Raw genomic sequence first — 72,089 nt, 5'->3', positions numbered from 1 at the left:
TTCTCGTTGCAAACCTTCATCTTCTTGCAATCTAGAGCTTTATGGTCTGTGGACTTGCAGATTCCACATCGCTTTTCGTGAGACTGGGATTTCGCTTCCATACGACATTTCCCAAAATGGTGTCTCTTGCAGTTCTTGCATCTGGGTTTTTCACCCGACTGATCTCCTTTCTTGAACCCCGACCCTTTCTTATGGTCGTTGTTCCCTCGGTGTCGTTTCTCAGATCTTCGTGAGGTGTCATCCTCACGTTTCCTTTTGTTTTCCTCTGAGCTCTTCATAGCTCTCAATCTGACTACATCTTGAGTGAGGGAGAGGGATAGATCAGCTACGGATCTAAATGTCGTAGGCCTTGAAGCCTTGACGCTTGCCTTTATCTCCGGTGCCAGACCCCCAATAAATCGAGCAATCCTTCGTGGCTCCGGGGTCACCAGATAAGGCACTAACCGAGATAAAGTGTTGAACGTAGTAAGATACGCTTGACAATCGAGGTTCTTCATAACTAGGGATACAAAATCCGATTCAATTCTTTCGACCTCATGCTGCGGGCAGAAATTCTCCTTGATCAGGGCCACAAACTGTTCCCAGGTCATGCTATACAGAGCGGCCTTACCGGCAGCTTGCAGAAGTGACTTCCACCATGCTAACGCATCTCCCTTGAACGACTGGGGCACGTACTTCACGACGTACCTATCAGCACACCCGCTGATGTCAACAATTGTATCCATCTCATCAATCCACGTCCTGCAATCAACTGCTCCTTTTTCCCCAGTAAAATCTCTGGGTTTGCATGAAACGAAATACTTGTACGTACAGGACTTGCTGTGCGTATCATGCTTCAGCTTGATTTCTTGCTTAGGAATACTGCTGTGGTTGGAGGAGTGATTATCCTCCTCATCCTTCTTCGGCTCACTCTTTTTAGGAGGCGGCTTACTATGAGCCTCTGAATGAGTCTTGGGCTTTACGTGCGATACTGTTCGGGTCCTACTCCGAGTACCGCTAGATTCCCTGAATTGCCTATCCATAGCTTTGGGAACAGCATTATCTATCAGTGCTTGCAATTCCTCACCAGTGACGTGAATCTTTGTATCATCTGGGTGTTCTCCAGAATGACTGTTGGTCTCCTCCGATTTGGCCATGTAGCTTTAAGCTACATAAAAGGACAAGGTCTATTTAGAAACCTAACAGTATTATCGTTCTAGACGATTTATTAACCATGGTATTAATAACCATAATAGTTAATTTAATTAATTTCATTCAAGGCTTTTATTAGCAACTATATTATGGAATGAAATATATATATTGGCACAATAGGCCTAGTCACTTCGGACAACTTACTAAATTATAAATTTAGATTTTTATAGGATTAGCATTGTATAATTAAACAAATAATCCTTTACTAGGCAGGGAGTCATAAATCACAACTGCCACTATATGACATAGTCATAACCCGTAGGTATCAAGTCATAAACAGACTTGTGTACAGATATAATCTGTAGATAATTTATTAAAAAGGGTGGCTTGTGTGATTCTACAGATCACGCTTAGCCAGGAATGTTAACATGTTTTCAAATGTTAACAGAGATTAGAATCTTTTCAACCAGGTTTTACCATATTGGCTAGGCCTGTAAATAAGGCATTCAAGCTAGGTTCTACCTTACTAAGATTCTTATTAAAATGGCAAATCAAATAAAAATTGATATTTTCCATTTATTTGAATACTATATTCATGCACATAAATAAAATGAGAAATTCAAATTAACCATTTCAAATTTTAAATAAAGTAACTAGTACATCTTTGCCCTAAACGGGACTTTAATTCAAATAACATGAATAACATGCCCGCGCAGGGGCTAAACCAATAACAACAACAAAATAAAACAAAACAAACCCACGCAGGGGTTAACAGAACAACATACCCACGCAGGGGTAGAATAAGAGAAATATACCCACGTAGGGGTAGAATACAGGAATAAATGTCCACGCAGGGACATGAGTAAAAGAGCTAACAACAAAGGATTTAATAATCCTTCTTACTCTTACCCTTAATCAAGTCAACCATCTTCTTGAACATACCGCGGTTGTGTCGGCGATCATTTTGCAATTCCCGTCGCACGTCGTGTATCCCTTGCAGGATTTCTTGGACTTGCGGTGGCGACATCATCGGCGCCGGCGGCGGTGGCTGATACTGCTGTGGCTGTGGAGGATGCGGCTGCTGGTATCCCTGCGGTGGGAATCCAAAAGCTGATGGTCCCGTAGCCCAGGGACCTCCAAAAGTACTCTCCCGATTGAGAGGGTTGTAGCCTGAAGCTAACCAGTAGGGATCTCCCGTATAATCATAACCGGGAGGAAAAGTCGGCTCGAAAGGGTTGAACTGTGCTGCGCTAGCATACGCAGGAATGGGCTCTCCAAAGTTCTGCGGGGGTAGTGGCGCAATAGTCGCGGAAGTAACCTCTGAGACGGGATGCTGAGACTCTCCCATCTCTGACTCCTCGTGGAGCGGCGAGTAGCGGCCGCTACCTGAATGTCGAGGGGTGGCAATGCGAATCCCTCCTCGCGTAGACATACGCGCGTTCCTCCTTGGCCTCTGAGGCGGAGGAGGCAAAACCGGTGGTGGTGGTGGCGACGGAGTAATCACGTCGCGCCAGAAGGCCTCAGATGGGTCCTGCTGCAAAGGCGGCTGCTGAAGCTGCTGCTGCTGAGAGTGGTGCTGAGAGTGCATGGGAGAACCGTGGTAAGACTGGTGCATGGGAGAGTTGTGCTGGCTGGGGGTGTAAAACCAATCATGCTGTTTAAACCTCTCCTCGTAGCTGTCAACACCATTGAAGGGTGATCCCCTGTATGGTGACCCATCCGATATCTCAATGGGATGGTTAGGCGTGCCGGACGGTGGTAGGGAAGGGTCAGTGTCCTCGTCGACCTCCATCTCGTTACCACCAGAGAAGTGGTCTTCAGGTCCTAGTGGGTTATGACCCACTGGTTCATCCAAGAAAGCATCAGGGTTGTATAGGCCCTGATAAGCTGGTGCTGGGTAGTGGTGAGGTGACTGGTGTAATGGAATGAAAGATCCATGGGAGTCGTGGGGCCCATTTTCAGAGTGGGGCCCAAATGAGTGGGGTAGGGATGGCGAGGTGCTCAAAGATACCGAGTGCCTGGCTGGCTCGGCGAATGATCTCCAAAGATCATGGGCTGCAGTGTTGTGCGAAGCTGATGGGGCTCGCCTGTGCGAGGGTCCTGCCTCGTGGTCATGTGATGTGGCGAATCCTCCTCGTCCTCACATACGTGGCGGCATGATGAACCTGTCAAAAATTAAACAAGTTGCACAACAAAGTATATAAGATAAAGCTAATAATAAAAAATAAAGATAGAATAAACGAAATGTTGAACATTTCCTAAGTTCTTTGTCTAGACTCGAAAATCGAGGAATGTGCAATTGTGTAACTGAGATTAAACACAAAGGACTAGTGTTTAATTCACTCAGCGTTGGCTCTGATACCAACCTGTCACACCCCGATTTCCACGTGTCACCGGTGGGCCCGTTGTGGGGTACAGTGACGTAGTTGGCATCGTCATAGACAATCAACACAATATAATAATGCACAGCGGAAGCAGAATAGATACATTTCAACTTTAATTAAAATGACATAATAAACATCATAAGTAGTTGAAACGGATCCACAGGCGGATCAAATAAAAATAAGAATAAATTGTTCAACAGTTATTTGTCGTCCGAGCTTGCGAGACTATAGTGGACGCTCTTAGGAAACATCCAGCCTATTTCGTATAGTACCTGCACTTAACCTTTTGGGAAAAATACGTCAGTTTACACTGGTAAATACAAATCGACTGACTCATTTTGAAAATGATTGAAAATTGATTTAAATGCACAAGGCATAAATATTTTTATTAACTTGGGATATTTATGCAATATAAACTTGTGAACGATTTACATGTACCCGTACTTATGGTGGCCCGGGATCTGCTGTCCGGGCTAAAGGTTAAATGACACACCACATTAAAGAGTTATACACGCCGGGTGTACGCCTACACCCCGTGCTCTGGTCGTGGCCATCTCGTAAGATAATGCCAAGGATATCCGGGACACGGTCAATAACCCCCCAAAGCCTAAAGTAAGACAAGACTGTTTAAACGAGTCGCACAAGCTATTCAAGACTGTACACCCATAAGGTGCAGGACTTGTGCGCCCGATCAAGCGGTATTTTAAATACCGTACCCCAAGCCCGTATAGGGAAAATAAGTCAAAATGTATTTACCTGAGCAAGTATGAGTCACAAATGATAAGTGTAGGTAGCTTTTACTGGGCCTCCTAATCTGGAACAAAGGTTTATAATAACCTATTAGATTCCTAACGGGTCTTTTATTTAAGCCTAAGCTTTGACCGGTTAGTTTTAAGGATGATACGGTACAAGCGCACGATTAAGCGAAAGACCGGATAGAATGTGATTTAGACCCGACAAGTTTGAATACTTGTATAATATGGGTATACTAAATACATTCTGGATTTTGAGATAAAAATGATAATGTTTGACCCTTTTCGGTCAATTTACGCAAACTAGTTACGTAAACCGAACCGAACGCAAAAAGGGCGTTACGGGTAGCCAAAAGAGTCAAATGCAAGTTCCCTGAGATAATACGCTTTAAATATAATATAACATCAGTAAGTTATGTTCTATATTGCCCGGAATAATTTTAAACTCAATTTATGCCTTATAAGGGCATTTTGGTCATTTAAAAGATTATAAAAGAGTCAAATTAGAAATCTGAGTTTCGGGTCTGGTTTATACAGTAAATATACTTCATTTAACATATTATAATAGTAGGGTATGACCCATATACCAAACTTAACATTTAAAAATCAAACTATGCACCGTAGGGGTATTTTAGTAATTTCACAAGGGCTAAAAATGCCAAAACTGGAAATCTGGGTTCATATACTTATACTTACTGTTATTATATGAAAATATACCAATTACATCAGTAGGTATGAGTCTTATATGTTTAAAACGAGTATAACGCTTACTATGCGCTAAAAACGCTAAAAATGCGATTTAGAGCCGTTTCCGGGTTTTTAAAAGAAAGCTGAGATTTTTATATTTCCAGAATGCTCAAAATAATTTATTTAACATATAAAATCAGTGGAAAAAGGTTTCGGGTCAAAAGGATGTATAAAACTTATTTTATGGCTTAAACGGTCAAAACCGGCATTAACCGAATCGACTAAGCGATCTAAGATACGATCAGCCAAAAATTAGATAAAAATCATCAAAAATCCCAAAATAATATATAACATCAGTGGGTAAAAAGTTTTGTATCAAAACGTGGCCTGAAATAGGTTATACGCGAAATGCGCCGTTTATGTAATAATAAGATATAGTTTTACGATATCGGCCATAACTCAAATTCTGGACCACCAACTGATCTCAAATTTTCGGTGCAAGTTTATATATTAGAAATAAAGATTTCTACTCTTTCACTTTTCCAAAAATCACGTTTTATATCAAAAAGGGCAAAATAGTCAACTTTAAGCATAAATCGGAAACATGCAAATGAATCGGCTAAACATAGACTCAAGTATCAAAAATTCCAGAAAGTTATACTAAAATAAAAATGGTCAAAAATACTCTCCAATACAGATCTCAAACATGCATGTACGGATCCGAATCGATAGTCTACGAAAAAGTCGTTTTATAAGACTTTCGGTTCCAATCTGGGTTTATACTAAAGATTGTCGAGTTGATCATGGTAAAACACATTCTTATATTCATTATAAAGCTATTATTGATGATCAAACTGATTGCATGTCATCTACATTACCATTTAAGCTATTTTTCACAAAAACCATTTCTGTTGACTTTTTAGAAACAAGTTTGACTCGACAATTAGCATGCATAAAGTGGGAATCAGAGAATACCCTTTTGAGGGTTTGTTTCCCACATAAATACCAACATATCAGTGGTTTCAATTTGAGAAATGACAGAGCTAAACTCGTTTAATCGAAAAGTCAAACTATATGAACACCGGTTTGACTTTTACTAATAATCAAAGCAAGAACGAATTAGAGACTGATATAGAAGCTTACAAAGGTCCTAATGATGCTTAGTTAACACTTAGAGGTGGCCTTGTCGTTCAGATTTGCTCCAGAAAGTCTTGAGAGTGTTCTTGCAAGTTGAGAGCTCTTGTTCACAAATGCAAATGCCAAGGAATGGAACTTTTGATCTGATTTATGGAGGAAATCAGAGATTGAGGATAGGTTACTGTTGTTCTAGGCATGCATGGATGTTTATTGGAGCATTTGGAGGTGCCATGAGCTGTTCCCAACTAAAAATTCGGACCCAAAATGCAATATTCGCGAATTTCTGTATCTGATAGTCTCACGCGGCCCGCTTGGGTCTGTCCAGGCGGGTCGCCTGACCTGCTGATCAGCCAAACAACTTTCAAACTTGGCAGCTTTGGTCCCTGTCCTTGCACGCGATGTTTCGGCTACTTATTTTGACTCGTAAACCCCCAAACTTGGTTTTTAAGAACCTTGGGACATTTACCAACATGGTAATGTCCTCGGATAACTTTGCGCTCAACCGAAAAGTCATGAAATTCGACGTTGACGCTTTTAGTCCCTCAAGTACGGTTTTGGCCATAACTTTCTCATACATTAACGAAACTTCACGAAATTTTTACCACACACTCTAGTGAGTATATTTTAGCATTATAAAGCTTCGGGTCTGCCAAAAGTTCACTCAGAGGTATAAATTCAACATGTTGACACTTTTGGCCCCTATAGTTTGTAATTCCTCACTTTTGTGCAATTTCCGCGTCGTATGATCCATGAACCATCCGTTTAAGGTTATAAACATTATGTAGGGTTATCATAGAGTCTATTTATCCAATGTTGACACTTTGGACCCTTATGTTCCATAGTTTTCACTGTTTGTCACTTTTAGTCCCTCTAAAGTTTGTTTTCACATACCGGAACCTTATGACACGTGTCAAGACATTATTGGACGAAATTTTTCTAGGTGTTACACGTGTCGTTCGTGTATAGTGATCGCGTAAAGCATATCGAGTGGTATAGTATAATCGTATAGCAAGTCGAGTATAGTATAAGCGTATATTGTAGCATAATGTTGTTTAGATTTGTAGCGACTTATTAGCATTTTGAGATAGAAGATCAATGCGAGTCGTGCGTGTCAATCGAAGTGATAGCAAAAATCAAATAATCCTTCAAAAATCCAAACACATAAACAGGTATATATATACAAGTAAAATATATAAAATCAACGAATGATCAGAGTAAGCAATTGCGGGCTCATAATCGAAACACATAAAATCGAGAAATAGATTATCTGCGGCTATTAGACGTTGACTCCCCAAAGCGATTTGACTATTCACAATAGACTCGTCGTCACATTTCGACTTTCGGGATCGTGTCTCTGCCTCGTTTCTTGGGCATTCAGCACGCATTCCCTAGGTCATACTCGTAAGTTCAGGTCGTTGGAGTCCGTCGAGGCTTTGGTGAGATAAAATAAAAATCGGAAAAAGTTGTCAAGGTTAGGGTTTCACCCCTAGCTTAGCAACTTCTTCCTTGTTTTAGCAAAATTGAGGAGATTATTCATCAAAATATGGATTTCACTCCTGATTTGGTATAATTCTCCTCGTTCGTTATTGAAAATAATGAGGAAATCATTGATAAATTGATAAAATCAGCATTCACCAAGCAATTCAGTCGAGAGTTTGTGGCTTTCACACCTAATCTCGACTAAATCGCTTGACTCTATTTGAAAATTCAAGTGCAGTGATAGCGAAGAATAATAGAATATAGCACCTAAGCTTGGTCTGTTGGTTCCTAACTATAGTCTAGGTCTCTAAGACAGCGACCTGGACTAGGTCGTGTCTAGCCTAATTCCCTATAGTTATGGCTCTAATACCAATCTGTCACACCCCAACCGATGGCAGAATCATCGGGGCATGGCACTGAGTGAAACAGATTGTCCAGAAGTTTCCACAACAACGATCATTACCATTTAGTTTAAATAATACGTCCCATACCGTATCCCAAATAATAAAACAAATTATTATAGAAAACATCCAGTCAAATATTCCATTCCAACAACTCAGATTCAAATATAAAAATTGTTCAAATGCTTCTAGAGACTCGATCTACAAGATCTACAGACAACTATGCTCTAGACGCTTATTCTAAGCTTGCCTTCCTAGTAGATAAGCATCCTAATTGCCTGCCACATACGTTAAAATAAAGTCAATACATAAAATGTAAAGGTGAGCATACAAGTTTGATAATAGCATAATGGAGTTCGAAATAGTTTACGCATAACCAGCACGTACACAGAGGAAAACGAAGCATGTTAATTATCGACATGGATCTATCGATACCAATGACTACGGGTTGACTGCCCGAGGCAGTTCGCAATACATGATTACCACCGTAATCCATGCAAGTAATTGTCCTTAACAACCCTCGTGTGAACGGGTGCTGAGTCCAAACTATAGTATTATCATCGTTAAGGCAGGTAGACCGCATTCCACGTGTAAACATAACAACAAGCATTCATTTAGTCACGTAATACATGCAGAACGGTTAGCGTTTAAATAATTGAGTAGTGTGTTCGATTGTGATTTAGATAAGTAATGTATGTAACACCTAAAAGTGCTAAAGCAAAAAGGGTTCGAGTATACTCACAAGGATTGATGGATTGAAGGGAGCGCTTGAGAGTAGGTTTAGCCTGAGTAGTTCGATAGCATAATGATGAGTAATGCGTAAAACGAATACAAGGGTTGATGGGTCGAACAGCCTGGTCGATCGAACGGTAGGTTCGATCGGACGAGTTGTTCGTTCGGTTTGACAGTCCGTTCGGACAGCCTGTTCGGTCGGCCGGTAGGCTCGATCGGTTGGGCTGTTCGAGTGGATTGTTTCTTCCTTTGTGTAGGATGTGTTTGTGTATAATGGCTTGTACTTTTAAAGTTTTCGTTGTAGTTTTTGAGAACATTGAAGTGTCCTTACCTTTCAGGTCGTTCGATCGGCCGGCTTAACCGATCGGTTAGGTACTTCAGTAATAAGTCCTCAGCAGGATGTCACCTGATCGGACGGCATGTTCGATCGGGTGGCACTCCAATACGTCGAACGAGTTGAAAATCGATTAAGTGTTGAGGCATAGTATCTCATGATCCGAAGAGTAATTCAAATCAAACCGTAGTTCGATCGAACAGCACTTCGTTCAATACTAGACTTCACGAAATTGTTAAAGTGTGGGGCCATGTGCTAGTCGATCGGCTGGCCTGGTCGATCGGCTGACATGTCTGATCGGTTGGGCTGTTCGTTCGAACAGCCTGTCCGATCGGTCAGCATCCTGACATGGTCGGCCTGTTCGTCTAACACTTGGCTGTTCTGATGGTTTGACGTTATATCGAGGTATTTTAACAACGAGCTGAACCATGGAACCTTCGTTCTTAGTAGTTTCCCTTGCTCGGACAGGAATCACCCAACTCCGGCCGGTGAATGGTTCGGAACGGAGTTTACAGTTTAACCCGAAATCGGTGAACCTCGTAGATAGAATCCGAATCTTGAACCATACAACTATTAGAATGATTAGTGAGTTGGCTCAAGCTCCGTTTCTACCGGTTTGAAGGCATTGAGTGTAAAAGAGTTGAAAGAAAGTTGGAAAATCCATCTTTCAATCCTTTACATCGTGTAAATGTTTAGATCTAGGATAGATCTTTGTTTGTTTATGTGGAAATCGGCTAGATCCAAGTGATTCTTGGTGGATTGAAGCCAAAACATGAAGTTCTTCAAGAACACCATGATAACATCATCCTAGAATGCTTGAATCTTGATGATTTCACGGTTAAAAGTTAAGATTTGAAAGATAGTAAGGTGTAGGAGCGTGTATAGATCACGAAAGTACAAGATTTAGGATGAAATCTTACCGGGATCGATAGAAATCTGAGAAAAGAAGGGGAGCACGAGCTGGTCGGTCAGAGAGTTTCCAAAAGTGGAAAGTATGACAATGACAGGGCTATTTATAGGCTTCCCAAAGAGGAAAGGGCTGGCCGATCGGCCAGGCATCCCGATCGGACTGCCTGCTCGATCGGAAAGTCCGTCCAATCGGCTGGGCTGTTCGATCGGCTGGGAGCCTGATCGGTCAACAGCCTGTTTCGAGCGTTCGGTGCGACGATTTTTGATATTTTGATTTCGATTGAAGACGATACGAATACGATAGAGTTTCCTATTCAAATTACTTTTAATCCCAACCACTATATCTACATACAAGCATCTATATTTCACACTATCTTTCCGCCACCATTTATCATGATTCGATTTCGATTGAGTTCGATTAAGTTTTCGAGTTCGATTTGATTGATCACCACACATAACATAAAGTAAACACACACAAGTAACACATAAGGCACACACACACGTATAACAACACCAAAGTTTGCACAATTCGAGTTTCGAGTTCGAAGATGATTCGATTAGCTTGATTATTGATTGATTGACTTTATCGCATTGTTACTTCCTATTATTCACAGTCGCAAATCGTTTCGCGTCGATAAACATTCGATTACTTTGATTAATAACACTTACTCCACATAATACAACTAACAGAAACGCCAACATAAAATAGACTAACTATAGTCAAAGAAGTCAATCTTGACTTTGACTTTGACATTCGGTAACACGGGGTGTTACAGTGATTCTTCCTTATCGTTTGTCCGTGGTTTCTTGGCATTATTTTACTGTCTATATAAAATAAAAGATTTTCACCATTCATATCTCCACGGTCTATATGGAGATATGTTGGCTACCTGGTCGGGGGTTACGGGAACAGTTTGGTAAGAGTCTTGCCATTGTTCAGTGTATAGATCTTGCAAAGGACCTCGGTCAAATTTAGTAAGACCTCCTTCAATACCCACCGGTATTGGATGGCGGGGGTCCAAACTCTTTGACCCCCTCATAAGTTAAACTACGATTAAAACTTTAACCCGGCTACTTAGGACTGTATCCCTACTGACTCAGACTACTTAGCCGAGGGTAACGTCACCTTCAAAAGAGGGGCCTACCACATTATGCATTAATAACTTAATTCATTATCTTTCAATAATCCGACCCTTTAGAATTGTATAAACTTGCTGACTCAAACTACTGGGTTGAGGGTAACGTCACCTTCAAAAGAGGGGCCTACTACAATAACTAAGATAATCTCTTAAAATGTGCAAAAGTGCGGAAATAATCCAAGGTTACACTACACACGAGTCGGATCCAAGTGATTCATCTTGTCTATCTGTTTTTTACTTTTATTTTATTTTTCAGCATTTTAGTTAGTTTTATTTTTCTAGTTTAAAACCTTTTTGTAACTTTTTGATTTGATTAGACGTTGAGGATAAACCGGTACTAAAAGCTCTTGTGTCCTTGGACGACCTCGGTATCTTACCAACACTATACTACATCCACGATGGGTGCATTTGCCCATATGTGTGTTTAGTGTTAGTAAATATCGTGTTTTATAAATTTAAAACTTGACTAAAAAGTGTAAAAAGGGCTCAAAATATACACCTAATATATATCACACCTAACGCACATCAATAGGGATTTAGGTTAAACGTAAAGAAAAGTACTATATAATATTATGATAACGTGGTTTAGGTTAAACATAAAGATATGTGTAACAAAGAGATAGGGGCTATGGTGAAGAAATTGTTATAAGAGCATTCACATTTCATATTATTTTGAGTGGTGGATGGAGAAAATGTTACTATTTGTCAATCAATTACTGTGTACTATCTATAATTTTTTAATATTTTTTAAAATGGTTGTGAGTGATAGAGAGAGAAAATGTAATGTTAAAAATATAGAAAAATATTTTAATTGAAAATGATAGATAAAAGATAGTGACTTTTAATGTTATTATAGAGAATGAGATAAAAAAATCAAATGTGAATGATCTAATGGGCTAGATTGAGTGCAACAACTTCTGTAGCTATAGGAGAAAATAATGTCAATGTGTGAGAGAGTAGAGGAGGCGTGCACACAGTGAGGGGGGGGGGGTTAAGATAATTGAGTGAAGTATGTTGTATGTTGGGATAAGGGTGTGCAAAAACCCGAATTAGTCGAATCATAACCGAATTAAACGATAAAATCGAATCAAAAAAACCGAACCAAATAAAAAACCGGTGGGTCGGTTAGTGGTTTTTTGAAAACCGAAAGTAGCGGGTCGGTTGTGGTTATCATTTTTTCCATACCCACCGTAACCGAACCGACATGTAATAAATCTTTCTAGGATCTAGGACTTTTCACCATATTTTTAATATTTGATGTTTTTACTGAAGATTTTTAGTATTAATGGGTTTTTCATATCGTTTTGTGTTTTTGGTTGAATGTTTATTTGAATTTATGTAATGTATCATATCATTTTATTTAAATATTCGATAATAATTGGTATTAATATTATAGATTATAAGTTTTTTTTAACACTATGTAATATACTAATATATACAAATATGCAATAACAATTTATTCCATGTTAAAATATTTAAGCTATTTTTAGCTAAGCTAAATACACGGTTAACCGTCCATAACCGACCCGCTATAACCATCAAAACCGAATAACCATAACCGATCGATTATGGTTATGGTTTTAGATTAAAACTGACCCAGGGGCGGAACCAGAGGGGGGTCAAGAGGGTCCATTGACCATCCGGTCACCGGAACTTTTTAAATTTTTATTTATAAATTTTGAGTTTTTGAAGAACAAACTTAGAGATAGACCCCCTAACTTGAACCAGTATAGATTATAAGCTTATGATAACCCCTAACTAAATCGTTCTGGTTCCGCTACTGAACCGACCCATACACACCCTATATTGGGATACCATGGAAAAGTAATGATATGATAGTGACGAAACAAGGGAAAAACCTAGTTTGAGTGGGATGGTTTCTCCATATAAGGACTTTAAGGACCTCTTCTCGTTAATTAATAGTGACTGAAAAGAAAAATAAAAGAGTTAAAAGTATTATGTTTTAAGCAATAACTAAGACACAAAATTACAATGGGGAAGATTCATAAAAAAATGGGTTTTGCCTAAGTAGTTTAAGAAAGATTGTAGAGATGACATGTGACACTCCTTATAAGTAGGATTGACGGATATTTTGGTCTTAAAACACAAACTCCCACTCTTTTGTTTTCTTAAAATACAACACAAAAATATAGTAAAAAAATATAGCATAAGGTCCTAAAACACAAACTCCCACTCTTTTGTTTTCTTAAAATACAACACAAAAATATAGTCAAAAAAATATAGCATAAAAAATAAAGTAAAAACATCAAGCACAAAAAAATGTAGCACAAAAATCTAATACAAAAAATGTTAAATAACATATAAATACAACACAACTTTTATTTTTTTTAAGTTATCATATTTTATATAGTAAGATGATACTCAAATTCAAGATAAAAAGATACTCAATTATATGGAGTATTTTTTTAAATAATGTCGTAAAAAGTTATGAACATTTAAAAATCGAGTGAAATATGCATGTGGAATGTGGAGAGAGAAAGTCAACAAATAACCAATTCCAAAAATTTCTCTTTTTTACTACATTTTTAAAAAGCCAATAAGTTAAAAAAATATTTATTATTGACAAAAACACTTTTAATTTTGGCTTTTTGGAAAAAAATGAAAAGTTGTTTTCCAAAATTCACAAAAACAGAACTTTTTAAATGACTTTTGACTTTTTGAACATTAAATTACCGATCTAACCTCATCTTTTAAAATAACAATTAAACATGAAAACTTATCTCATTATTTTTGTCATTTTACTTTTCTCACCACAAAAGTTAATCCAAACACTTTTTTTTTAGAACTTATTTTGAAAAAGTTATAAGTCAATAAGTACTTTTGACAAAAAAAAAAAAAAAAAAAAAAGAAACACTTTTATAGTTAAATAAGCAATCCTAAACACCCTCTAAGATTCCTTCTTATCCTATTTAAACAAAATCAACTTTTTATTTATATCTACCCCAAATTAGAATAACAAAAAAATAAAGCATGTCAAAATGTTAATTTACTATTGAGTAAATTGCCAAAATCGTCCCTGAGGTTTGGGCTTGTTTGACAGTTTCATCCAAAACAATTTTTTTTACCATATTGCCCCACACTTTTGAGATTTTTCGCCATTTTCATCCAAACATCTAATTTGTTTTATTTTTTATATCAGACATTTGAATGAAAATGACAAAAAATCCCGAATCTTAGGGATGATTTTGGCAAAAAAATAAAAATAAAAAAACTTTACATATTTGGATGAAAATGGTAAAAAAAATCTCAAAAGTGAAGAGCAGTATGGTACAAAAAGGTTGTTTCAGATGAAACAGACAAATATACTCAAACCTCACGGACAAGGACGATTTTGGAAATTTACTCTCCCCATATTATACTATAACTTAAAATAGAATGTCGATGGACTTTCCACCAGCTTCCCCTAATGTTTCATCAAAATGCACAATAGCCCCTTACCTTATTACACCCATCATACTATCCCTTAACTTTTAAAAATTATAATTTTAACCCATATACTATTAATCCATTTTACAACCCTCTTAAAAGTCCGCGACATTTACAATAACGGTCCCTCCTTTTTCCACGCACCATACAACTCAACTTTTGAAAATTGTTGTTTTAACCCCTACACCATTACTTTATTTTAGAGTTAAGTGACCGGATAGTCCCTGTGGTTTGGCCTTTTTTTTACCTTTAGTCCCTAACTTTTTAAAATTACCTCTATAGTCCCCAACTTTTCAATTTTCGTTCCCGGATAGTCCCTGGCGCGGATGGGAGTTAGTTTTTGGTGTTAAGTGAGTGTGAACTTACCTAAATACCATTTATATTAAAAACTGATAAATAAAACATTTAAAGATAAATTTAAACTTAAGTGGGCCCCACCTAAATCACCACCCACCTCTTCTTTATCCCAACACCACCTGCAACCACCCACCTTCGCCATTATCTTCAACCTGATTACTGTCTGCTTTTTTTGCTTCCTTCACAAGTGATCGAGACTAAACGGTACTATGGTTTCATTTTTGTTGTGGGTCTGGTTTGAGAATCAATAAAAGAGTTAACTTTCTTCTAGCTTGATATTTTAAATCATTAAAGACTCTCTCATGTGCCATTGAGTGTTTTATGAGTTGCTTCTTTTACAAGCTTTCTGTCGCAACCCTCGTCCGTCTATACAAACCCGGGAACGGGCGGCCGCGGCCAGTTTCGGTGGTATCCTGTTTTTGTCTAATTTGGCAGCGGAATTTACATCAGGACCGTAGTTAGGAAATATTTTATCAGAGTAAAATACCACACTCTCATAATATTAAACACATGGGATAAAACCCAAGTTTTCAGTACACACATTTTTATAGGAATAAATCCTTAACGAAACTGACAAGAAAGAAAGAGAAGTTTGTGTGGGGTAAAGAACAGGAGGAGGCCTTCCAAATGTTAAAGGAGAAACTATCACGTCCCCCGGTCTTGACGTTACGGGATGGGACTGAAGACCTGGTGGTCTATTCAGACGCTTCACACCAGGGATTAGGCTGTGTTTTGATGCAAAGGGGAAGGGTTATCGCTTATGCTTCACGACAATTGAAGCCGCATGAAGTGAACTACCCAGCCCACGATCTGAAATTGGCAGCGGTAGTATTCGCCTTAAAGATTTAGAGGCATTATTTGTATGGCACGAGATGCACAATTTATTCGGATCACAAAAGCCTTAAATACCTCTTTGAACAGAAAGACCTAAATATGAGGCAGCGGAGATGGTTGGAACTTATCAAAGATTATGATTGTGATATCCTTTATCACCCGGGAAAAGCAGATGTGGTAGCCGATGCGTTAAGCCGAAAAGAGTATCCATCTCCCATTCGGGTAAAATCCATGAAGATGATAGTTACACCACGATTACTTGAGACGATACGTGAATCTCAAATAAAGTCGCTCGGAGCGGAAGATTTAAAGAAAGAACGATTAAAAGGTGTGATCGGTAAACTAGAAGAAAATTCGACCGGAATCAAGACGCGATTCGGCCGAATTTGGATACCACGATTCTGCGAAGTCAAGGCCGCTCTACTCGACGAGGCACATAAGTCGCGATATTCGGTCCACCCCGGGGCTACAAAGATGTATCGGGACTTGAAAGCCAATTATTGGTGGCCGGGCATGAAGCGTGATATAGTCAAATACATCGCGAAATGCTTAACATGCTCCCAAGTGAAAGCAGAACATCAAAAGCCGTACGGGAAATTACAACCCTTGGAGATACCGGTATGGAAGTGGGAGGAACTAACGATGGATTTGATAACCAAGCTTCCTAAAACAAAGAAAGGGCATGATACAATATGGGTAATTGTAGACCGACTTACAAAAAGCGCTCACTTCCTGCCCATCAAAGAAGCTTACTCTTCCGAGAGGATGGCAGAAATTTATATGAACGAGATCATATCTCGTCACGGGGTGCCCGTGTCAATTGTCTCGGATCGGGACACTAGATTTACTTCTCGTTACTGGCAAAAGTTTCACGAGAGTGTGGGTACAAAATTACACATAAGTACCGCCTACCACCCTCAAACTGACGGCCAGTCAGAAAGAACCATTCAAACACTTGTTGATATGCTGAGGGCGTGTGCTTTAGACTTTGGGGGAAATTGGGATGACCATCTGCCACTAGTGGAATTCTCTTATAATAATAGTTACCATGGTGGCATTCAAATGGCTCCTTATGAATTACTGTACGGGAGAAAATGTAGAACTCCTGTATGCTGGGGTGAAGTGGGGCAAAGAGAGCTTGCGCCAAGTGATTTAATTGCAGTAACAAATGAAAAGATAAAATTGGTGAGAGATCGACTGAAAGCAGCCCAAGATCGACAAAAAGCTTATTCAGACAAAAGAAGGCGTCCCATTGAATTTCAAGTCGGAGACTTGGTTCTGCTAAAAGTGTCCCCATGGAAGGGTATAATCCGTTTTCGCAAACGGGGTAAATTGGGTCCTCGTTATATCGGACCGTTTAAAATCTTGGCTCGGGTTGGAAAAGTTGCATATCGATTAGAATTACCGCCTACTCTAAACGGAATTCACAATACCTTCCACGTATCGCAATTGAGAAAGTGTCTTGCGGATGAAACAGCATTAGTACCTCTCGATGCTATCGAGTTAGATGAGGGGTTAAATTATGTCGAGAGGCCAATAGCCATTAAAGACGCAAAAGTAAATAACCTTCGTAACAAAGCCGTTAAACAAGTGTTGGTGCAATGGCAGCACCGAAAGGGGTCGGAACTTACGTGGGAATCAGAAGATGAAATGCGAAGATACTACCCTTTCCTCTTTGGTGTATCAATATTTAATTTGTTATGTGTTCAGGTTTCGGGGACGAAACCTCTTTTAAGGGGGGTAGAATTGTAACATCCCAAAATTTATTTTAACACAAGAATAGGTAAAAATCATGGAGGTGTTTAAATCAAACATTAAACAAGATTCAAGGGGGTAATATGAAAAATTATAACTTAATAGGGTTTAATTATGTTTAAACCAAAGTTAAACATTCTGTACGTATGTGGGATCGATCAAGGGCAGGGGAAAACAAGGGTTACCTTGTTCTTGCAAAAATTCACCACTTGACAAGGAGAAATCAAGGTTTAATTGCTGCATGTTCTAAAGTTTCAAACATCTAAGCATATCTAGTGAAGTGGTAAGTCGAATTTCTGAATTTGGTGAATTTTAGGAAGAGGGTATCAACCCAATCATGAAATCGTGATATGAATTGTGTTAATTAGATGTTAGGGTTACTCTCTAGAATAGAAATTATGCTTGATTTCAGTTTTATTGGAAGAAAATTTTATGAAACCCACTTGATGAAATTTGTGTTATGAATAGGAAATTTTTAGGGATTTTGATTATATGTAATCTTGATATGTGTTTCAGCTTGTAATACTTGAATGCTAGATGAATTGGTGTAGACTAAAGAAATTGTAAGAACTAGGTTAATTATTGATGGCATGTATGATGAACTAGTAAAGTCATGCTTTAAATATTGTACATTATGCTTAATAAATGTAACACACACTAGGTGCTCGATGAAATGCTTGAAAGAAAAATGATGTGCAAATTGGAACATGATAGCATGAATTGTGAGGACTAAACGAAAGAATAAATGTGTTGATATAGGCGTGAAGGAAGAAGGTTCAAATTCCAAAAAGACGGAAGGATCACAAGACCGAGGTATGTTCCGTTGCATACAAAAATCTTAATTAAACCTTACTTATAATTTTGTTCATAATACGATAAACATTCCTTGTTTAAATGTTATGGTAGTTAGTAAGTAATTAGCAAATCCCTTTGCGGATTTGGTTATGATGAAAGTTATAATAAATTATGCAAGTCGACTGGTTCTAGTTGAACAAGTCCAGTAAGAATAATGCTACCATCCGTTTCGAATGGGTGGTTTTGAATGCGATGATGAATGCTAGAAGCTTAATCCGTTATACGGATAGAATGAAGAATTTATGTTGAAAGCAAATAACCCAATTAAACGGGTCGAATGTGTATGCTTAACTCTCATTGAGAGTATTTATGCAAAACCCAATTACTTGGGTAGTCGAATGTGTAAGAAAGATGAAAGCTCTTATATGGAAGAAACTAAAACGAAGGAATTATGGTTTAACAACTGAGATGACTAACTTTAAAAACCTTGTTGTTGAATGTAGGTAAATCCTCACTATAGGCGATTTGGAGCGAGCACGTGTTCATGTCATGTTATACCAAATGCTTCCGCTTGCTTAAGTTCATCTTTTTGGTCCATGAATTGTCATTTTGTCCAACTTTGTTAGTAGTCGTACATTGTAAAACTTGTTGTCTTTGCTTTGGGTAGTTTAATGTCAAACGGATCGTAGAGTGTTGTTTAGTTAATTATGTTCAAAACAGGGGGCATGTTCGTTTTACGAACGGGTCATGCCCAATTTTTGTAAAAATTTTACTATGTATCAAAGTTGGTGTTTTTCGATGTCTTAAAATTATTCTTGAAAGTAAATTTTTTATTTATGGAGAAACGGACGTTACAAGTTGGTATCAGAGCCTAGGTTTGAGGGATTCGAGCTTTAACGCGATGCTTGAACTCAAACCGACGGCTCACTCGAAAGTGTGCTCGCTCCAAGATCGCCAATGAGGTAATGTTTAAGTTATAAGCAAATTGCAAGTGTGTTTATTATGAGTATGATAAAAAAATAATAACATAGTTATGTGGGGGAGGTTAAATGAGAAGTTCAGGAGCTGTAGGGCTTAAACGGAATGAAAAGAAACGAACAAGAATGCTTAAAAATAAATCTGCAGCGTTTCTGCTAAACGAAAGCCCGTTGCCGATGGGTTACCTCCCGTCGCCGACGCCATACCCCCGTCCGACGCCCTAGCTTCCTGCCGACGGGAAAACAAGCCCGACGCCCATTTTAAAAGCCCGTCGCCGACGGGCATCTAAGCCGTCGCCGACGGCTTACACAATGTTAATCCGTTGATTTTTTTTGTTTTTCACGTTTTGTGATGTCGGGCTATCCTAAAAACTTGTTTAATGACTACGTAGAGCCCATATAAGGCTTAAGAGGTATATGTAATCACAATAGGTGATTACAACAAGAATGAATTCGTAAAAATCAAAAGTGATGAACCGAATGACATGAGATGGATTAAGTAAATGCTGATTAATGAACAATGATATACTGAAGGTTTGTGATGTGTATTAAACGAAAACATGCTATTGTATAGATGGCTGATGCAAGAAACATTAATAAAGATGATGACCCAACTCGTCAAGAAGCATTTAACAATAGGGTCACGGAGGTGGCGGAAGGGGTTATGCAAGCTAATCTTCCACGATTAGCTCAAGAAGTAGAAAGTCGGGTGTTGGGAGTTGTGGATGCCATGATGACTAGCAAGATTGAAGAACTGAAAGAACTGATAGAGGGATCTAAAAGCAAAAGCAAAGAACGTCGGTGCACGTATAAAGACTTTATGGTGTGCAATCCCGCAACGTATGATGGTAAAATCGACCCGATCGCATGCCAAAGATGGATTTCAAATATAGAAGCAGTATTTATTCGAAGCCGTTGTGATAATGAAGATAAGGTGATGTTCGCTACTGGCCAACTCACTCTTCAGGCGAAGGATTGGTGGGATGCGCACAGTAAGGAAATAGGCGAGGATAGACTTCAAATTATGACTTGGCAAGAGTTCAAGGAGCCCTTCATGAGATATCATTGTCCTCAGTCGGCTATTGACAAGATTCAGGAGGATTTCTTACGCCTCCGGCAGAAAAATGAGTCAGTAAACGAAATATCAAATGCTTTCATGGATAAGATGAAGTTCTGTGGGGATTTTGTAACTACCGAAAGAATGAAGATCAATCGTTTCTATGGCCTGTTAAAGGCAGAAATTAGAGAGTTCATCACTCGCTCAAAATGTGAAACCCTTGATGAGCTTATTAATTTAGCACGGGATAGAGAGATTGAAATTAAAAGGCAAGAAGAGCGAGGTGAAAAGAGACCAAGTGAAAGGGGTGCAAGTTCTAATCCATCTAAAAAGGGGAAGTTTCAAGATCAAGGAAGGAAGGATAAGTCGAAAGGTGGAATTACTCCTTGCAAGACTTGTGGAAAACTCCATACTGGAGAGTGTTTGTTAGGCAAAAAGGGGTGCTACAAATGCGGTAAGGAGGGGCATTCGTCTTATCAATGCCCGAACAACCCGAAGACTTGTTTCAATTGTTTTGAAAGGGGGCATATTAAAACAGAATGCCCAAAACTACAGCAAGAATCGAAAAAGGAAGATAAGAAGCAAGAGGGTTATAGGGCTAAGGGAAGGATGTTTCAAATCACGTCCGAAGAAGCCAAGTCCCATCCGAATGTGGTCTCAGGTATCTTTCTATTAAACTCCATACCGGTTTATGTTTTATTTGATACCGGAGCCACTATGTCATTTATCTCAAATGAATTTGTACAACATTCTTCCTTTAAAGTTGAACGAATGTCGATGCCCTTAGAAGTAGAACTAGCCGATAGCAAAAATTATTTGTTGCACGAAATATGTAAGAGTTGTAAATTAACCATCGAAGGTGAGGAGTTTGACATCGATCTTATACCTATGATGTTGGGGGAATTTAAAGTAATAGTGGGTATGGATTGGATGTCTCAAAACCACGCGGAGATAAATTGTGAAACCAAAACGATGCTTATTCAATCTCCAAGTGGAAGGCGATTATATATACAAGGCGAAAGAGAGGTAGAAGCGAAGTCATGTACCCTCGTTCAAGCCATTAAGTATGTGCTTAATGGGAGTAGGGCATATTTAGCTTATGTGGTAGATACTCGACAAGGTTCCCCAAAGCTTGAAGATGTCGAAATTGTGAACGAATTCCCAGATGTATTTCCGGAAGAATTGCCGGGGCTTCCTCCCGAGCGAGAAGTAGAATTTCGTATCGAATTGATTCCGGGTGCGAAGCCGGTTGCGAAGGCCCCCTATAGGTTGGCTCCCACCGAAATGCGCGAATTAATGACACAACTACAAGATCTTTTAGATACGGGCTTCATACGCCCGACTGTGTCGCCTTGGGGAGCACCTGTCTTATTTGTTAAGAAGAAAGACGGGTCGATGCGCATGTGTATCGACTATAGAGAACTAAATAAGCTTCTAACTGGCTTTCACATTTTGTTACCTGAAACGCGTTTAAAAACATTTTGTCAGTGGGAAATACTGGTGAGTGAATCCCAGTTCAATCAAGTTTTAATAAAAACCATTGTACAGTATTGAGGGCGGTCGCGCAATTACATTTGTTTCCAAGTCAAAAGTCCCGACTAGGCTCCGAGTACTCCCCGAGTACTCGCTACAAGGTAGGTTGCCGAGGCACGAGTACTCTTCTCCCAGGCCAATTACTCCCCGAGTACTCCCGAATACTCCCGAGTACCTCCCGAGTACTCCCGAATCCGACTAGGGAGCGCCTAGCGACTTTTGCAACCATGATCCACGGTACTGTCAACCCGACTTGTGGAAATGTTACCCCTCGCAAGGCAGTAACAAATTTTGTATACAAAACCCCAACATACCGACGATAATTGTATCCTTACAAATACTCAATAACTGTTTAATATATAATTAATCGTGTGAGGTTTTGTAAAAACAGTTTGCAAAAAGGAGATTACTCACATTGCTGTCTTAGATTATCCGTAAGGGTTTCCTGGTGATAATCTATAATTTACACAAATGCACACGTGTTAGTATAATAACCCATTTTAACATTAGTAATACCCTCCCCGAGACGGCATTCCAACGACTACGTCGGACAGACCACGACAGCCGTTACGGAACCCCCGATCAATCAGGCAGAGTATCTAATACGTATCCAGGGGTTATGATACTTACAACGGAGCAGAACCTCGCTATTTAGGGGGTATTAGACCCGAGTATAGCTTCTACTACTTCAGAATTCGATTAGAAAGAAAAGAAATGAGCGAGTAGACTGAAGATCCGATGCCACCTTTATATAGGGCCTGACTTGGGCCTTCTCGCGGCCCGCGTAAGAGTATCCAAGGGGCTACGCGGCCCGCCTAGTAGGTGGACTAGGCCATAGGTGATCCGGGTCATGACTAGGGTCAACACGTTGCGTGACACGTGTCAACACCGGGGTTTGCTGGACCTTTAAGTTGCCGCGGCCCGCGTAAGGGTTCGGGGATGGCTTAGGCGGCCCGCCTGAACCCAAAAATTCCATTTTAATTAATTTTAAATATATAAAAGGTATTTGGGGCCCGTTTTTACGTATGGGGTGTATTTTTGGACATATTGGGATATTTTAAATATTTTTAGGGTGTCGGAAAATATTACGAGGGTGTCGGTTTAGGGTTGTTATATCCTCCCCACCTTGTTTTAGAGCTCGTCCTCGAGGTCTACTGGAACAGGTGTGGATATTTCCTTTGCATTTCTGATTCAAGCTCCCATGTGTATTTTGGTCCTCTTTTGGAGTCCCACTTCACTTTGACCAGAACTAATCTCTTGTGCTTAAGATTCTTGACTTTCCTGTCTTCAATCTGTAGAGGCTTCTCTACAAACTTAAGTTGTTCATTTACCTCTATATCCTTAAGAGGTACCACTAATGATTCATCAGCTAAGCATTTCTTGAGATTAGATACATGAAATACATCATGTATTCCTGCCATTTCCTCTGGCAGTTGTAGCTGATAGGCTACAGATCCTATTTTTCTAATAATCTTAAAAGGTCCAACATACCTGGGACTTAGCTTTCCCCGTTTGATGAATCTTACCACTCCTTTCCAAGGAGAGACTTTTAACAATACTTTATCTCCTATTTGAAATTCCAATGGTTTGCGTCGGTTATCAGCATAACTCTTTTGTCGATCACGTGCTGCTTTTAGTCGATCCTTGACTTGAATGATCTTGTCAATTGTTTCCTGCACTATTTCAGGTCCGGATAGTTGCTTTTCCCCAATTTCTGCCCAACAGACTGGGGTTCGGCACTTTCGTCCATAAAGTGCTTCGAATGGTGCAACATTGATACTTGTGTGATAACTGTTATTATAAGAAAATTCTATTTACGGTAAGTGATCGTCCCAAATACTTCCGAAATCAATTACACAAGCTCTAAGCATGTCTTCCATTGTCTGAATTGTCCTTTCGCTTTGCCCGTCCGTTTGAGGATGGTAAGCTGTGCTTAGATTCAACTTAGTTCCCATTGCTTTTTGGAAACTTGACCAAAAATGAGAGGTAAAATGGCTATCCCTATCAGAAACAATTGATAAAGGAATTCCATGTAATGAAACAATTTCATTCACATACAATTTGGCTAATTGTTCCATGCTGAAAGTTTCCTTCATTGGTAGAAAATGAGGTGACTTGGTTAGCCTATCTACAATCACCCAAATTGTATCATTACCTTTTCTTGTTTTGGGTAATTTGGTCACAAAATCCATGGTTATCAATTCCCATTTCCAAATTGGCATCTCTAGTTGTTGCGGCAATCCTGAGGGTTTCTGGTGTTCAGCTTTGACTTGGGAACAAGTTAAACATTTAGAAACATAAGCTGTTATATCCTTCTTCATTTCTATCCACCAGAAATTTTTCCTTGAATCCTGGTACATCTTATCATTTCCTGGATGCATCGTATATTTAGACTTATGGGCTTCTTCTAATATACGATGACGTAGGTTTCCTAATTTAGGTATCCACATTCTCTTTTTATGGAATCTCCAAATTCCATCAGTTTCTTGTTCTAATTCCTTAATCATTCCTTTTAATTTTTCAGTATCCTCCTTGATTACTGATTCTTGTGTTTTTCTAATCTGATCATTTAAATCTACTTGTAGATTTAATTTAAGAGAGCGTACCCTTTTTGGCTTTTCATGATATTTTCGGCTTAAAGCATCAGCCACTACATTGGCTTTTCCTGCATGATACTGAATATTACAATCATAATCACTAAGAATTTCCATCCAGCGTCTTTGTCTCATATTTAACTCTTTTTGCCCGAAAACATACCTTAGACTCTTATGATCAGTGAATATGGTAAACTGACTACCATAAAGGTAATGTCTCCAAATCTTAAGGGCAAAAATTATAGCTCCTAATTCCAAATCATGGGTTGAATAATTCTCTTCATGATTCTTAAGTTGTCTAGTTGCGTAAGCTATAACCTTTTGACGTTGCATTAATACACATCCATAACCTAACTTAGAAGCGTCACAATAGACTACAAAATCTTCAGTTCCTTCTGGTAACGCTAGTATAGGTGCATGGGTTAATCTTTGCTTAAGAATTCTAAAAGCTTCTTCCTGTTTTGGTCCTCATTCAAACTTAATGGATTTACAGGTTAACTTGGTTAAGGGAATGACTATTCTAGAAAAATCTCGAATAAATCTTCTATAATAACCGGCCAATCCTAAGAAACTTCTAACCTCGGTTGGTGATTCAGGGGTTTTCCATTTGGTAATCGCCTCGATCTTTGTTGGATCCACATGAATTCCTTCATGGTTGACTAAGTGTCCAAGAAACTGTACCTGTTCTAACCAAAACTCGCACTTTGAAAACTTAGCATAAAGCCTTTCCTTATTAGTAGACTTAAAAGTGCGTGCAAATGCTTTGTATGGTCTTCTTTACTCTTAGAGTAAATGAGAATATCATCAATAAAAACAATTATAAATTTATCCAAATATGGCTTACATATTCGGTTCATCATGTCCATAAATGCAGCTGGGGCATTGGTTAAACCAAATGGCATGACAGTAAATTCATAATGGCCATACCTTGTTCTAAATGCGATTTTAGGAATGTCCTCTTCTTGTACCTTTAGTTGATGATATCCCGATCTTAAATCGGTTTTAGAGAAAAATCGAGCTCCTTGAAGTTGATCGAACAGATCATCGATCCTTGGTAATGGGTACCGATTCTTAATGGTGACCTTGTTCAATTCACGGTAGTCAATGCACATACGCATTGATCTGTCCTTCTTTTTGACGAACAAAATAGGTGCTCCCCACGGCGATGAGCTTGGCTGTATGAATCTTTTCTCCAATAATTCGTTTAATTGTTTCTTCAGTTCCTGCATTTCGGCAGGTGCTAAACGATAAGGTGCTTTGGCAATTGGTGTCGTTCCTGGTAGCAGGTGGATTCTGAATTCGACTTCTCTGTTTGGTGGTAGCCCTGGCAATTCTTCTGGAAATATATCTGAAAACTGAGACACTACTGGAATGTCTTTTAGTTCTTTTTCTTTAGTGCTAGTGATTATAGAAATCAAATACACTATAGATCCTTTTCTTATATAACTTGCAGTTTTCATCACAGAGATGAATTTTGTGGATCTAGATGACTTATCTCCTTTAATTGTGATCTTTTCACCTCTTGGTGAATTTACTTGAATTGACTTTTGATCACATAAAATATTAGCTTTATTGGTTGTTAACCAATCCATTCCTAATACAATATCAAATCCTGCCAAATTCATTGGGTAAAGGTTTGCAATAAACTTTTGGTTTAAAATTTCTATTCTTGCCCCCTGCAAGATTTCAGAAATCCTAACGGTTTCTCCATTTGCTGTCTCTACTAGACATTCTTGTGGGAGTTTAGTTAATGATTGATTTAGAACTTTGCAAAACGAAGTATTGATAAAACTTTGGTTTGCACCAGAGTCAAATAATACTTTAGCAAAAATATCATTAACTAAAAACGTACCGGCTATCACGTCCAGAATCATTTTGGCTTCATCTGCAGTCAGAACAAATGCTCTAGCATTTTTAGTGTTCTTGTTGTTCGCAGCTGGAGCCAATTTTGGACAATTTGGCTTGATGTGACCTTTTTTCTCCACAGTTGAAGCACGGTCCATTAGTAGGTTTCCTTCTGCAGTCTTCTTCCTTGTCCCCTGGTACTTTGCAGAAATTGCAATAAGTGGAGCATCTTCCAGAATGCTTCTTTTTGCAGGCCTTGCAGTATGGTGTAGAGGTAGAACCTAAGTTCCTTCGGTTGGAATTCCCAGAACGGAATTCTTGGGTAAGCCTTTGAGTTAGGTTTCTCCTCTGGTCTTCTTCTCTAGTACGGATTAATTCATCTGTCAAAGTATTTGCTAGTTCTACAGCTTCTTCTATAGTTTGGGGTCTAGCTGCCTTGACTACATGTCTAATCTCTCCAATTAATCCCCAGATGTAACGAGAGATTAATACCGGTTCAGGTGATGCAAGGGTTGGTACTATTCTAGCATATTCAAAGAATGTGGTAGTATAACCCTTACTATCTACCCCGATCATCCTAAGGTTCAGAAATTTATTTGCTATCTGTTCCTTTTCATTGGGAGGGCAGAATTTCCTTTCTACCATATTTTTAAACTCCTCCCATTCCATGTTATATATCCTATCACTTCCTCTTGACTGGAGGATAGTGTTCCACCATTCTAAAGCTGAGTTCTTAAACAGATTAGAGGCAAACATTATCTTGCCTTCTTCAGCACATTTGCTTATTTTAAAACAACCTTAGTCTTTTCTATCCAGCGTAGAGCTGCAATGTGTCCTTCATTGCCCGAGAATTCTATTGGTTTGCAGGACCAGAATTCTTTATAAGAACAACCATAGGGCATAGTTCTTCTTCTTTTGGGAATGAGCACTTGAAGTACGGGTCCATTGTTAACGCTGTGTTTAGGTTCAGTTGGTCACTTACTGCTATGCTTACTTTTATTATCAGCTTCTCTAACAGTTTGGATAATAAATGGCATTGCATCTATGATTCCTTGGGCCACTATGTGTTGGATGACACTATTATCCACTTGGTTTCCATTGTTATTGTTGTTTGGATTCTCATTATTCAGATTATCGTTATTTGGGTGATTATCACTCTGGTTTTCCTGGTTCACTTCGTTGTCCATCTGAATTTTAAACATTTACCACTTACTAATATCACAAAATAATATTTGAATATAGCCAATCACATGTCACGCACTTTTGGTCAAAAGCGTCTATCATTGCGACTTTACTCTATTCATATAATATGCATCTATTACACACCAGTACTGAAATTAAAATTACAATACCGACTGAAATTTAAAGTTACACTACTAGTAATAGGCATCCGTATGTTTTTTTTTCATACACATACACACATATTTTATTATTATATTATTATTATTATAACCTTCTTTACCATCACTTTTACGGATATGGATTCATCCAGAAATCCATATTGCGCTCGTCGTACTTCCAGACGAGTCACTCTCCCACTTGTCTCATTCGCTCACTATTCTCTAAAATTTCCTCACCAAATATCCTAAGTTCTTGTACGTTTTCTGCACTCATTGAGGGTGCAGGTTCTAGGACTGGGTTCGGAATCTGGGGTGCGGGTTCCTGGTATGGAGGTGTAGGGGCCTGGTATGGGTAAGGATTTTCTAGAATCTCTCTAATGAATATATCGTTATCGTAATAGGGATCTAGAGGGTCTAACCCTGGGTAGGCTCCTAAGTTTTGCATGGGCATGTCTTCGTGTATCGGGTAACGTTGCACATAGTCCCTGTCGTCGTCCCACCATGGGTCATAATTTGGGTCTAAGGGATTTGGTGCGGGTACCCTAGGTATTTCCTCCGGATTGAAATCATGCATTTCTACTTGGTTTTCAAGGTTTTCTATCTCCATTGATTGGTCAGGAATTGGTGGTTGGGGTTGGGGTGCTAACATTTGCTCCAGGTTTGGGTTAGCTGCAGTGGTTGCTAAGATGTGGATATTGGCTATACCCATATTAAGCATATCCTACGGCTAGTGCTCTCTGGTCTTGTAACTTTTTCATACGCTCGTGTGCTCCCCTACTGAACCATCCTCTCTTTTTCTTAGGAAATATCTCTTCAGATTGAGCCTTAAATATGAATATTCCTTCTTTCGTATCAGCAGAGTACCCCGAGAGGGCAGACTGAGAAGAGGCACATTCGCTTCTAGGAGAACCAGACAATTGACGGTACGCGTCAGATGGTCCTTGGTTGCTCATACTGTAAACTAACAAATAGTCAAATAACACATAATAAGAAAATACAATTATGCACGTATTCCCGTAATTTATTTCCTAACACTTTGAATTTTGGTGTCAGCAGAACACTTCCGTGGCTGAATCCGTGGCTTAGCTCTGATACCACCTTCTGTCGCAACCCCCGTTCCTCTATACAAACCTGGGAACGGGCGGCCGCGGCCAGTTTCGGTGGTATCCTGTTTTTGTCTAATTTGGCAGCGGAATTTACATCAGGACTGTAGTTAGGAAATATTTTATCAGAGTAAAATACCACACTTTCATAATATTAAACACATGGGATAATGTAGGACCGGTTTTGACGCCGTTCGATTGCATAACGAACGTTTCACGTGCGGAATCCGTGAACGTACGTGACCGAACACACAATAACATACTACTAATGAGAATCTATTGAGAAATATGACAATTCGGTACAAGATTCACGATTACACCAACTTTCTCTCTCTAGACTTTCTCTCTCTAGAAGTCTTCTACTAACTTTTCCAAAAATCTTCACTAAAAGTCTAATCTAACTAATGACATAATCCCCTATTTATAGGTCAAGGCATTTTAATGAAAGTTCTCATTAATTACAAGTTTGCCACCTTGCCTTTTAACTAGATATGACATTTACAAAGTCTTGATTTCTTCGTTATCTCGCTACGGCTCGGATTGACGAAGGCGATAGACAATAAGTGCATCAACAATCTCCCCCTTGGATATTGCCGTAGTCAATCCGTGGTGAAACTCGTAGCGACTTGTCTTTCTCTCTCTCTAAAACTCGAACAAAGATGTAGTCGACAGACAACTGCACTAACAAACTCCCCCTTGGATGTTGACGGAATCTTTAGTGAGAGTCTTCAAATACTCTTGCTCGAACAGAATCCCGGTGGATCTGTCTTCAGCTTCCATTGCTCTCTTTCTTCAGACTCTTCAGCCTCTCCCTTTCGTCAAGCTTCCGTGCTTTTGGGATCGACGCCTGGCTTTGCGTATCAACAGATTAAGAAACCTGCACATCTCAACCTCTCTATTACAAACCAATAAAGTTGTGATTCAACTTAATGAATCAACTAAACATTTGAGAATTTTCACATTTAAAAATTAATCAACTTTGAAATATTCCAAAATCTGATTCAAATTAATGAATCATCTTAAACCTTTCAAACAATTTAACCAAACTGTCTGTTCATCATGTTTAGCCTTTGAGATTTTGAATATCAGCTTTTCAACATCAGTTGTCGAAAATCTTTTTGGATTTTTCAAAATAAGAAACATAAATGCAATAACAGAAATTAAATGCAGAAATGAAATATGTACAAACATATTTTTGTGAGTTTGTGCAAGAGGATCATATCAGTTTTTGAGACATATCACTAACACCGTTAAGCTTCTAATCGTTTTAAGTTCTAAACGATTCACGTTGATTGACGATATTGTTGTCCACTTAAGCTCAATCTAAAAACTTTCGAAATGCTTACCGATATGTTTAAGGTATATTAATTATGCACTAAGCTCTTATGGACCCCACGATCTCAGCATATCCCCTCATCATGCAATACACTAACTCAAGTAATGCCTTTAAACTTTCATCAACTGTGATATGTGCGAAAATAAAGCAGAATGTTTAAACATTAACAATCAGGTCGATACTTCCGTATACGCAGAGAAAGTCCAATGTTTAAACAAAATAAGAAAAATAAAACAAGTTGAAGTTGTTTAGGCTTTAACCACCAGGTCGATACTTCCGTATACGCAGAGGAGGTCCAAAGCTTAAACGAAACACCAAAGAAAATAAAGCAGAACGTTTAGGCAACAACATCCAGGTCGATACTCCCATATACGCAGAGGATGTCCGATGCTTAAACAAAATAAAGAAATCAAACAAGTTTAAATCTTTGCAAAATGAAATGCACAATCACAGCGATTTTTCAGCAAAGTAGTGAAAGTTCACAAACTTAACCAGTTTTATGCTTTTTGGCATTCAGCGATTACTGAGTAGGTACACAATCAAGAAGGACAAAACTAAGTACTATGCTTTCAACCATGTTTCCCACTAGAACTAGGCTTTTTCATTTATGTTTGTATCGTTATCGCAAATCTACTAGTTTAGCTGAGCCTATCATCACATATTTAGTGAGACCGTTTATCACATTTTACATTACATTTCTTTAGCATGCTGTGATAGTCCACTGATTTACTATCATTTCCTCTTTTTCGCAACAAAACTCGTTTTTGATTTTCAATGTTTTTGACTTTTTCAAATTTTCTAATTTTTTTTAAAATTTTTCTCCCCCTAAAATCAAAATATGTTTCAATTTTGATTTTCTGAGAAAATTTGAAACAAACTATACAAACTTGACAACTTGATGAGAACCACTTCAATTCTCCATCCACCTGGCGTAAACAATCAGAACTCCCCCTCACAACAAACTATTTTCCCATTATGGTTTCAAAACACTTAAGTTTGTTTTAATCAAAATGGTTTTTCCGGAAAATTAGTTTTGTGTGACATTTCATAAACACGGGGTTTCATCACTTTGTTTTTCAAATTACCACTTGTAAGAAAGATGAATCAAGTACAACTTAATGTCCCTGATTTATCTTTTGAAAGACGAAAAATCACCAGAGTGAAATTTCTCAAGAAATGTGCCGATACATGTTCCACGCTTACCAACCTGGGAACTCCGGCAAGTCAGGTTTTTCTATTTGAAAAGTTTCACCCAAGCCTGACTGTCCTTGGGTGATTTTGAATTCTTGTTCAACAATGGTGGAAAGTTTGCATCATCCATTGTTAAACCTGAATTCTCAATTTTACCTCAACAACTGGCTCTTCTGGCTTTACCGCACCAGAATCATTGCCTGAATGTGGCTTATCTGACTTTATTGAGTCAGATTCATCGCCGACATGTGGCTCCTTTGCTTCCGAAGAAACAGATTCATTGCCACCAAATGTTACCTTCTTCTTTATCTCCTCTTTTGTCCTCAGATTTGCATCTGATGAATTCGGTTTACTTGACTTTGTTGTCGAGTGAATCGATTCATCAGCACTCTTATTCGATCTGCCGGGTGAACCCGAGGACAAAATCTTCTCCAGATATTCTCTGGCCTTCTTCCTCTTCTTTCGCAGTTTGTCTTTTTGCCCTTGAGAAAGCTTCACTTTTGTTTCTTGAACTTTAGGTTTTTGAACCTTCTGTTCTTTGACTTTCTGTTCTGAAACTTTCAGTTCCTTGGGCTTTTCTTTGACTTTGACTGACTTCATCACCCTTTTCTGAGATACAGCCCTCGATCTCTCATTTGATCTCATTGGGCAATCTCTGGCAATGTGTCCTTTGATTTGACAATTATAGCATCTCCTCGTCTCATAGCTCCAAATCTGGTAGTTAACAGCAATGTGTCCTTGATAGCCACATCGGTAACACACTCTGTTATCATACCAATCACCATTTTCATACCAAACGCTCAGATCAAAGCATTGTTTGGCTTGGTGATATTCTTTCCTCTTCTTGATTGTTGGATTTGACTTTTGAGCACTGTGGTCAAACCTGCACCACTTATTACCAACAATTTTTGAGTTTTCGTTTTTCAATTTTTGTGCTTTTTGAATGCGATTGGATGATCGATCTGATGAACTTTTATTATCTTTTTGAACAATTTTCAAATTTTTACCTTTTTGTTTTTGTTCTACACTCTTCTTAACAGGTTTCTGCTTTGAGCATTCACCTATTTCAGTAGATTGCAAAACAGTATTTTTGAATTTTTCTTTTAATTCTAAAAACAATTTTTGTTTTTCAAAATTTTCATTTTCATCATCAGATTTCTCATCACAATCTTCAACTTTGACATTGTCAAAGTTTGTGACATCGTCACTTATTGGATTTGAATTGATCAGTTTTGGACAAACATATGATGCAGAAGACACAAAACCTTTCAATTTATTTTCTAAATCAGCAATTTTATGCCGATAACTTTCAGCTTCTTTTTCAAGCTGAATGATTTTAGCAAGATAAGAATTTATTGCAATCTGTTTTTCAAGATTATTTTTACCAAAGATATCTTTCTCATCTTCTAAAATCTTTATTTGACTTTGAAATTCTTTTTCCATTTTTAATTTTTCATTTTCTAAATTTTGTTTTTGATTTTTCAAAACATTTTATGAATTTTTAAGATTTTCGTTTTCTAATGTCAAACTCTCTAAATCCCTCAAGAGTTTGGCATTTTCGAACTTCAGATTTTCACAGTCTAAGCACTTCTCTGTCATATTTACAGCTTCAGCTTTCATTTCCACCTTGATAGCTGAAATTTCTTTAACCTGTTCCTCTACTTCTCGAACAAATTCCACAGATCTTAATTTTGCTTCATCAGTTGCTGCATTTCTAATCTTTTGGAGTTCAAGTTCTCGTTCTTTAATCTTCTCGATAAACAAACTCAAATTCACGTCTAAGTATATCTTCTTCAAATCTGACAAATACGTTCTCCACCTATCACCCGGTAAAGCTTTTCCCAATTTGTTAACCCATTCCTCATTGGTCTTGGTTATCTTCAATCGCTCCATCACCCAATACAACTCGACATACCTTTTGATCAATTCTTCAGTTGATTCTCCCTTGATACCTGTAAAATTTTCAAACTTGTTCAGTGTAATATAAATTTCAGAATCCATGTTTTGGTATCAAAGGATGATGAATTTTCAATCAATAATGAAATTCACACAGTCTAAAACCAATTTAATCACTTTGTCAAATCACTGAATCAGATGAATATCCGATTTAGTGACAACAAATCGGTAACAACGGATCTCGTGAAGAATTCTTTCGTGCGTGTATCCGATGCTTGACAAATACCTCGGATCACCTGCAAATAGAACTGATTAGGATCGGTTTAAAATCAAACAACCTTTGAAACTTTTGAACTCCAAACCGCACGTACTGACATTAACCACGACTCAAACCACGCGACCTGTCAAGTGAACTAATGAATTTGATAAGAACTGGACCTTTTCACACGAACTGATCTCACTATACAACTTCACAACTCGGTATATCACAAACAATTTCAATTATTACCTATGTCAATTTTAACAAAAGATCTAATTAATTTTTTTTTTTAAACAATTTTCTTGAAACAATTTGACCAAACTATTTTAATCATGGGCTTACACAAACACAAACTAACATATAAGATGGGCCGGTACTATAATATGTCAACAACAACATATGGGCCGCACATGGGCCAGCAACACCTTTTCCACTGATAGAAACGGTTTTAAAAGGTGAGAGGGCCTCTTGATCCACTTAAGCCAACACCTTTTATGTGATTGGACCAAATTTTTATGTCACTTGTGCTGTGAAATGTAATCTTATTTGACCGAAATGTTATTTATACTATTATATTTCAACTCAACATGGCCGACACTCTTTTGATTGAACCGATAATATCCACTAAACATCAACATGATTGGGCCGAAGATTATGGGCGGTAATTTGTATCCTCAAGTCACCAACTGTTTCAATTTTGGTTTCTTGTTACCACTTGTCTCGGGAGCCTCACATTACTTCACATGCACTGATGAGTTGACTACCTGACCGATACCTATGCAACCTGACACAAATCTTTAGACAAACTAAACAACTTTCACGAAACTTTATACTCTTTTCACGTGCAACATCAACAAACCTTAGTGGGGCGGTGGAACAAAGAGATGATTGGGCCTTAAAATTGATGTGGCCGACAACTTAAACTTTTTCACATGCAAACTCTCAGACAATATAAATTGTCAACATTTCATGATTGTCTTGATTCACATGCAGTCGACAAACAATCTGTTACATTTCATCATTGAACCGCAACAACTATGATAGGACTGATCCTTTCTAGATCATTTTTAATTGGACCTCACATCACATAATATAAAAAGATAATATCAATGCACTTTCAAGCGGGCGGTGTGTCGTTTCAAGCGGTTGACACCTTTCAAACGATGGGATCAGGTTCAAACGGTGGAATCAGGTTCAAATGGTGGGATCAGGTTCAAACGGTAAGATTCAAACGATAGGATCCATTTCAAACGATGGGACCTGATTTCAAACGATGGGATACAATTTCAAACGATGGGACCTGCTTTCAAACGATCAGTCAAACGGAAACCTCCATTTCAAACGGACAGTCGCTGATTCAAACGGATTTCGGACCAAGAAACGCGAATTTCTCCTAATCGGCTAGGATTTAGGACCTGAAACTTTGTAGGGTTGTAATTCAAGGATTTTCGCACAACATACTAAGAAATCAGACGATTTGGACCGTATTTACCCGTTCAATTTGACGAAAAACGGTGAAAAACGTGATAAACCCGAAAAAATGAAGAATTTGATGAAATTCAGATCTGAAATCGATGTAATCAGGTACGAATCAATGTGTTTGATCGTGCAATCGAGCTCCTAGCTCTGATACCAATTGTAGGACCGGTTTTGACGCCGTTCGATTGCATAACGAACGTTTCACGTGCGGAATCCGTGAACGTACGTGACCGAACACACAATAACATACTACTAATGAGAATCTATTGAGAAATATGACAATTCGGTACAAGATTCACGATTACACCAACTTTCTCTCTCTAGACTTTCTTTCTCTAGAAGTCTTCTACTAACTTTTCCAAAAATCTTCACTAAAAGTCTAATCTAACTAATGACATAATCCCCTATTTATAGGTCAAGGCATTTTAATGAAAGTTCTCATTAATTACAAGTTTGCCACCTTGCCTTTTAACTAGATATGACATTTACAAAGTCTTGATTTCTTCGTTATCTCGCTACGGCTCGGATTGACGAAGGCGATAGACAATAAATGCATCAACAGATAAAACCCAAGTTTTCAGTACACACATTTTTATAGGAATAAATCCTATTTTTATTTAGTAAAAACATCTATTTCTTTTAGGTAACTTTATTGCCACTTTTCCAAGCCTTCAGTGCTGTCCAGCTGGCTTCTAATTGGCTTTCACATTTTGTTACCTGAAACGCGTTTAAAAACATTTTGTCAGTGGGAAATACTGGTGAGTGAATCCCAGTTCAATCAAGTTTTAATAAAAACCATTGTACAGTATTGAGGGCGGTCGCGCAATTACATTTGTTTCTAAGTCATATCAATTACCACCCACGGTACTGTCAACCCGACTTGTGGAAATGTTACCCCTCGCATGGCAGTAACAAATTTTGTATACAAAACCCTAACATACCGACGATAATTGTATCCTTACAAATACTCAATAACTGTTTAATATATAATTAATCGCGTGAAGTTTTGTAAAAACAGTTTGCAAAAAGGAGATTACTCACATTGCTGTCTTAGATTATCCGTAAGGGTTTCCTGGTGATAATCTATAATTTACACAAATGCACACGTGTTAGTATAATAACCCATTTTAACATTAGTAATACCCTCCCCGAGACGGCATTCCAACGACTACGTCGGGGAGAACCACGACAGCCGTTACGGAACCCTAGATCAATCGGGCAGAGTATCTAATACATATCCAGGGGTTATGATACTTACAACGGAGCAGAACCTCTCTATTTAGGGGGTATTAGACCCGAGTATAACTTCTACTACTTAAGAATTCGATTAGAAAGAAAAGAAATGAGCGAGTAGACTGAAGATCCGATGCCTCCTTTATATAGGGCCTGACTTGGGCCTTTTCGCGGCCCGCGTAAGAGTAGCCAAGGGGCTACGCGCCCGCCTAGTAGGTGGACTAGGCCATAGGTGATCCGGGTCATGACTAGGGTCAACACGTTGCGAGACACGTGTCAACACTGGGGTTTGTTGGACCTTTAAGTTGTCGCGGCCCGCGTAAGGGTTCGGGGATGGCTTACGCGGCCCGCCTGAACCCAAAAATTCCATTTTTAATTAATTTTAAATATATAAAAGGTATTCGGGGCCCGTTTTTACGTATGGGGTGTATTTTTGGACATATTGGGATATTTTAAATATTTTTAGTGTGTCGGAAAATATTACGAGAGTGTCGGTTTAAGGTTGTTATACTTTCTTTAATCTTCTTGCTTCTGTTTCTGTTTTGCTTTTTGTTTCTTTGAGGTTTTGGGATTTGGGTTCTAAATCTTGCAATTGATTCATCTTATTGTATAGGGATTTGAATCTTTTGTTCTTGAGCCTTTAATTTCATCATCTAGTTCTATATTAGCAACTTGGTATTTTAGGGATGTGCTGAACTTGTCAAATTGGGGTTTGTTTGATCAATGAATTTCATCAGTTGGGTGTTGTTTGCCTTGTTCTTTTATTCATGTTTGAGTGTCAAAACCCTAAGCCAAACATGTGATTCAGTTGATCTGGTAGCTCTAAAGGAGCTTGCTTTAGGTTTAACAAATGGGTATGCACTTTCATCTTGGTCCACTGATGCCATTTGCTATCACTAGGACGGTGTCGTTTGCGAAAACGATGCGAAAAATGATGCGAAGATGATGGTGAAGGTGGGTTGTTGCTAGGGGTGTTCAAAACTATCTGTATCCGAAAATCCGATCCGAAATATCCGGTATCCGAATTCGAAATATCCGAAAAATCGGATAGCCGAAATTCGGATATCTGAATTTTTCGGATTCGGATTCAGAAAATGATTTTCTAAATTTTCGGATTTTTTTCGGATATCCGAAAATATATTCGAAGTATCCGAAAATATCCAAAATATCCGAAAAATATCCGAAAAATATCCGAAATATCCGAAAAATATCCCAAAACTTATATTCGGATATCCGAAACTATTAAAATATCCGTTTCCGAATATGAAAAAAAATAAAAAAAATAAAAATTAAATAAAAAGTTGGATTTTCGGATATCCGATTCACTATCCGAATCCGTATCCGAAATTTCGGATACGGATTCGGATAGTGAAATCTGGTATCCAAAAATTTCGGGTATCCGAAATTCGGATATCTGGTTTTGAACACCCCTAGTTGTTGCAGGTGGTGTTGGGATGAAGAAGAGGTGGGTGGTGATTTAGGTGGAGCCCACTTAAGTTTAAATTTATCTTTAAATGTTTTATTTATCAGTTTTTAATATAAAGGGTATTTAGGTAATTTCACACTCACTTAACACCAAAAACTAACTCTCATCCACGCCAGGGACTATCCGGGAAAGAAAATTGAAAAGTTGGGGACTATAGAGATAATTTTAGAAAGTTAGGGACTAAAGGTGAAAAAAGACCAAACCACAGGGACTATCCGGGCATTTAACTCTTTATTTTACAACCCCCTTAACTTTTGAAAATTGCAATTTTTATCTAACCAAAACTAATCCTTAAATATTTAAGTAAGTTTTCTTTAGCTAATTTTCTTTTTAAAATACTACTAATTTGCCGTTGTGTTTAAGAACTTTGTAAAAATATCATTTAAACGAACCCGAGTTTCTAAAGCTCCAACTTTACCCATTTCGTTCCTTTATTTAAAAAAACTATTTTTACGTGCGTATTTTTATTTGTTTCGGTATAAATTTGAGTTTTTCTACGTTTCTACATAAACTTTTTTAAACAAGTCATGTCAAATATAATACGTTTTTGTGCTTATTTTATGTACGTTTTTAGTTGGTCTACGTTTCATTTTAAATTTTGTTCTGAATCGAATAAGGTCAAATATAATACGTTCCATTCGACGGTATAAATTTGAGTTACTCTACGTTTCGACCCTGCCGCAACGTGCTAGGGGTAAAATTTCAACCCTTGATGCGAATATGTTTTTGATTGTATTGTATAAATTCAATTACTTTACATTGGATCCAACCGCAAATGCTATTGAGTTAAATCGGATATGTTAAAGCGCATGTTTTCAAATTGTGTACGCATCAAATAACACTTAAGAACAAGACTTAACCTAGGGTTAGGGGTAGAGCGCCTGGTACAGCTTGTGATCTGCAGAACTCTAGAAGCACAAACTAAGATCACCAACTACACACAACGTACAACATTTCATTCACATCGTACAACTCATTCATTACCCAAAACACTTTCACCACCACCACCACCACCACCACCACCGGCGATCAGTGACCGCTGACAAACAATAAAAGATGCTGAGGGATGAATCGGCATGCAACACTTACAACTACGGCGACTCCGATTACTGGGACGCTCGATACCTCAACGAGTCCGCTTTCGATTGGTACCAGCGTTACGATGCTCTTCGTCCTTTTCTTCGTAAATATATCCCAATTTCTTCTCGTCTACTTATGGTTGGTTGCGGTAATGCAGGTATCATTCTCGATTATATTTATTATTTACATTTAATTAATTTCTAGGGTTTATATATTGTTTAGTACTCTAATTGACGGCTGTAAACAACGGTTCACGATCACAAACAAACGTATACTGTTTTAAAATTAACATTCTTAATCCCGGACGTTAGACGTAATCAGTTATCACCTTGTTAAGCACTTGATATATAATAATTATAAAGATAATTATCCGAAAACAAAGGCACAAGTTAGACATAATAAGCAAAAACATAATTGTCACAAAGTAATGATTCAAATATATAAGTTTCTAATGGCTGAACTTGAACTAAATAAAACAAACGACCATGAACGGATGTAAACGACATATTAGTAAAAATGTTCATGAATGCAATTGAACAAATGGGACGTTTGTTCCTGTTCGTTCGGTTAATTAATTGAATGAAATTTCCTGTTTTTTTTCGTTTGTTTATTAAACGAACTTCCGCCGCCGAACGGTTCGCTGAACGTTCGGTTCGTTTACAGCCTTAGTATTATTTATATAGTTGAGGTAATATGTTGAATTGACTTCTATGAGTTTTGTCTCTCAGTTTTATGCAGAAAATGGTAAAGAATAGGATGTGCATAGTGAAATATTGGTAGTTTGGATTGAAGTTAATTGCTAAAGAGTGTGATTCTGATAGATAATTGAGGCGTGGATGGTCGTTGAGGTCTCTGTTGAGTGTTGACCACTAAGTTTGTAATAGTTACACTTGGATTGATAATCGGTGACAGGCTAACGTTTGACATAATGGAGGTGACAATTATTGATAAAGAATAGGATATTCATAGTGAATAAGTTAAATGCTAGTAATTTGGATTGAAGTTAGTTGCTAAAGAGTGTGATTTTAATAGATAATCGAGGGGCGGATGGTCATTGAGGTCTTTGTTGACTGCTAAGTTTATTATAGTTACACTTGGATTGATAACATGGTAAATGAATTGGTGACAAGTTAGCATTTCGCATAAACGGAGATAACAATTATTAAACGTTCATCGAATCGGGATTTGTGATTATAATGATTAAAGGAAGCGTTAGCATTTTACGCGTTGGTGACTTGGTGTATTGACTTTCATTGAATCGGGATTTGTTGTTATAATAATTGTATTAGGGTCTAGGGTTTATTGACTTATTTGTTGCTGTAATTAGATAGATTTTATTCCTCGTTTAGGTTCATTCGGTTTTCTTGTTTTGTCATGTAATTATACATAAAATGAGGTGTTACTTTCACAATGAAACATTGCAATTACAATTTCTTATTTGGTATATTAGTGCCAACAAAACTCTAGATATGTGTGTGCATATGGGATGAGGATGAAAAAGATACATAATGAAATGTCATATAACACTCATGCCAACCAAATATATTCTAAAACTGCTTAAACCTGCATACATAACCTGTCCTGTCTTTGTTAATTCTTTGTTAGCTCTTTGCAGTTATATCAGAGGACATGGTTAAAGATGGGTATGAAAGCATCATGAATGTTGACATTTCTTGTGTCGCTATTGAAATGATGCGACGTAAATATGAGCATGTTCCTCAGTTGGAATGTATCCTCTCTCTCTCTCTCTACACACTGCCTATTTTATTGCGTTAGGATATCTGATATTTCAGATGCTCACTATCTTGTGATACATTACATTTACTGAATTTTTCTTATCGTAGACGTGCAGATGGATGTTCGGGATATGGGTTTTTTTCTAGACAATTCATTTGATGGTGTAATTGATAAAGGTATAGACTTATCTCAGTCACTCTTATTCTAGTTTTAAACAGTCAATTTCGACCTATTCCACGTGTTTTTCTATATTAACGATCCTTTTTCTGCTCTCTTTTGCATGGTTTCTGATTTGTGGGTCTTAGGAACTCTTGATGCGCTGATGGTAAGCTACTTAAATTCCACATCAGATTTGTTTTTATCATTGCTACACGTGTTTTTAATTTCTTAATTTCTTTTGAAGTGTGGAACCAATGGTCCAACTAGTGCTTCTCAGATGCTGGGGGAAGTGAGCAGGTTTCAAGTCTCTTTCATTGTCTTCTATTGTGCTGGTTTATATAATTTAAAGTACAACATATATTATGTTTTCATTAGCCATAATTTAAAAGAAGAATATTATATTGTATATCTTATTGATATTGATAATTGTAATTATAATAACATCTGGTGTTTTATTTGTAGGATTCTAAAACCTGGAGGGGTCTATATGCTGGTAGGATGATAAATCATTCTTTTAGGTTATCGTCCCTTTTAAAGACCTCATGTAGTTGCTAGATACCATTAACTACCATATGGTGCTATAAGGTGTTTAGCGACAAATAGCGACTTTTTCTATAATTTTAGTTTATTTTTGATAAATATAAATAGCGATGTCCATTAGGGCTCTTTTTTTTGTTTCACGATTGAAAAAAGCAGCATATTTAGATGAAATATACATGTAAAAATAGCGTATTTTGATAATATACACGTAAAATATTTCTTAAATTTTCTACTACTTTATCGCTAATCATGAAATAGCGGGTGCTATTTCGTCGCTATCGCTACATAGCATATAGGTAGCTTGTTGCTACTTACCGCTATTCGCTATTGACAACTATGTTAACTACATTATTTTACAGATTACATACGGTGATCCGAAGGCGAGGATGACTCATATAAACCGACCAACTTACAATTGGAAGATAGAATTGTACATCATACGTAAGTTAATTCTTTCTCTCATCCTATGTGTACATCAGACTTTTACTTTTTTGTTCTCAGTTATATTCTTGAATCTTGATAGTTGATACGATTGTTTGTGGACTTTAACCGACCAAAGAAGCACCTTATATGTTCATTGTTGGGGAAATGTGGGGCCCAAGAAACACCAAGTGTCAGTAGGAATACTATAATAAGATAATAAAGCGTGCAAAATTTAATAATACAAAAACATGAATTAGTTTCTTTGTGAGTTGATAACATTTGATGCATAAAGCTCCCAAACTTCAAGTACCATTGTTTTGGTGCTTGCTTTAATCTATACAAATTTTTCTTCAATATGATCCTGTAGGTCCTCCTTTACAACTACTTTAAAAAAACTTTCAAGCTGTGCCATACTGCCATGTAGATATCTTCTTCAAGGTTATCATGCAAGACAACAGTTTTGACATCTAGTTGCTCTAGATGCAATTTTACCACAAGTACGATGCTTAAGACCAATCTGATTGTCGTCGTTGTGAAGAGAAGATCTCAGTTGTGTTTTAAAGCATGAGCCGATAGGTCCTGTAACTGTAACTGAGGTGAGTGGCAAAGGTGCACACATCACGTACCGAGGCACACTTGTTTCGCTAAAACACTTATAGTAGTTAAAACACACAAAATTTAGATATTTATATCAATTTATACTAAACGGGTAACATATATATCAATAAAGAATTGTTGTTCATGATTTGATATTGCTGTATAGAAGACTGACTTCTAAATTTTTTGAAAAACTAAATACCGAGAAGGGAAAAAGTTATGTTGTTGCTTCTAGGCACATCACATGGGCTTTTGCTGTTAATTAGACATTTCATTTAAATAGATGATGCCCATAAAAAAGAAAAGAATGCAGTGATAGATGAGGATCGGTAGGTTGCCAAGAGGTGCACCTCACCATGAAGCGCTGAAAGGCATCGCTTTGCTGTGCCTCACTCACTTTTTAGAACACAAGGTCTCATTAAACATATATATTTTTTTTTTCAAATGGAAACCCTCAACCACCAACATGGTCTTGTACCTTTGCCATCATGTTCTTCTTTAACCCTGAATACTCATTTATTATGTAGTGCTTTCATCCCTGCTCGGAAGTTGACTAATGACCACGCCTGCTTCCTTTTAAGCAGCCTTATCTCTTCTTTCTTAGCTTTTTAATTAGAATTATGTTGATTGTGTAAACTTATGGAACACGTTATTAGCCCTGATCTGAGTAATATGAATAGTCATATCATGTAGTTGTAATCTGTTATGAGCTCTGAAATTGAAAACTTATTAATATATCTGTCGTATCACATTGATGGAGTGAACCATGTTATATTTTTGTGTTCTTTATTGTTCTTGCACTATTATTTAGTCTCGAACAATTGTTTGGTGCTTGCTTGGTTGCATGTTTGATGTTTCCTCAACATGAAGTTTTGTTTTCTGGCTTACTATCTATTTATAAAGTAACTCAATCCATAGTTGAACTTTAGTTATCTTTCATCGTCATCGTCATGGTCATTGTCATACTCAGTAAATCCCACCAATAGCAAAGCTAAGGTAGAGTCTGAGGAGGGTAAGATGTAGACAACCTTACCTCTACCCCATAGGATTAGAGAGGCTGCTTCCAGTGAGACCCCTGGCTCGATAGTAGTTTTGCATCAACCTTGGACATAAGGCACATAACACTCAGCAATTGAGAAAAATGCCGATTAGTGCATGTACCCCCTTGTCTTTCGGCTATCAACGCCACCACATGCATGATTAACCATCCACCTCTTTTAATGTTATTTTCACGAAATTAGTAAAATAACGTTAAAATTAGTGCACTTTCACTAATTTAGTAATCTTTGTTGCTTTTTATATAATGATATTGCTCTATAATAGAAATGGTTACGTAGATTACGATGTATTTAAAGATACCTAAAATGTTTTTAGTGTCCATTTCGGATAGTGAAATCTTTAAGGAGTGTTATATCCCATAATAACAAGTGTACGGTAGTCAAATCTACTTGTAGTAAAACACGGGATTCTCATCATGGTCCAAAAGATGTTTGTGTAAACTTGACATTGGTAGAGTGGCAGTTTGAACTCATTTACTAATGAATGGGTTTATTTGGTATATGTTTATCTATAAGAGGTCAGACAGGTAAAAGATTTTCATTTTTGCTAAAATATTATTGTTGTTTTACTATATTTGTAATTTGTAATCTTTTAGTACTAAAGCGCACATTGTCTTTTGCAGCTCGGCCTGGTTTCCAAAAGCCAGCAGGTTCAACCTCATCGCCTAAATCGTATCTGTCACCTGTTCCTATCAACGAGAACGGAATGCTTCCTGCTGATTATGTTTTAGAGGATCCAGATTCTCATTTCATATACGTCTGCACAAAAAGGGGCGACAATTCTGATCTCAGTGAGTCATTGACAGTTGATATTTGATCAACATCATGAGTCGATTAACCTTAACAACTTGGTAATAAGCAGTTTGTGGTGATGTTTATTGCTTGTTGTAAAAGTGGTTAGACGTTTTTATAATGACAAATGCTTTAGTCTCTTTGCTATGGCATAAAATGTTAGTTATTTAGTTAACTTTTTAGTTTTTGATTTTCTTTTTCATTTGATTGTTGATTTGAGAGAAGATACATGAATAGATGGTATCTGTGTGAAATGTCTAGGCTGCTATTATTTCTTGTCGTTTGTTTGCATTCGTTGGATGTTGGATAATGGTTTCTGTTACTTTTTGATAGGGCAATGAGCGTGTCAGGACGGCAACGTCGGACCCAAGGCACGCCTTGGGTGGGCGGGCGCCCCTTTAAAATTTATTTATTTTTTTGTGTATTTTATAGGCAAAAATCTCGATCGCATCCTTTGAAAATTTGGTTAAACTCTTCATTCGCACCCCCATGAAATAATTTCTGGGTCCGCCACTGCTAAGGACGGTTCAAATTGATGTGTAAGTTTTAATGCGGTTGAAATGGACTAGGTCGGGTCAACTTGTCAATGTTTGTCGTGTTGGGTTGCTTAAGCATGTGAACTTCATCTAATATGCAATGTTGAACAAACCTTCTTCGAGTTCTGAGGTACAAAACCTTTGTGCACTGGCGGAGGATAGTGGAGCCCTGGCCCCACCGATTTTTTGCGCGCAGTGTTATTTTTACCGAAAATTTCTAAAAAATGTTTTTTCTAGTGTAAAATATTGGTTTTTAAAAGTTCGGCCCCATCGATTTGGATTTTTAGAGTCCGGCCCCCACCTAGTTTCCGTTCAAGCTCTGCCACTGCCTTTGTGAGTTCTCTAGTCTTCTTGGATTGAGTTTTGATTATACATAGAACCAAATGAGGTGATAAATATATAACTTCTAAGATTAATTACATACGGCTATATATATTATGAGTTCTATAATCTTCTTGCATTATTATTATTAGAGTAAAATGCACGGATAGTCCCTATGGTTTGGTGAAATTTCACCTTTAGTCCCCAACTTTTCAAAAATTACACTCTTAGTCTCTGTGGTTTGACAAGTTGTTACTATTATTAGAGTAAAATGCACGGATAGTCCCTCACCTTTAGTTCCCAACTTTTCAAAAATTACACTCTTAGTCCCTGTGGTTTGACAAATTGTTACTCGGATAGTCCCCAAAGCGGATGGAGGTTAGTTTTTCTGGTTAAGTGGGTGTGAAATGACAAGGACTATCCGAGTAACAACTTGTCAAACCACAGGGACTATCCGAGTAACCTTCATCTGCTTTAGGGACTATCCGAGTAACAACTTGTCAAACCACAGGGACTAAGAGTGTAATTCTGAAAAGTTGGGGACTAAAGGTGAAATTTCACCAAACCACAGGGACTATCTGTGCATTTTACTCTTATTATTATTATTATTATTATTATTATTATTATTATTATTATTATTATAATATAAACTAGAATTGAGACCCGCCGCAATGCGGCAGGGATTCTTTAGTTATAATTAAGTCGACCTAGGACCCGCACGTTATGTTAAACCTGTCAAACGGGAAAAAAAATAGACGATGTAAAATCATTCACCCATACACACGTTGCGTCGTGTTAACTCGCAGACTTTAGAACGAAACGTAAGAATGTTAAACCAAAGACGCACGTTGCGATGTGTTAAGTCACAAAATTTAAAACCAAGCATAAAGCGGAAATGAAAACTATAAATGATCAAAGTAGAAAGTAAAAAAAGCTGTGAGGATAGATTGCAAAAGATAAAAAGCTTTGGGTTAAAAGTATAAAAAAAAATAGTTTTGGGTTAAAAGTAATTTATGAAAAAAAAAATGAAATACTTTTGGGTGAAAAGTAAAAAAAATCAATTTTTTTTTTTGGAAAATCCCTAAAGCCAAGGTTACGACAACCATATACATAACCAGTTTTTATTTAGAAAACCCCCAAAGCACACCACGCGTTGGGGCGGAGCGTAAAACGGCGTCAAATAGTACTAATTTCACACAACCGTGATCGACCACCAACACTGACTCGACCTAGGATCTGCGTGTTGAGACGAACCTGTCAAACATGAAAAAATAGAGGTAAAAACGTTGAGCCACACATGCACGTTGCGCCGTGTTAACTTGCAAAATTTGAAACAAAACATAAAAAGTTGAACCAAACTCGTACGTTGCGTCGTATTAACTCGAAAAATTTAGAACTATACGTAGCGAACGTAAAAATGTTAAACCGAAGACGAAAAGTATAATTGACAAAAGTTGTGAAGTTAAATTGCAAATAATGAAAAGTTTTGAGTTAAAGTTAAAAAAATAAATTTTGTAGGGTTAAAATTGCAAAAGGTAAAAACCTTTAAGTTAAAACTAAAAAATAAAGTTTTTTTTTTTTTTTTTTTGAAAAATCCTCAAAGCACAAGCTACAAGTGTTTTATGCATGAAAAAGTTACTTATTTATATATGGATTAATTCCCATTCAATATTTCGAATTAAATTTAACTTTGTATTAATTGTAGTTTCATCATTTGTTAATATTTTGTTCTTGAATACATATATATTCCAGGCATGGCCGGCCCTGAAGGCGGACGGGGAGGATCATCGGTCAGGGCCTGATATTTCGAAGGGCACGTTAATTTAAAAAAAAAACTCCAATATATATATGTAAAAATAAATAAATTAATAGGGTATACCGTATACCCATACAAACACCAACATAGGCCTACTTACAAAACTATTTTTATGGTTTAGATTAGTTATTAGCCCATTGCCATTAGGATTAAACCTTTTGTGAGACCAATACCCAATTTCGTTAAAGTCTAAGAGCACATTTTTTCAAGCTCGAACATGTTAGATTCTCAAGGCCGACCTCCCGGCTTCTCAAATGTATGTGTTCATAAGAACACCTTGGTGGTCCTTCAACCACCATCATCTAATGTGGTTAACCATCTTCAAATACGAACATGCCACCATCCATTATGAAAACACATGATCATCCTAACCAAGAAGATCTAGAAACCCCCATATATAAACATGTCAAGAAACTTCAGCACAACATACATACATGATACGCTAAATATTTAATAGTAACGGTTTGGCAAAGAAAATATCAAAGACTTGATTTATTAATGCAATAATAATTCAGATATGAAAGTAAGACAATTAGAACAGTTGCAAACATAACTAATTTTAAACCATCATGATAACATTGAATACAATTTCATACTATACAATAATATATGTTACGATTGATCAAAATTAGTTCAAATCAAGCCCACCAATTTAATAACCCTAAAGAATGCAAAATTAGTAAAAAAAGGCACGACCCTAAAGATAAAAATTAACTAAAATAAGTCAAAATTGGAAGTCAAACCCACCAATTTAATAACCCTAAAGATAAAAAAAAAATAACTAAAATCAAATAACCAAAAATAACTAAAATCTAAGTTCCAAGCTGGTCATCGAATTTGCCATGTAAGCTTGTCGTTTCCATATCTCAGAAATCGTCCATGTTCATCGCTATACATTCTTAGTCTTCTGATTTTAAGTTTTGGTCTCCCCACCTTCAATCAAATCAAAACAAACCTATAAAAAAGTCAACCTTCAAATTCTTTTCCGGATTCTGTTTCTTACTTAAATTTAGAATTTGGAGTTTGACTTTTTTGTAGATTTCTTTTGATTGGATTGAAAATGGTGAGACCAAAAACTAAAATCAAGAAGACAAAGAATGCAAAGAGAAGACGGGATATATTTTCAAAGAGACATATGGGTTGCTGAATTATAAGGAAGCACATGAACTTTGTGTGGTGTATAATGAGGAGGTTGAGATTATTTCTTCTCAAATACAAACCTTCTTTGAGTTCTGGTTTTAGGTTATTATTTAAACACAACTAAAAGAAAATATACACAAACGATAATCAAAATTCCTTTTATTCTCTTTTGTTCCTATTTATTCTCTTTTGTTCCTATTTACGGGCCCAATGAAAATAGCTAAGACTATAAGCCCAATATAACTTTATTATTTTAGCTATCTAAATATCTATCTATAATATATTAAAACAAAGTAAAATAGTATAATTTATAGTAAAACTAATACACTTAATAATAATTAGCGTGCAACTACGAATACATAAAACCTGAAAGTATATATGTTAGTTATACATCATTAAACCGTATTGGGTTAATAACATGTTAAATACGCAGATAAATTACACTCGGTTATCAACGTGTTAGTCGAGCATGTAAATTGCCTTGGATTATTTATATGTTAGACATGTGGATAAACTATTAAGGTATTTCACAATGTATATTGTTATGGTTTAATAACGTGTTTGACAAAGGATGCATATTGTCATAGGTTAATAATGCATTTGACACAGGGTCTATATTGTCATGAGTTAATAATAAACTTAAAAAAAAGTGTATACCGTCTTGGGTTATTAATGTAATACATAAACTCATGTTATAAAACTCAAACCCTAATTATGCATGAGCAAAAAATCATAATCACAGATGAACAAAAACCATAATCACGCATGGTGACTATAATCACATATGCAGTCACAAAAAAAAAATAAATAAATAAAAATCACGCACGGCATGAGTAATGGGGTGACCTCGTCACTAGAGTACTTCCTATAAGAAGTTGTAATGGCATAATGTAAGAAAGAATGGACTTAACAAAACGTGTTATTATAAAAGAATGAATGTTATTGTGAACGAATGTTTTGTTTAAAAGTAAAACTCAGAGCTCATTAACATAAGTTGAGTAGCATGCATTTTAGGAAAGAATGTAGGGGAAAGCAGTTGAGTAGAAGGCATCGGTTAGGCTAAGATAACTAATATTATGTATCGTAAACTGTAAGTATTATCAAGAGATGTAAGATAACTAATATTATGTAAGCTTACGCCGTGTTTAATATCCTTTGTTCTTAGCATGCGATGTGTAAACCCAACTAACGTTGCATTCCCATGGTGCCAAACCAGGGTGTGACGCGATCTATATATCTCTAACATACGATACGTAATATAATCCTAACAGGGAACACAAGCTTAATGTGTAATCTGCAGTCTGCACTATATGATTATATTAATTAAATAAAAAACAATTCACATTTTCTTCAAGTTATGCATGGTTTGATTACTCTTCAGTCTACACTATATGAACAAAACCAACTCAACTTTATATGTCACACATGTAAATGTGTGGGTATTTACCTACATATGTTTGTATATGTGTGGGTAAAGGTTGATAATATATTTTCATAATGACTATGTTATGAATGAACCAGGCCCAAGTGAATTACCCTCTAGCACCAAGAAGAACTACCAGGCCCATGACAACACCAAATTACTTGAAAGATTATGTGGTCCCTGCCACCTCAGCAGTAGGACGTTTGGCATGAGGAATGTATGTTATAAGGAGAGAGTGTGAGGAGAGTGAAGTATGCTGATTGTTAGAAAGTTGTTATTCTCTTCCCATCACCATTTCTGTATCTGTACTCTTTCTCTTCTCACCATAATCCATAAGAAATCAATAAAATCAATCCTCTGCCTATCCTAATTGTCTTGCAATTTATATTTAGTACACCACAGACTAACACTTAATATGTGTTGGTAATGGATTTTAGCCACATTTGGTGTTGGTGGGAAAATTTCCCCCCAAAATTGGCAATCGATTAAATATTAAATTACCTACACATGTGGCAAATTTTCTTCATGTATAGGTAAATTATCTACACATATGTAAAAAACTAATATATGTGTAGGTAAAAGATTATGTTTGCCAACACATAATTTAAAAAAAATATATATATAGATAAACTAAGTTAATATGTATTTGTTTTATTTATTTTTTAAAAATGACGTGGCAAATTAAATGCCTACACACTACTAGAAAATACACTCCTCTTGACACGTGAACAATGACACGTGCATATTTTATAACATTCAAAAGCGTATGTCAAGAAAAAAAAATGTCATGGTTTACAAAATTTAATAAATATATGACATTCTTTGTCATGTTTTTAGTGTCATAAAAAAATAAGATTTATCTTGACGTGCAAATAATGACACACACTCATTTTATGACATTTGGAAGTGTTTGCCAAGAAAAAAATGTCATGGTTTTACAAAATTCAATATGTTTATGACACGCTTTTTTGTTTGTCATCCTTTTAGTATCATCAAAAACAAGATCTATCTTGACACGCGATTAATGACACACACTTATTTTATGACGTTTAAATGTGTGTCAAGAAAAAAAATGTCATTGTTGTACAAAATTTAATAAATTGATGAAACTGTTTTTGTGTGTCATCTTTTTAGTGTTATAAAAACATTATATAAACATAAGGAATGGAAGAAATTTAGCTTGAAGAAGTTTGGGATTATGACTTCGATGATCGCAAAGTCTACACAGATAGTTATGAATGGTCTTAAAAGAAAAGTTAAACTTATTCATACTAGTAGAAAAAAAAAAGATTTTTTTGGGCACTAGTTTAGAACCTAAACCCGCCCAAAATACTTTTGTGCACATCTTAAAACCAAAGAATCACACAAATTGAAAAAGCAAGTGCCAAAAAACAATATATTTTTGCGCTATCTAGGAATTCGTCCAAAAAAAAACTTGGTTTTTATCCACCTAGTAACAAATTCGTCCAAAAAAGCATTAAAGAAAGCTAAATAATTTAAACGGGCCCGTCAAAACTAAAAGTAGGAACCCGCTTAAAGTCCCAAAAAACCCTTAACCGCCCAAAACAAAATCCCCTTAACCTTCATAGAGCTAAAAACTCCAAAAATTCCACCGTCGCATCGTGAGCCCAGAGCGAACACTTCTTCAAATCGTTTTCTTCTCTAAATCGTCCCTGCATACGTGGTTGGTAAAAACTCTAGTTTTTTTTCCTTAGATACTTAAACATAGTGCAAATTTTATTTTATAAAACTTCTTATTGTGTCATGAATTTAGGTTCTGGATCTGTGTTGGAGCTTCTTTTGAACATGTTGGTGAAGTTTGAGGAGGTTTGCAGGTTATGTTATCTACCTCTTATTTATATGTTTTTGTGCATATTTTTTAATGGTTTATGAACCCTAAAGTAGCTAAAGTTGAATGTATGTTCGATTCTGTTGAATATGATCCTATGCGTGGTCTCTTTATGCCGAATTTTGAGTCATTTTTGAGTATCACATGTGGTCCCTTGATTTGTTTATCTATTTTGTTTATTAATCTAGCTAGTATGTATGTATATGTCCTGGGAATGCTATAAGTCTTAATTTTCTAATTCATCACTCTCTGCTTTTCCTTTTGTTTTTTTGTAATGTAACAAGTACTAGAAATCTAATCCTGAAGAAACAGTGATCTAATTAAGGTATTAATTAGGTGGGTTTATGTTCCTATCATAGTGGTTAATCTTCTTTTAGGTATTTGAGCTCCGACTGGTTAATCAACCTGCAAAACAGAACACCGTTACTCGTTAAGAGGGGAATGTGGGGGTTTCCCTCTTAACCGGGCTCCGGCGTGAGAATAAGCGACTGCTTTGAGAGTAATTAAGTAGTTAAGAGTAAGAGCCGAGAGAATAGAATTGATAACCTGAGGAATGAAGGTCTCTATTTATAGCCGGAGAGGTGTAAGAGGTTGTGGGCTGATGGGCCTTGGGCCAGAAACGGACAACAACGAATATGCTCTTTGCCTCGCTGGCCTCGACTGCTTAGTGGCTTCTAGATGCTCGTCGGTGCTGGCGCACCTTGATTGGAGCCACGTGTCATTGTTGTCGGCCTTGTTGTCCCTTCTGTCATCAGCAGACAAGTGGAGATCGTGGGACAGTTGTCCCCGTCTCTTGATTGGTGCCATGTAGGCGTCCTTGTGTACTTATCGTCAGAAGATCGTGGCGCACGATTGAACAGAGCCTGCTGAACGTTCATTGGCTCTTTTTACTGCCACTTGTACCCTGTGTACCTCTGTAGGTAACAGCGCGTCTTCCTATGGAGAGGATTTTGTTTGATGGCAACTAACCCGCGCGGGGCTAGTGTGCTTACTTATACCATTGTTTTTATGCTAAGTGTTGCTATCTGATTTTATTATGTGCTCTTCCTCGCGCGGGGGTAAGTCATAATGTGATGTGAGCTCCGCGAGGTTGTTATTATCAAGTTGTTATGCTAAGGAGTATGGTCTCACGTGCAACCTGTTACGAGGTTTGCGCGACTTTTTGGGACCATACCCCTTCAAGTCCCCCCAGTCCAGTGCTGCACCATGCGCAACGCAAGTGGTTGGAGCTCTGGACTTGATAAAAATAAGAGAAGGGGAAGTTGTCCTTTTGGTCTTGACTTGAAAGGCGCATGTAGAAAACTGTTGTTTTCGATGCGCAGGTACTAGGCAGGTGTCGAGTGATTTCTTGTTTGGCCTTTTAAGTGCGCGAGGTTATAGTAGTTGACGTATATCTGGCGCGACTCATGTGACTTCTGCATGAAGTTACTTGCACGTTTTGTGGCGGGAAACTTCGAAATTTGAACTTCTGACAGGTTGGTGGGAGAAGTCGTTGAGGGCGACGTTTGAGTTGACCCCTGGCACGGGTGCCATCATATCGCCTGCGGCGGTTGCACTTCGTGTCAGGAGAGTGAGGCCCACGCGCGCGTGGTAACTGTCACCCCTGGTTTTCCGCTTGACGTGGCAACCTCTCGTTGGTTGCCCTTGCGGTGAGTGCGGCACGGTTACCCATCGCATTAAATGCGATGGGTATATATATCCGAAGAGAAGGTGAGAGGTTCTCACTTTTCTTCGTTTCTTCTCCACTTTCCTCTCAAAACTCTTTGAATCTTCAAAGTGTTCCTCGTCTTCTTCAAGGTTTCTTTAAATCTTCAAACTTTCTTCAAGCCTTTTTCCAGATTTTCTTAAAAATATGAGTGAAGAACATCAAGAGGCTCCTGTTAGTGAGGAGGGACCAGTTCCTGTCCTCAAGTGGGATTTGGGTCTTTTCGAACAGATTGTTCGAAGTTTTAGGTTCCCACCGGAGTGGGATGCCCGGTACCCGGCTCAGGGCCAGACCGCGGCTGATGCACCGCCCGGCTATATTACCCTTTATGAAGATTTCTTTCTTCAGGGTAATTTCCGGTTGCCGGCGACCAATTTTCTGGGTAGTATCCTTTCTTACTACCAGTTCCACATATCTCAGATGAGTCCACCTGGGATGGTGAGGGTGAGGCACTTCGAGTTCTTATGCCAGTCACATGGCATCGAGCCATCTGTCGACAAATTTCGTTCATTCTACCAACTGCAAAGGACGATGGGGTTCTTTTCGTTTGCAAGCCGAGGTGCGGCGAAGAAGATCTTGTTAAATCCACCAAAGAGTTTCCATGACTGGAAACCCAAGTTCTTCTTCATCAGGGAAGAAGTCGTGCCGGTCGCTATGACCTTTAGGGAATGGACTGAGGCCATACCCAAGGAAGATCTGCCGATCCCAAAAACGGCTTTGTGGTACCAGCAGCTGACCTCAACCCCTAACCGGGTGTTTGGGGAAAATGTTCTAGTTGCAGCAAAGATGAGTGACCAGTGGTCACCTAGCAGTAGGGAAGTTCCCGTTTTAAAGCTTGGCGATCAAGGTTAGTCGTTTTTCTGTTCTTTGTCTAAGTATGATTTCTTTGATTATTACTTATGTATCTCCGTTTATAGAAGCGCAACTTTACCAAGCTGCCTTCTCTACTTTTGGAGGCTCCATGGGCGTTCGCCCAGTGCGCGATGATGAAGAAAGCTGGTATGACCAGATTAAAGGAAACTTCATGTTTCCAGCTGCTGATGCCTTCGCTTCGCCGCCAACTGCTACTGAAGGTGCGCAATATCCAAAACCTCGTCCATTGCGCTCTGTGACTCTCGCTGGGAAAGAAACTTTCTATCTTTCCAGCGAGGAGTCCGTAGGATCTTCCAGCGGCGAGCTAAGCTCTTGGTCTAAAATATTTGCAGGTGTGTTGCGCGACCTGGGGATTGACCCAGAGGAGAAAAAGAAGAAACCGGTGAAGAAGAAGAAGAAAGCGGAGCCGGAGGTGACCAGCAAGGGCACTGGCCCTAGTCGCGCAACAGCTGCTGCTGGCAAAGGTACTCTTCGCCTTCGTCAACGTGACTTGGATGATTATGTGATCATCAGTGACTCATATGAAGGTTTATCACATGTAGCTAAGGGAAAAGCTGGTGCTGGTGGGTCGAAGAGTTCCGGGAGCGCGGGTTCTCGCAACCCTGAAGCTGGCGCGACTCCGTCTTTCCCAGAGGATGAAGAGGTGGAAGAGGAAGATGCTGCTGCTCAACTTATTGGGCGGAAAAGGGGTAGGAGCGAGGCTACCACTGGTGTGGCTTCCGCGCCTCAATCTGTTGTGATCCCTACGATAGGGAAGACGAGCAGGCTGCGCTCGTTGTATCAATTTTCTCCTGGTATGTTCTTTGCTTCTCTTTTCTTTTCCAAAAAACTTCTTTGCTTACACTTGCCTTATTTTGCAGAGATCAAGAAGAAGACCCCTGAAAAGGCGGTTACATTCAGTGAGGCGGGTGTAAAAAGGCCCAAGATAACCGTCAAGTCTACTGACGCTGCAGCTCAGGACGCCGCGAAGGCGGCTGAGGCGCAGCGAAAGGTGGAGGAGGCGCGTAAGAAAGAAGAGGAGAAGAGAAAGAAAGAAGAAGAGAAGAAGGTAGAGGAGGAGAGAAAGAAAAGGGAGGAGGAGGAGAGGAAGAAAAAGGAGGAGGAGGATAGGAAGCGGAGGGCGGAGCAGGAGAGGCTGGCTGAGGTGGCTAGGAAGCAGGCCTTGGAGAAGGAGATGGCGGCGAAAAAGGCTATGGATCAGCCTTTGAAGTCTCAAGGTCCTGAGGTCACCAGGCCAACCAGCACCGGCCCTGTTCTTACTTCGAAAGGGTCTGGCCGCTACTCTTCTAGTGGCGCGAGCTCCGGTGGAGCCGGGGGTTATAACCCTAACGTGATAGGGGCGAAAGATACTGTTGGAGATATCTACTACAAGACATATACTGAAGAAGAGCGCGGTGATGTCCTCCATCAAGCCCCCTGGAGCTTAAAACAGAAGGATACATTTATTGAGTTTGGCGCTTCGCGCGAATGGTTTTTGAATTCCTTCCCCCCTGGTGAGGTCAATCGGCAAAGGGCAAAACCCCATGAGATGTTATATCGTACTTATATTCTTGGGGAGGCCAATGCCCGCGCTGCCAACCACCAGATCGTTCGCGAATGGCGAACGATGGTTCGGGAGCGCGCTGACTGGGAGGCTTATCGCGAGCGTATGCTGAAGCGAATTGCGGACTTTGAGAAGTCGAAAGCTGCGTTCGACGAAGAAAGGGCCAAGTTTGAGGCTGACAAGAAGGCGGAGGAGTGGGGCCGCGAGGGGCTGCAGAAAAAACTCCACAATGTTGAGGAGCAACTGGCCAAGGAGAAGGCCGAGTTCAAGCGTATATGCGCCCAAGACAACGAGCGTACTTATGCTCTACGACAGAAGATCGTTGCTCTTGAGGCTAAAGTTGCGGACTTGACCTCAAAGGTGGAGGAAGCGCAGGGTGAAAAAACTGCCAAGCAGCAGATGGAGGTTAGTTCTACTGATTCTCGCTCTTCCTTTTTGTTTATGAGATTTCTCTAAGTCAATTCTCAAGGCGTTTGTCAATTTTTAGGTTGAGCTGACTGAAGCCAAGGTGCAATTGTCTAACAAGGACAAGGATCTCCATGCCAAGGACGTTGAGATAGCGGAACTCAAACGTCGCTTGAATGAGCAAATCGACAGATGCGAGTCCTTGGAGATTGACCTTGAGGCTGAGAAGGTCAAGGCTGCTGATGCTGAGGAGGCGCGTGCTGTGAGCACTGCCGCGCTGAATGTGGCCCAAACCAACTACTCTGAGGCTCAAGGTATCGTCGATACACTTGTCTCAGAAGCGGAGTGGATGCGCACTCGTGGAGTAGTGTTGGTAAGTGCCTTGTGCTTTGTTCGTAAGTTGATTTGAAGAGTTTTTTCTTTAATGCTTATCTTTTGTTGAAGGTTGCCAACTCCATTCTGAATGCGAACGAGCTAGATCGCGCCGTGGCGGCTCTGACAGATGCGGCGCGTGCGGTAGGTCACCGAGGAGGCTACCTGGAGTGTGCTGATCATGTTGAGCAAATGCTTGGGCAAGAATTTGACACAAGCCATTGCTCAGTAACAGAACGTGCCGATGCTGCGCTGGCAAGTGCTGAGAATTCCTATGACAACCTCTCCTTGCCTATCATGGAGTTGGTTGTCGACTCGTTAAAGAAAGACGACTGGTGCCAGCGTCTTAAGGCAATCCTCGATCCACCGGTTACCGTCGAGTTGTCCGACGAAGAGCCAGCTGGTGATGATGGCGGTGATGGTGATGATGATGTCAACGATGATGACGGTGAAGATGACGGAGATGATGGTGATGATCGTCGCGAAGAGCAGGAGAGTTTGTTGGGTAGTTAGTTGGTAGGCATTTGTGCCTTTGTAATTTCTTTGAATATTGTTATGTATGATGCTGCGCGGTTGCGCAAGTTGTTAATGAAACATTTTGTTTTTTCCGTTGCAATTATTGCATTGTTATAAAACTTTATGCTAAATTAGCTCGAATAAATGGAAGCGTTTTGTAAGTATTTAGGTGATCGTCCGGTCTCGCGCTTTGTTTGCGGAGGACCTTGGAGGTGGTTTGAACCATCTTGAAATGCTGTAGTGTTTTCGCGCTAATCAAAAGTTTAACATGCATTTGTAACGAAAAAATGTAATAGGAAGAACATGTCGTATGTTTTCATTCAAGTCAGAAGTTGGCTCTTAGGCCTTGATACATATTTGCCGGTGGCTCGTAGCCGGCGTAGTTAATTGAAAGATGGCGTAAGGCCGAAAAGATTACATATAGCATTTGCGCAATTGTTGCGCATTCCAAGTTCTTGGTAAGATGTGGCCATCTAGGGTGCGCAATTTGTAGGCCCCTTTGCCCAGGACCTCATGAATCAGATATGGGCCTTCCCATTTAGGTGCCAATTTCCCTGGGCGTTCCGCATTTGATGCTTCGTTGTCGCGAAAGACGTACTCCCCTGGATTGAAGGTACAAATGCGAACCCTTGTGTTGTAGTACCTTTCCAGCTGGGTTTTGTATTTGGCCTCTCTGATTCTTGCGATTTCGCGTCTTTCTTCTAACAAGTCTAAGTCTAGACGCCTTTCCGCTTCATTGTCAACCGTGTTGACCGTTGTCATTCGTGGCGAGGGTAGGCCAATCTCCGCCGGGATTACCGCCTCTGAGCCATAGACCAGGCTAAAAGGGGTCTCGCCGGTACTCGTCTTTGGCATGGTCCGATGAGCCCATAAAATGCTTGGGAGCTCATCAACCCATCCGCGCCGCCTTGTTCCTAATATGGCCTTTATCCCTTCGACGATGCATTTGTTCACACTTTCCACTTGTCCGTTGCCTTGTGGGTGCGCAACGGAGGTGAAAGTGTGTTCAATGTTCATCTCCTTCATCCAGCTCTTAAGATCGTCTGAAGCAAAGTTGGTGCCATTGTCTGTCACGATCTTGAGCGGGAGGCCGAATCTGCATATGATGTGCTCCCATATGAACTTGCGCACAATCATAGCTGTGGTGGATGCAAGGGCTTTGGCTTCTACCCACTTCGTGAAGTAGTCGACAGCTACTATGATGAACTTTACGGCGCCGGGGGCATCCGGGAACGGTCCCACCATGTCAATTCCCCATTGCTGAAAGGGCCATGCGGTGGACACGGGGATTAGATCATTTTTAGGCCGCAGCGTTTTTGGAGCGTGCCTCTGGCAAGAGTCACACTTGCGGATCTCCTTCATTGCGTCAACATGCATACCAGGCCAGTAGTAACCGGCGCTCATGATCTTCGCGACAACCATCCTTGGTCCGGAGTGGATGCCGCAAATCCCTTCGTGGATTTCCCTTATCAAATAATTCGCGTCCTGGGGGTCCACACAGCGCAGTAGTGGTCCCAGGAAGGATTTTCGGTATAAGATACCGCTGTTCATTTCGTATTGTAGGGCTTTGTTTTGGATCTTTCTTGCTTCCGCTTTGTTCTCGGGAAGCACCCCCTCTTGCAAGTATTGGATGATGGGGGTCATCCATGATGTCTGCCCTGTTTCGATTACGTTAACTTGGCGCAGTAAAACCGATGGGTTCTTGAGTACCTCTATCCTTACATCCTTGGCGAGATGTTGAAAGGAAGTCGAGGCGAGCTTGCTCAGGGCATCTGCGGGCTTGTTTTCTGAGCGATTGATATGTATGACTTCGTGGGTTTTGAATTGTTGGAGCAATTCTTTCGCTTGTTCCAGATATAAAGCCATGACTTCACCCTTCGCGTCGTATATGCCATTTACTTGACTGGCTATCAGGAGTGAATCCACATGTGCGCGCAAGTTTTTTGCTCCCATCTTGATGGCGAGGCGTAAGCCTGCCAGAAAAGCCTCGTACTCAGCTTCATTGTTGGTGTTTTTGAAGTCGAGCTTAATGGCGTAAGTAAACTCGTGCTTTTCTGGGCTCACTAGACGTAAACCTGCTCCCGCGCCATCTTCATTTGATGCCCCGTCAGTGTAAAGCATCCAAGTCTCCTCTGTTGTGTTTTCCTTGGGAGTCTCTATCATCTCGCATTCCTTGATTTTATCAGCCGGCACTTCTGTGATGAAGTCGGCGAGGACCTGCCCCTTAATGGCTGGGCGCGGCCTATACAAGATGTTATGGCCGCCCAGTTCAATGGCCCATTTTGCCAACCTGCCTGATGTCTCAGGCTTCTGAAGTATAGTGCCAATGTGGAAGTTGGTAAGCACAGTTATCACATGGCCTGTGAAGTATCGGCGCAATCTTCGGGAGGCGTGTAGTAGCGCAAGAACCAGCTTTTCCATTGTGGAATATCTTGTTTCTGGGTCTGTGAGTACCCTGCTGACGTAATAGATCGGGGTTTGCACGCCGTTCCTGTCTACCAACAATACTGACCCTACTGCCTTATCCGAGGAGGACAAGTACAGCACAAGGGGCTCTTTTTCAAACGGTGCCGTCAGCGTAGGGAGTTCGATCAGACACGCTTTCATTTGTTGAAAAGCTGTTTCGGCTTCCGGGGTCCATTTGAACTCTTGCTTCTTTACGCAATTGCGCAACGTGCTAATGAAGGGATACGACTTTGCGGCGTGATTGGAGAGAAAACGATTTAGCGCGGCCAGCCGGCCGGCTAGTCGTTGCATTTCCTTGATGTTTCTTGGTGAGGGCATTCGTTCTATAGCTTGTACCTTCTCTGGATTCACCTTGAAACCGCCGTTTGTGACAATGAAGCCCAGAAACTTCCCTTCTTCCATGCCAAAGGAACACTTGGCTGGATTTAGCTTCATATTTACGCTGCGCAATGAGTTGAACGTTTTTTCGATGTCCTTTAACATTTGGTCCTCCTCGGGACTTTTCACCACTAGATCATCGATATAAACTTCAATGTGCTTTCCGATGTCACCTGCGAAGGTTTTGTCCATCAAGCGTTGATAAGTCGCGCCTGCGTTCTTTAGACCAAAAGGCATCTTTGTGTAGCAGAAGATTCCAAGGTCTGTTCTGAATGCTGTCTTGTCTTCATCTTCTAGTTTCATCTGCACTTGATGGTATCCTTTATAGCAATCCAGAAAGCACTTCCATCGGTATGGCGCGAGAGAATCAATTTTTTTATCGATCTCAGGCAAGGAATAGCAATCCTTTGGGCACGCCTTGTTGAGATCAGTGTAGTCTACGCACATGCGCCATCCGCCATTTGATTTCTCGACCATCACAGGGTTCGCCACCCAACTCTGGTATCTTACTTCTCGCAAGATCCCGGCTTTAAGCAGCTCGCATACCTGCTCGTTCATTGCTTTTGTCTTGTCTGCCCCTAGGCTGCGCCTTCTTTGGACCTTTGGCTCGACAGATGGGTACGTGTTTAAGCAATGCTCGGTGATGTTGCGCGGGACACCGGTCATGTCTGCCGGCGTCCAGGCAAATATATCCATGTTTCGAAACAGCAGTTGCTTTAGACGTGTTCTGATGTCTGACGAAATGGCGTGGCCAATTGTCACAGTCTGCTCGGGGTATTTTCGGTTTAAAACCCATTTTTCCGGCTCAGTCGTAGAGACCTTTGCCGCTTTTGTTGGGCGCAGCTCGTCAGTTGACATTACTTCCTTCTTGGCGTATATGATTGCTACTCCTGTTTTGGTTGGGAAACCTATTGCAGAATGAGGCGTTGACGTCACCATGTTTAGCTCGCCTTGTGTTTCCCTCCCAAGAAGCACATCATGCCTTGATTTCACTGGCATTACCCTAAAGTTCACATTTGTTGTTCTTGAATGTTTCCCGTCAGAGAGCGTGACAGGGAAACTGATCTGTCCGAGAGGAAAAACCATTTCGTTGCAAAATCCAGACAAAGGATAATCGACAGGTTCGAGTCGCACTTTATCCTCTTCATCCAGCTGATTGAAACATTGTTCGTAGATGATGTCGGCTGTGCTTCCTGGGTCGATGAAGATGTATTCTGTTTCATAGTGACCAATTATGCCAGTAATGACGACGGGTCGTGTGGCGCGAGGACCGCCGCGCACTACTGGGAATATGACTTGCTGTTCTTGCCAAGAAGGCTCGTAGGGCCGTTTGCCTTTTTCTCTCGCGGTGTATCTTGGTCCGTTGACCATGTGAGTCTCTAGCCGTCTCACCTTTTTGTGGCTACCTTCATCGTGACGTTGGAGCTGACGGGTGTCCTTGCGCACATTCTTCACTAAATGGCTTAGTTTGCCGCTTTTGAGCGCTCTTTCGATTTCTTGGCGCAAGCTGTAACAGTCGTCGGTTAGGTGCCCTGAATCTTTGTGAAAATCGCAGTACAAGTTAGGGTCTTGCCCTTTCTTGTTTGTCATTGGCCTTGGTGCCTTGAAATCGACATTCTCCGTCATCAATACCTCCTTTGGAGTTTTTGTGAGCGGAGTCCAGTGTTTGTCACGATTCTCGTCTCTGACCGCTTTCTTGTAACCGATTCGGTCAATCGTTTCTCGCGCATCTTCTCTGTAACGTGGCCTGTCGTCGCGGCCTCTGGGTCTCTCAGACTTCCAGTCATGACTCTTGTACTTGTTGCGCTTGTTATTGTTGTCGCGCGGCCTCTCGTTTGCTCTTGAGAATCGATCTTCGGAGTAATAACCCTTTCCACCAGCAAGGGACTCCTCGGTTTGCGCGACGATCTTTGCTGCTTCCATCAGTTTATCCCACTCTTTTGGCATCCCATCTTTGCCTGTGATGGTTCTAATGAGGCTATCACAGCGTATAGCCTTCTTGAAGTGGCAGCGCATGAGTTGCTCACTGACGCCGCCAATCTCTAAACATTCTTTGTTGAAACGCGTGATGAAGTCCTCCAGACCTTCACCATCCCTTCGCCATATATCTTCTACTTCCGCCGTATCACGCTGATAGCGACGTTGTTGGCTAAAATAGCTTAAGAATTGTGTCTTGAAGTCTGTCCATGACTTAATCTTTCCGGGCGGAAGGCTATCAAACCAGGCGCGAGCCGCTCCGGTAAGAGTCTGAATGAACAGGTGGCACCACATGGGCATGTTCCAACCTCCCATGCAGCCCACACTCGTGAATGTTCTGACGTGGTCGTCTGGGTCAGTCAACCCATTGAACTTCCCAACGGTTGGGGGTAGCTTCTCTCGTGAGAGTGGTGCGAGTGCGATTTTCGGGATAAACTTGGAGTGTTCCGCAGCTTCCGCTGGTCTGTATGCCAGGCGGAAATCTCGTTCAGCTTCTTCTGTATAGCCAATGTGTTGTCTTGGCTTATAGTACTCATGGTTCTTTGGTAAACGATTAAAGACCGATGATTCTTCATCACCTTCCCATGTAGGATCATATGGGTCGGTTTCTTCCCATTCGTTGTTCATGTTGCGCGGCGTGAGCCGGCTGTGCACAGGGCCTCGTTGAAGGTTCGACGGATACTCATAGTAACTATCCGTTTCCCCTCTTGTATCGCGCGTGTCTTGTACGCTTAAACGCCTTGTAGGGGGAGGCCTGTTGGTTCTGCCTTGTATATTGGCCGGTGGTGGCATTTGGCGCACCCCCTGACTCGGAGGGGTGACCAAGGACGGTTCTGCCGTCAAAACTGCCTGCTGCGCGATGAGCGATTGGTATGCTGCATTGATGGTGGCGATGTTCTTGGCATACCACGAGGCTGGGGTTTCGCCCTCTGGTAAGCCAAGTAATGCAGATACATTTTGAGGCGGCGCTGGGTTGGACGGTCCTTCGCCGTTGTTACCTGGGGTAACCATTTGTGTGATACGGGTAACGCTCCCGCGCTGACCCCCCGTGTTGGTGATCTCAACTTCACCTATTTCTTCAACTTGGGCTTGGAGGTTTTGGACTCCTTCACCCAAGACCGTGTTAGAGTTGGCTCCGAAGCCGAACTCTGGAAAGGTTCCTTGACCAGTCATAGTCGAAGGATGAAAAGATGTCAAAGGCTCAAATAAAGAAGATGAGGGTGGTTATAGAAAAAATCGGTGGGCGCCAATGAAGAAACAGTGATCTAATTAAGGTATTAATTAGGTGGGTTTATGTTCCTATCATAGTGGTTAATCTTCTTTTAGGTATTTGAGCTCCGACTGGTTAATCAACCTGCAAAACAGAACACCGTTACTCGTTAAGAGGGGAATGTGGGGGTTTCCCTCTTAACCGGGCTCCGGCGTGAGAATAAGCGACTGCTTTGAGAGTAATTAAGTAGTTAAGAGTAAGAGCCGAGAGAATAGAATTGATAACCTGAGGAATGAAGGTCTCTATTTATAGCCGGAGAGGTGTAAGAGGTTGTGGGCTGATGGGCCTTGGGCCAGAAACGGACAACAACGAATATGCTCTTTGCCTCGCTGGCCTCGACTGCTTAGTGGCTTCTAGATGCTCGTCGGTGCTGGCGCACCTTGATTGGAGCCACGTGTCATTGTTGTCGGCCTTGTTGTCCCTTCTGTCATCAGCAGACAAGTGGAGATCGTGGGACAGTTGTCCCCGTCTCTTGATTGGTGCCATGTAGGCGTCCTTGTGTACTTATCGTCAGAAGATCGTGGCGCACGATTGAACAGAGCCTGCTGAACGTTCATTGGCTCTTTTTACTGCCACTTGTACCCTGTGTACCTCTGTAGGTAACAGCGCGTCTTCCTATGGAGAGGATTTTGTTTGATGGCAACTAACCCGCGCGGGGCTAGTGTGCTTACTTATACCATTGCTTTTATGCTAAGTGTTGCTATCTGATTTTATTATGTGCTCTTCCTCGCGCGGGGGTAAGTCATAATGTGATGTGAGCTCCGCGAGGTTGTTATTATCAAGTTGTTATGCTAAGGAGTATGGTCTCACGTGCAACCTGTTACGAGGTTTGCGCGACTTTTTGGGACCATACCCCTTCAAATCCCTAACCTTTTATTGGCTGGGCAATATTTTCTAGGTTGCCAACCATAGTATCATCGATTCTTGTATTGATGTGGGAAATTGTAATGCTTCTAATTTCAAAGTCACAAGCAACTAGGGGTGCAAACGAGTCGAACTACTCGAGTTCGGCTCAAAAAAAAAGCTCGAAAGAGCTGAGCTTAAACGAGCTCGAGCCTAAAAACAAGCTCGTTTAGTAAACGAGTCCGAGCTTTGCTTATCGAGCTCGAGGAGCTTTTTGTTTATATATTTTTTATTAATAAATTAAACATATATTTATATAATAACAATAATTACCATTTATATAAATATAAAAAAATAACTAAATTATATGTATAACAACAATTATAATTAATATAAATTAATTAATAAATACTAAACGAGTTGAGCCGGAGCCGAGCTCGAGCTTGAAAAACAAGAACATTCTGATAGTTATCTTGTTTTATTTTATTTTGATTAAATTATTTAGTCAAGGCAACTATAGCATGACTAGGTAGAGAATGAATAAAAAGTGGGATACAAGCTGTTGTCATGCAACAAAGAGCAAAGGGAGCTACATTGCTTGCAGTTTGTCAGAGGAAATGTATCTTCATGTATCATCTTGAATTATTGATACTATTGTTTTCATCTCATTTTGAAGAGGGTCAAATGGGTGGCTTAACTGATGCCCAAAGGGTACTGCAGTGTATACAGTTACCTGCGTTTCTCTTTTGTATTAACTTAGTTAGGAATTCTACAAGATAGTGTTTAAGGCTATACACATATCACAAGGAATTGACTTCTCGGATGAAAAATGCTCGAACGGTTTTATCTTAGATAACTGTGACGATTCCTTTTCCAAATCTGCAAGCTTAACTTCCTTTTTTTAGTACTTATGTGTTTTATCAGTTGTATATGTATTTATGCTATACTTGAAGTTCTTAATGTTTTTCACATTTGTTGATAGCCATAAGTTTTTAACTAACATGCATGATTATTAACTAACTGAAAATCTTTATGTTTCTTATTTAGGTGAGAAGAGAGAAAATAAGTGAACGATGAAGATGTTGCTAGCCATAAGTTTTTACAAAGTATGACACACATGGTGTATGGGTTTTATGAGACCTGATATGCATAACAAAGTCAGCTTTTTCGTTTCTGATATGTTTGTTCAAATAGATAATCTTTTAAAGAAAAGGTAATTGAAAACAGTGTTTTATGTCTAACAGATAAACTTGGGAAACTGAAAACAAAATGGGTTAACCGAGGTTGCCAAAGTGCTACTTAGGGTGGAAGGAGTGTGTTCGGGGAAGCCTTCGGTAACCCCACTTTACCGTGCGGCAAGGGGATGCCACCCCCATTCGGTGTTCGGTGATTGCCAAGACGGTGAATAATCACCGAAAGAGAAGAGATAGAGGGGAAAGAGAGGGTTAATGGTGGGCCCACCCTTTTTCAACCAATCACAATTTTTTTAAAGTTATTTACCACTCTCCATGTGTTTAAGCATGAGATTATTGGGTAGTGAAAATGGGGAGTGTTTAAGCACTCCTTTCACCCTTATGACCTTCTAAGTCGCTTCATTTAAAAAATTAGATTAATATTGCAATAATATATTTTTGTTGTCATATTTAGACATCACTTATAAAAAAATTCTTTTTTGTTATGTTCCAACCCGTACTGCGAAATTTGAACATCACTTATAAAAATTGCTTTATTATCATATGTTATATAAACTTACATGTAAATGTGTTGCTGTAGATATCACTGTGATGTGACAGATCAGAGACTTGCTCAACATATTGACAAAGGAAACGAAGATGGATTGCTCATCAACAGTGTGGCTTTTTGATCAAACCTATGGGCTCTTATAATGGATTCTTGCACTGGTATCACATCTCATGTTTACCAACTCTCTCCCTCATTTCTCAACAAGGGTCTTCATGTTTTAGGGTCGGGTTTGTTGAATGATTTATTTCAGACTACTAAGCATTTTGTTGTATATTAAAGGATTAGATTATGCAACAGTGGGAGAAATCCTGCTATATTAGTGTGATAGCATGTGCGAACAACGGGAGTTCTTTGGTTAAGGGTAAGGACAATCATATCTTGTAAAGCTGAGTGCTTGCCTGCTCGCTCTCTCATCTTCTAGTTTTTTTTTTTTTTTTTTTTTTTTTTTTTTTTTTGTCTAAAATGTAGGTACCCAATACATTCAGCAGTGTTACAAAGTCAATGAATCATTTTCTTTTTAGTGTATAAAACTATAAATAATAAATGAAGAGAAAGGTTCCATATCACTGCTATGGCAACTGCGAGAACCAGATGGGCAATTGTTATGTCTTGTGGCGCTGGATTCTCTGACCAGGTCAAAACATTTTTTTAAATATATGGTTTGTTAAACGTGATTACAAAAATCATGCTATAACTATCAGGACCTTAGGGCATTAGTGGCGACGACTGTCGCCGCTAAAGTATTGGCAATTGCGGCGACATCTTTAGCGGCGATTTTTTTAGCAATAGCGACGGGGTATTAGCAGCGACACATTTGCGGCGATAAGTCGCCGTTAATACCTTTAGCGACGACAATTTGGCTTATCGTCGCAGCTTTTGCTCTGATTTCTTGTAGTGTATGCTAATAGGCTTGTATCTTGTTTGGCAGCTAAGGTAATCGATGCTCTACTTATATTATATATCTTTCTTACTTTAATTTGATTTCCATGCCTTTTTTTTGCAAGGACTTCGACATTAGCTTCTATGTGCATTTTCGAGGTCTTGTATGTTCTCAACACACTCATGCAGGTGGTTTTCTTTTAAATTAACTAATGATAGTTTAAATGAGCATCTTATGTTTCAAGATTGTTCTTTTTTGCAGACATTTCAAAATAAAGTGCTTGCTCATGCTGCCCCAAGTTAGATAAAATGGTTTAATGATGTATTATGGACCTATGATAACATTTATATTTTCATGGTCATATCAATGGTCAAGATCCAACTCTTGATTCTCTTGTTAAGATGACAAGCCTTTTGATTATTTATGATTTTACTGCCTTGTAGTTTACATTTGTTTCATGTATTAATCAAATTTGCTATATTCTTGACAATGTTATTTGCTTGGTGCCACCGTCAAATCAAACTTCCTACTGCCAATTGCCATGCATATGGGTTAAATAATTATGATTAATTAAAAAAAGTTATACCAACCACTTTACCAAATGCCCAAATGTGTTAAATGATGAAATAAAACTTTATATATATAATGATGTATTGGAGTAGTTACTATTGATAGTTACTATTCATTGGCTTTGTTTTTTTAATATATGTATAATTGGCACTTTGTTTCATGTATTAATCAATGGTGATGTTTGTGACATTATGTATGATTTTACTGCCTTTTAGTTTACATTTGTTTCAACACATATTAAGATCAATACCAACACATCTTCAACATTTACTTACACATAATATTACTTTTACCTACATATAAGATTACTTTTACCTACACATATATTCATGCCACGTCATACGCCACGTCGGATGCCACATCAGTTGCCATGTCGGATGCCATGTCACTTGCCACGTCAGATGCCACATCACCTGCCACGTCACCTATCACGTCAAATGCCTTCTAAACAAATTGTTGTACTTTTAACCACACATATAAATGCCTTTTAGCCATACATATATGTGTAGGTATAGCTTGCTATATACCTACACATAACTTATGTGTGGGTAATGGCTTATATCCACAGTCACGAGTCTACACATCATTACACTTAATTTATGTGTAGGTAAAGACAACTACCAACACACTATATGCTTTTTTCCCACACATACTTTGTGTTGGTAGTGTCACAAACCGAGTACCGCCTAATTCAAGAGATCAAAGTAACTTTTGAAAATAACACATGGCTGGAAAGATACTTGTTTCAACACAAAAATGTATATGAAGGATGACGATACCTGATCGCCACAAAACAGCGCTAGCTATTCCTTTGCACCCTCAGTTTGATATTTGACTATACTCAGTTGACCACCTTCTTTGTCGGCTACAGTGGCTTCTTTTACCTCATTGCAGTAGTTGATAAACTTGCACAGCTCCTGATCACACCAACAGAAAAGAATAATCTTAGGATTTTAGGCAGATCCACATGTATAGTTGTATACAGTTGACTAAACAACAAATATACAGTTGACTTTTTATCATGCTGTAGGCTTTAGCAAATCAAATGTGTGCCAACTAGATAAACAAGAAAGCGATCATGGTTGTATACTTGTATTGTGTCTAGTGTCTACATAGTTCAACTTTATAACATGTTTGAGCTCATTTCAAGCACTTCACGAGAGGCTCAAGTAGCTCACAGAAGGCTTGTTCAAAACGGTACACGTGTTTCACGACCTTCCAAAGTCAAAGTTTCCTCGATATTAATTTCACCACCTTTGTGAAGCAATAACCAGGTATAAGACAACCCTAATTTACCAACCGAATAAAATTTGCTCCAATATTTCCTCCTAGAACCTCATACACTCAAGATGCATCAGATATCAGTTTCGATCATGGAGCATATGCTAGATTCAACAATCTTGTTCAAATACAAAGGCCTATTAACCAAAAACCAATCAGTTTAGAGACTACAATAACCAAAAAAAGCTACAAAACAGAAACATAAATCTACATAACATAAACAATGAAAAGAATCAGGTTAAATTAAGTAAAACAATTAAAATTTATTAACATGTTAAAACATTTTTTTTCTAAAAAAGCTACAAAACAGAAACATAAATCTACATATAATCATAATTTCATATAAACAGGTTAAATTAAATAAAACTTAATTGATAATCGCAAATAAATGATACCTTAAACTGCAAAGAATCAATGAAAAGAATGAAACGCACATAGAATGTTATATATAACACATCTCTATATAAATAAAATTTAATTTAAAATTATTAACATGTTAAAACAATTTTTTATCTAAAAAAGCTACAAAACATAAACATAAATCGACATAATCATAATTTCATATAATCAGGTTAAGTTAAATAAAACTTAATTGATAATCATAAATAAATGATACTGATGCGTGTGAAGTGTGTTATATTTTAGGTGTATATTTTAAGCCTTTTTTACACTTTTTAGCCAAGTTTTAAATTTATAAAACACGATATTTACTAACACTAAACACACATATGGGCAAGTGCACCCATCGTGGACGTAGTATAGTGTTGGTAAGATACCGAGGTCGTCCAAGGACACAAGAGCTTTTAGTACCGGTTTATCCTCAACGTCTAATCAAATCAAAAGTTAGAAAAAGGTTTTTACATTAGAAAAATAAAACTAACTAAAATGTTGAAAATAAAAATAAAAATAAAAACAGATAGACAAGATGAATCACTTGGATCCGACTCGTGTGTAGTGTAGCCTTTGATTATTTTCGCACTTTTGCACTTGTTTAAGAGATTATCTTAGTTATTGTAGTAGGGCCCTCTTTTGAAGGTGATGTTACCCTCAACCCAGTAGTTTGAGTCAGCAAGGATACAATCCTAAAGGGTCGGATTACTGAAAGATAATTAATTAAGTTATTAATGCATAATGTGGTAGGCCCCTCTTTTGAAGGCGACATTACCCTCGGCTAAGTAGTCTGAGTCAGCAGGGATATAGTCCTAAGTAGCCGGGTTAAAGTTTTAATAGTAGTTTAACTTATGAGGGGATCAAAGAGTTTGGACCCCCCCATCCAATACCGGTGGGTATTGAAGGAGGTCCTACTAAATTTGACCCATGTCCTTTGCAGAATCTATACACTGAATAATGGCAAGACTCTTACCAAACCGTTCCCTTAACCCCCGAACAGGTAGCCAACATACCTCCATATAGACCGTGGAGATATGAATGGTGAAAATCTTTTATTTTATATAGACACTAAAATAATGCCAAGACACCACGGACAAACGATAAGGAAGAATCACCTTCAACATAAGAAACTAGTAATTAAAGTCATTAATACAAAACCAATTAAAAAGTGCAAAAGATTAAAAATAAAAAGTATTACACTAAACACTTGTCTTCATCAAGTGATGTAAGAGACTTAGACAAACATGGCCTTTGATTGTCAAGAACTCTTACGATCAATCTTGGATCCCGAGACGACTCACACACTCTATGATGGACAATGGATGATGGTGGTGGATGATGGTGGTGGGTAGTGGGTGGTGGATGAAGTGTGAGAGAGGTGGTGTGCCAAGGGATGAGTTGCAAGAGCTCCAAGCACTCCTATTTATAGGCTAAACAGAAGCTCGGGCACGGTCCCGTGTCCATTGGGCACGGCCCCGTGTCCATCCTCCTCTCTTTCTTCATTATATGCAGTTTGTCTGCATTAGTTGACCACGCCCCCCGTGTCCGCTGAGCACGACCCCGTGTGCATAAGCATATCTGTACTATCAAGATTTATCTGGATTCTGCGAATCTTATAGTTGACCACGGCCTCGTGTCTGCTGAGCACGACCCCGTGGTGGGCAATGGAAGCTTCTACCACTTTGTCTTTTCTGCTGACACTTGGGCACGCCCCCATGCTCATTGAGCACGGGGCGTGTTCAGTCTTCTGTCTTCTTGTTTTGCTTGGGAAGATGATGTAGGGAGGTCGGGCATGCCACGTTTGTTCCTTTTCTTGTATTTATGTTAGATTTAGCATCCTTTTTGCTTCTTTTGTTCATTTGAGCTCATATAATCCTGAAAATACAAAAGGAAGACAAAAGCACACTTTTTCCAACATTAGTACTAAAAAAGGGTTAGTTTTATGCCACAATTGATGTAATTTATATGTTGCATTTTGTGCACATCAAATACCCCCACACTTGAATCTTTGCTTGTCCTCAAGCAAAACTCTTTATAATGTGGCTTTTTTCACTCCCAAATGGAATGGGTGGAAGAGAAGGTTTTTGGGCTTGTCACAGAGTGTCGGGATTTCCAAGATTCTTTATTAAGTTTTATTTTTATTTATTTACAATCCTATTCGTCATGATTTATTAAAAACGTTTCACAAGATAAATTACTTATTAGGGCATAACATGCCTTTTTTAAAATTTCATTTATATACAAGTTCACATACGTCACGGGGGATCACTCAACACTCGGCCGTGTTGGTGCATCCGTCTGTCGTCTTTGTCTTGTATCGAGTCTTGTATAGAGCTAGATAGATCAGGGCACGAAAAACGAGATAGTGGATTAGTAGAGATTCCGCCTGAAATGACATTGGGTCAGTTTCAAGCGAAATCACCATGTTCTAATTCCGCTCGAGAGATAGTCAATGATTCCGATTGAAGTTAACAATGTAATTCCGCTTGGAATGTGTCCAAGCGGAATCAGAGCCCTATAAATAGGGGTGTCCAAGCGAAATCACATAAGTAATTGTTCCGGTTTGCAACGAAGTGCTGCCGAAGTGTCGTCACGCTGTAAAAGTCATTTTTATCAATCAAATCGACAGTTTAAAGTGTATACTTGCTGAATTGACCTCAGTTTGTCTATTTCCGCCGTTCAAACTGAGTAAAACTCTTCTGATCGACTCGTTCGGGTCTGAAAACAATCCTACAAGTGGTATCAGAGCTCAGGAAGAAGAGTTCTTACCAATTCAACTGCATTTTCTGCTTTCTACACCTTCTTTTTCAAAATTTAAAACTTTTCACTGTTAAAATTGGCTCAAATTTTCACTGTATGTGCATAATCATGTATTAACAAAACCTTGAAAGTTTCAGGTTAAAATTCGATCTAAATCAGATAATTTTTGATATTCCGCTTGAAATTCAGCGATTGTATGATGACATCAGCAACATTTTGAGTCTGATTTCGCTTGAAATCAAGGTTCCGCTTGAAAGTTCTTGCTAATTTCGCTTGAGACGAAGTTATTCCGCTCCAAATTGTTTTGTGATTCCGCTCCAAATTGCTTGGTGATCCCGCTTGAAAAATTAGTGATTCCGCTCGAACCAAGGTTTCGCTTGAACAAGTATTGTCTTGATTCCGCTTGAATCAGGGGTTTCGCTTCAAAGTGTTTTTGTTTGAAGTTGGTTATTTCGCTTGAACAGACAGTTTTGAGAATTTTTGAAAATCCAAAACATGGACGAGGAATTTTATAACGCATTCGCTACCCCGGTTACCCCGATCACTATTGCACAAAACACGATGTTGGAAAACGAAACGGGGACTATGCAAAAGCCGCCTAAGCTAATGAATATCGAGGAGTATAAGGGTTGGGAATGTCGTTTTGAGAACTGGGTACAAGCAAACTATTTAGATGCTTGGGAATGTGTTGAAACGAAGTATGTGAGACCGATGAATGACGATGAAGAGGTGATTGTTATTAAGGATATGAGTGCAGATGATAAAAGAAAATACAAAAATGAGAAAATGATGCTAAGTCTACTACAACAAGCCGTAAAAGAAGACATCATGGTCCTATTGCAACATAATGGAAGTTCTTATTCGATTTGGAAAGCGTTAAGATCAAAGTTTGTTGGTAGTCAGGAAATGATCAAGAACAAGAAATCGCTTTTGAAGAAAGAGTTTGATTTGTTTCGAGGTTTGAAGAATGAGAGCACAAAGCAGATTATAGAAAGATACTGTAATTTGTTGGTTAACATGAGAAGGGTGAGTATCACCAAAGAT

The 72,089-nt window shown here is 39.0% G+C and overlaps 2 protein-coding genes and 1 long non-coding RNA gene across 4 annotated transcripts; all 3 read left to right on the top strand.

Annotated features, from left to right (window-relative positions):
* Positions 1–19,824: 19,824 nt before the first annotated feature.
* Positions 19,825–26,499, top strand: LOC110944820. The gene is made up of 2 exons (XM_022186464.1): positions 19,825–21,672; positions 26,422–26,499. The coding sequence occupies exons 1-2, from the start codon at positions 19,825–19,827 to the stop codon at positions 26,497–26,499; spliced, it is 1,926 nt and encodes a 641-aa protein (XP_022042156.1).
* Positions 26,500–38,449: 11,950 nt separating this feature from the next.
* Positions 38,450–44,264, top strand: LOC110865569 (EEF1A lysine methyltransferase 4). Its single transcript, XM_022114866.2, has 8 exons — positions 38,450–38,839; positions 40,298–40,411; positions 40,527–40,595; positions 40,725–40,744; positions 40,823–40,875; positions 41,041–41,071; positions 41,478–41,559; positions 43,820–44,264. The coding sequence occupies exons 1-8, from the start codon at positions 38,659–38,661 to the stop codon at positions 44,011–44,013; spliced, it is 744 nt and encodes a 247-aa protein (XP_021970558.1). The 5' UTR covers positions 38,450–38,658; the 3' UTR covers positions 44,014–44,264.
* A 19,704-nt stretch (positions 44,265–63,968) lies between these two features.
* Positions 63,969–66,513, top strand: LOC118483669. Of its 2 annotated transcripts, none has more exons than XR_004870978.1 (7): positions 63,969–64,132; positions 64,469–64,527; positions 64,666–64,872; positions 65,195–65,322; positions 65,444–65,525; positions 65,633–66,232; positions 66,306–66,513. It is a non-coding gene; the product is annotated as an uncharacterized LOC118483669 (long non-coding RNA). The 2 variants fall into 2 exon arrangements; XR_004870977.1 differs by having other exon boundaries at positions 64,469–64,578.
* The last annotated feature ends 5,576 nt before the right edge of the window (positions 66,514–72,089 follow it).

This window comes from Helianthus annuus, chromosome 11 (genome assembly GCF_002127325.2).
Source record: "Helianthus annuus cultivar XRQ/B chromosome 11, HanXRQr2.0-SUNRISE, whole genome shotgun sequence".
Taxonomy (NCBI): Eukaryota; Viridiplantae; Streptophyta; class Magnoliopsida; order Asterales; family Asteraceae; genus Helianthus; species Helianthus annuus.
The sequence above is the reverse complement of the archived record's forward strand: the minus strand, read 5'-3'. Positions and strand labels throughout refer to the sequence as shown.

Coding starts and splice junctions, on each gene's coding strand:
- LOC110944820 (XM_022186464.1), top strand. CDS start 19,825: ATGGCTGATGCAAGAAACATTAATAAAGATGATGACCCAACTCGTCAA. Junction 21,673..26,421: donor TGTCGCCTTGGGGAGCACCT/GTCTTATTTGTT, acceptor TTTTCTCCACAG/TTGAAGCACGGTCCATTAGT.
- LOC110865569 (XM_022114866.2), top strand. CDS start 38,659: ATGCTGAGGGATGAATCGGCATGCAACACTTACAACTACGGCGACTCC. Junction 38,840..40,297: donor GGTTGGTTGCGGTAATGCAG/GTATCATTCTCG, acceptor AGCTCTTTGCAG/TTATATCAGAGGACATGGTT. Junction 41,072..41,477: donor CTGGAGGGGTCTATATGCTG/GTAGGATGATAA, acceptor ATTATTTTACAG/ATTACATACGGTGATCCGAA.